Raw genomic sequence first — 72,089 nt, forward strand, 5'->3', positions numbered from 1 at the left:
TCAATACAAACCTGAATAAAGCTTCTGTCACCAGCTTGATGCAGCTGTGGACAGCTGATTGGGAAACTCCACACAGATCCCCCATTGAGCCCTGGAAAGAGCCGGAAACATAGAAGTTGAGGGCCACTGTGACCTTCAGAGCCACTGGCATGGGGTGTCCACCCATACAGTCGGAGCTGATCTCAGGCCCAATCATCCGACAAGTGGAGGCTATAGTCTCCCTGGAGAGACGGAGCCTCCTTCGGCACTGCACCTCAGACATATCCAGAGGTAGCTGGATCGCCACCTGTAAACCCTGGCAGCAGGATAATGTTGTCTTCTGTGGCTCCTTCCACCTTGGACTACCTTCTGGCCCAGTTGCCCTTGTGCCTGCGCCTCTCCTCCTACAGGTCCCTCTCCTGGAAGCTGCATTGGGACACCTGGCCTCCTCTCCCTTCCGCCCCTCTCTTCCTCAGAGGAGGAGGTGCCTCCAGCGGAGACCACAATCCCCATTCCCAGGGTAAGGGAAGGCTGGTTGATACCTGGAAGGGTCCACATGTCTTGAATCATCCGGGGGACTTGGAGATGCCAATGAGTCCTGAAATGAAGCCTGGAAATGCTAACAATGAAGCCCCAAACAGAGATGAATCTGCCAAGTACCAGTAAGCACATTTTTATTCCACCAGTGGATGAGGTTTAGCAAATTTTCGGCTACTGCCTGCCTGTTTTGCTCATGTGATGAGCACAAAATCGCAGGGGCAATGGAAAATCCAGCTTAATTACCTTTTTAATGGCCTTAACTGGTCTCGTAATTGATGGTGCCCACCGACCGAAATATGGCGTGATTGTGTGATGATGTCGGGACACTCACCCGATGTAGGAGGGTGGTGGGGGGACCATGCCTGCTGAGAGCCACACCACCAGTTCTAAAGAAGCTAAAAACCTCCTGATTCTGGTGGGCTGTTTACAAAAAGTACATGACGGTTTATGGTTTTGAAAAAAACCATACCTGGAAAACTGTGTTTAAAAGCTGGTTTTGGTTTTGCTTTGGGAGAAAAAGAAGGATCAACTGCTTGTGTAAAGAAGACCACATCTCTTTACAGTCCACAGACAGTCCTCAGCCAGAAGTGAATAGAAGCTGTTCTGGAATTGAGTATCTGCAAGTGTTCCTCATGCCCACATCCAACCCCCTCACTCACGACCCCCTCCATGCAAACCCTATCCTGGCCCGTTTACTTGTCTCCAAGGATCCAGTGACACTTCTTGCTGAAGGCTCCAGTTTATCACTAGTAGCAGCCACCACTCAATGTCTCAAAGTGTCTCTGTCAGTTCGTGTCTCTGTCAGTGTCTCTGTCGGTCAGTGTGTCTGTCGGTCAGTGTCTGTCAGTCAGTGTGTCTGTCGGTCAGTGTCTCTGTCAGTCAGTGTCTCTATCAGTGTTTCTGTCAATCAGTGTCTCTGTCAGCATCTCTGTCAGTCAGCATCTCTGTCAGTGTTTCTGTCGGTCAGTGTGTTTGTCGGTCAGTGTCTCTGTCAGTCAGTGTCTCTGTCAATGTTTCTGTCAGTCAGTGTCTCTGTTAGTGTCTCTGACAGTCAGTGTCTCTATCAGTCATTGTCTCTCTCAGTGTTTCTGTCGGTCAGTGTCTCTGGCAGTGTCTCTGTCAGTCAGTGTATCTGTCAGTGTTTCTGTCGGTTAATGTCTCTGTCAGTGTTTCTCTCAGTCAGTGTCTCTATCAGTGTCTCTGTTGGTCACTGTCTCTGTCGGTCAGTGTCTCTATCAGTCAGTGTCTCTGTCAATGTTTCTGTCAGTCAATGTCTCGGTCAGTGTCTCAGTCAGTCAGTGTCTCTGTCAGTGTTTCTGTAGGTCAGTGTGTTTGTCAGTCAGTGTTTCGGTCAGTCAGTGTCTCAGTCAATGTTTCTGTCAGTCATTGTCTCTGTCAGCGTCTCTATCAGTCAGTGTCTCTATCAGTCAGTGTATCTGTCAGTGTTTCTGTCGGTTAGTGTCTCTGTCAGTGTTTCTCTCAGTCAGTGTCTCTGTCAGTGTCCCTGTTGGTCACCGTCTCTGTCAGTCAGTGTGTCTGTCAGTCAGTGTCTCTATCAGTCAGTGTCTCTGTCAGTCAGTGTCTCTGTCAATGTTTCTGTCAGTCAGTGTCTCTGTCAGTGTTTCTGTCAGTCAGTGTTTCTGTCAGTCAATGTCTCTGTCGGTCAGTATCTCTGTCAGTCAGTGTCTCTGTCAATGTTTCTGTCAGTCAGTGTCTCTGTCAGTGTTTCTGTAGGTCAGTGTCTCTGTTGGTCAGTGTCTCAGTCAGTGTCTCAGTCAGTGTCTCTGTCAGTGTTTCTGTCAGTCAGTGTCTCTGTCAGTGTTTCTGTAGGTCAGAGTCTCTGTTGGTCAGTGTCTCAGTCAGTGTCTCAGTCAGTGTCTCTGTCAGTGTTTCTGTCGGTCAGTGTCTCTGTCAGTGTTTCTGTCGGTTAGTGTCTCTGTCAGTGTTTCTCTTAGTCAGTGTCTCTGTCACTGTCTCTGTTGGTCACTGTCTCTGTCGGTCAGTGTTTCTCTCAGTCAGTGTCTCTGTCAGTGTTTCTGTCAGTCAATGTCTCTGTCGGTCAGTGTCTCTGTCAGTCAGTGTCTCTGTCAATGTTTCTGTCAGTCAGTGTCTCTGTCAGTGTCTCTGTCAGTCAGTGTCTCTGTCAGTGTTTCTGTCGGTCAGTTTCTCTGTCAGTGTTTCTCTTAGTCAGTGTCTCTGTCACTGTCTCTGTTGGTCACTGTCTCTGTCGGTCAGTGTTTCTGTCAGTCAGTGTCTCTGTCAGTGTTTCTGTCAGTCAATGTCTCTGTCGGTCAGTGTCTCTGTCAGTCAGTGTCTCTGTCAATGTTTCTGTCAGTCAGTGTCTCTGTCAGTGTCTCTGTCGGTCAGTGTCTCAGTCAGTGTCTCAGTCAGTGTCTCTGTCGGTCAGTATCTATGTCGGTCAGTATCTCTGTCGGTTAGTGTTTCTCTCAGTCAGTGTTTCTGTCGGTCAGTGTCTCAGTCAGTGTCTCAGTCAGTGTCTCTGTCGGTCAGTATCTCTGTCGGTTAGTGTTTCTCTCAGTCAGAGTTTCTGTCGGTCAGTATCTCTGTCGGTCATTGTCTCTGTCCATCAGTGTCTCTGTCAGTGTCCCTTGTCAGTCATTCTGTCAATCTGTGATGATGTTAGTGTCTATGTGAGTCAGTGTCCATGTGAGTCGTTGTATCTGTCTGTCAGTGTCCTTATTAATTAGTATCTCTGTGAGTCAGGGTCTCTGTTATCCATGGCCTCTTCGTATATGTCCATCGATTTCTATCACTCAGTGTCTCTGTCAGTTGATTTCTATCTGTAAATCAATCTGCCAGTAAATTTCAATTAGTCAGCGCTGTCAGTCAGTCTCTCATTAGTGCCTGAGTTTGGTCAGTGATAGGTTATTTCAGTTCTGACAACTGGAGAGAAGTGTTGACTTTGCTTGATTGACATCCTTAATTGGTTATAATAAATTGTTCTTTCAGTGATCACTTTGGTCAGTGTATCAATGTTTATTTGCAAGATTGAGAGGCATAAGGTGTTTGAAGCCTCTTATTGATATTGTCATGAGTGCTTTGGTCACAGAAAATGGTTCATCTTCAAGAGCTAAGAACATTCTGGAAGAAATTGTGTTTTATAAAATGACACTGTCTTTTAAAGGGTCGATGCAAGGACTCTGGTTGCTGCTGTTCCTGGAAAAGACAGCATTTTACAAGAAAAGGTAATTGAAGAGTTTTAAAGAAGCTGGAAACCTCTTGACCCCAGTGGGGTGTTTACCAAAAGGGGTCACATGACAGTTTATGGCTTTGAAAAAATCCATACCTGGAAAACTGTGTTTAAAAGCTGGTTTTGGTTTTGCTTTGGGAGAAAAAGAAGGATCAGCTGCTTGTGTAAAGAAGACCACATCTCTTTACAGTCCACAGACAGTCCTCATCCAGAAGTGAATAGAAGCTGTTCTGAAGTTGCTCCAAGTGCTGGAATTGAGTATCTGCAAGTATTCCTCATGTCCGCCTGAAAGGCAGTGCAAGAGTCATCGATTGTTTTGCAGACCAACCGAGAGACCAACCATATTACTATATAACTAATAAACCATTTCAAGGACTCTACCATCTATCCTTTTCCCTTGAACCATTGACTTTTAATCTTTTGGCAGAATTCCTCTTTATTTTATTATTTCTTTTTGGTGTCAGTGTTTGTGTGTGTGTGTGTGTGAGTTAGGATATTTAGAAAGACTAATTATTATATTTTAATATTTCATACTGTGTATTTATAAACTTTGTCTTTCTACTTGACAAGTCTGGTTTTATAGTAAACTACTAATTTTGTTTATTGAAGAAAGCTGGATATTGAGTAGTCATTCTGAAATTAATAGGTAAAGCACATATTTGGCTATACAGACAGCTGGAAAATCATTTAAATATATGTGACCCGTGGGGAAGTGGAACTGGAGACAGATGGTGCACTCCTTCCATCTTGGTCGTAACAACATTTCAATGGTCTGTCTGATTGGCACAATTATAAGGCTGTAGAAATAGCAGTTTTTTTTCCAAAGGAAAATTGATGAATGGGTGTTTCTTTTCTCTGAAAAGTTCCACACCTGCCATTGTTACTATATGGCACATTGGCTCTGTACATAATGTATACAGAGTGATTGGGCTAGGCAAGGCCATGAGTTGGCATGGTGGGCATGAAGGGCCATGCCCACCATGCCATGAATTAGCATGAGTTGACAGTGGGTGTGAGCGGTGAGGGCCAAAGGAACCAACAAGTTTTAAAACAACTGGGACAGACCTGCTTCTGGGGTCAGTGGGCCAGACTCCATAATGCTCCCAGCTTTCCGGAGTGAAATTTGAGAAATTGGGGGCCTTTCCACTGAGGCAGGTCCAGTGAGTTAGGAAATTTCCCAATTTAAACTATTTACTTCAGTAGTGAAATTCAGGGCCACTGTCTCTTAAGTGGACACTTCATTCTTCAGGAACCAGTCCAAAGTAATCCTTAGCTCCCTAAGGCTTGCTTCTTATTTTCATTTCCCAGCCAGGCAACTCCTAATCCTAGAACTGACTTCCATGGTCAGGGGCAAATTGGAGGTTCTTCCCTTTAGGCAAGCTCAGCAAATCTTCCAGTCTTGTTTCAATCCTCTCAAACTAGGCCTCTTCAATCTGAGTGTGACCTCCCGTCCACACTTTTTGTGGTGACCGACAGGACCAGCATTTTCTCTGTTTAACCTGCAGGGCGAATTGCCTCTATCTTTCCCTGCTTTGTCTCCATCTGTGTGTGTCTCTCTCTTTCTCTCCCTCAGATTCTCATAGACTGACCAGTCTGTGAGGTTCAGGGGTAGGTTAAGAAAAATCCTGTAACCTAATTCCACAATCACTTGCTTTGGACTCTTCCCTTCTCAAAGCCTAACTCCATGGCAACATGAATCACATGGGCCTTGTATATAGGTAGAATAGCTAAGTAGCCATCCTTTAGACACCCAGCTCCATTCAGTCTTGAGATTAAATAGACAGTTTAAAGTATAACCATTCTCAAATTCTGACATTCCTAACCTCCCTGTGACTTGGAAACTAAGGGCCAGATTTTCATTGAGTCAGGAAGGCGCCACAGACCTTTAAGAATGGCAGACATGACCTAGGCACCAAGTCCCACCACCTTTCTGACAGATCCAATATTTGCTGCTGGGGAAAGGGAGCTCTCATTACTTAGAATTCAGTACGTGAGTTCAAACAGATTCCATTTTTACTGTTGCAGGGACCTTAATCTGCAGTGTTGGAGACAAGAACCCATGGAACAGACATAAATGCTCTTGAAGGGTGGATAAGGTCTGTATAACTGTCATGTTCTGAAGTTTGTTTTAAATCCCCTGCTCTTTAAATGTTAAATAAACAGGCTGCAGGTTTCAAAGAGAGTTTGAAAAAAAAATCCTCTGCATGATTGCTTTGATTGTCAGGCCATCTGCTGTGGGCTAGAAAAAAAGTAGCATCTGGTCAGGCAGTTTCAAAAGAGTTCTTTGTTGACAGCTCTACAAGGGCTATTATTAAGTCATTATGAATGTTTGGTTGAGTTTCAAAAAGCTACAATTATCTCAGCAGAGTGTTCTGAGTTCACAGTTGGATTGATAGCATAAAGAGCCTATTAAAGGACCTTTGAAGTATGGCTTGAACAGAAGTTTGTTTGTTTTTGTAAGAAATTAACCACTTGGGGAGATTTAAAAACTTTGAACAGGTTTTATTTCACAATTAAGTGTACTGTGAGAGCTGTATTAAGTGTACTGGAGTGAGAGCTGTGTTAAGTGTACTGGAGTGAGAGCTGTGTTAAGTGTACTGGAGTGAGAGCTGTATTAAGTGTGCTGGAGTGAGGGCTGTATTGAGTGTACTGGAGTGAGGGCTGTATTAAGTGTGCTAGAGTGAGGGCTGTATTTAGTGTACTGGAGTGAGAGCTGTATTAAGTGTACTGGAGTGAGAGCTGTATTAAGTGTGCTAGAGTGAGAGCTGTATTAAGTGTGCTAGAGTGAGGGCTGTATTTAGTGTACTGGATTGAGAGCTGTATTAAGTGTGCTGGAGTGAGGGCTGTAATTAGTGTACTGGAGTGAGAGCTGTGTTAAGTGCACTGGAGTGAGAGCTGTATTAAGTGTGCTGGCGTGAGAGCTGTATTTAGTGTACTGGAGTGAGAGCTGTATTAAGTGTGCTGGAGTGAGGGCTGTATTTAGTGTACGGGAGTGAGAACTGTATTAAGTGTGCTGGAGTGAGAACTGTATTAAGTGTGCTGGAGTGAGGGCTGTATTAAGTGTGCTGGAGTGAGGGCTGTATTTAGTGTACTGGAGTGACAGCTGTATTAAGTGTACTGGAGTGAGAGCTGTATTAAGTGTACTGGAGTGAGAGCTGTCTTAAGTGTGCTGGATTGAGAGCTATATTAAGTGTGGAGTAAGAGCTGTATTAATTGTGTTAGAGTGAGAGCTGTATTAAGTGTGCTGGAATGAGGGCCTGTATTTAGTGTACTGGAGTGAGAGCTGTATTAAGTGTGCTGGAGTGAGGGCTGTATTTAGTTACTGGAGTGAGAGCTGTGTTAAGTGTGCTGGAGTGAGAGCTGTATTAAGTGTGTTAGAGTGAGAGCTGTATTTAGTTACTGGAGTAAAAGCTATATTAAGTGTGCTGGAGTGAGAGCTGTATTAAGTGTGCTGGAGTGAGGGCTGTATTTAGTGTACTGGAGTGACAGCTGTATTAAGTGTACTGGAGTGAGAGCTGTATTAAGTGTACTGGAGTGAGAACTTTATTAAGTGTGCTGGAGTGAGGGCTGTATTTAGTTACTGGAATGAGAGCTGTATTAAGTGTATTGGAGTGAGAGCTGTGTTAAGTGTACTGGAGTGAGAGCTGTGTTAAGTGTACTGGAGTGAGACATGTATTAAATGTACTGGAGTGAGAGCTGTATTAAGTGTACTGGAGTGAGAGCTGTGTTAAGTGTACTGGAGTGAGAACTTTATTAAGTGTGCTGGAGTGAGGGCTGTATTTAGTTACTGGAATGAGAGCTGTATTAAGTGTATTGGAGTGAGAGCTGTGTTAAGTGTACTGGAGTGAGAGCTGTATTAAGTGTACTGGAGTGAGAGCTGTATTAAGTGTACTGGAGTGAGAGCTATATTAGATTGTTAGAACTTTATTTTTTCATCTCCACGTGGCTCTGATGTCTGCCTATGGCGGATTATGGGTAAGTGACTATGGAGTTGGCATGGGGGGGTATGGGGGCCATGGGGAGTGGGTGATGGGTTGTGTGGGGCGAGGGCTAAAGGGTCTAACAATTTCTAAAACAACGGCAACAAAATACTGGAGAACTAAGGCTAACCAGCTTGCCTCGGTACTCACCTGCCCCTGTAGCCATCAACAATCTGCTTCCAGATCATAGCAGTGAATATCACACACCTTCTTTCCCGTAAGACAACCAGGGCCCCTCATTGACTTTTAACAATCAAGCCATCCAGTTTTGTTGTCGGATTGTCGGGCAGAAGTCACAACAGGTCAGACGAGCCCATTCGTTCCTCCAATTTATCCAATTAGGAGACAGTACAAAAATATAACAATATTACAAATGTCATATTTGCAGCACTGAGTCAGTCAACGTTTCTATTAATCACTATCTCTGATAGTTTCTCTATTAGTCAGTGTCTCACAGCCCCTTGCAATCTCAGCCTCCCGGTTTGGACCAGTGTCCCCCATGTCACAGGCTGACAGGGCAGCCATGTAGCGCACTCATCTCTGGCCATCCAAGGGTTGACCAGCACTCCCCGGGAAGTGTTAAGGGGCAGTTACACAGGGCCAGGAAAGGTGCTAAGTACACCCATCCTACCCACGACTCTCTCTCTTTCATGCTGCAGGAGGACCACATCAGGATCAGGGATCCCGGTGACCTAGCTATATGTGCCTGATGGTCTTCACAGACTGTAGAAGATGGAGGAGAGAGCGACTGAGGAACCTGGCTGCACAGAGGCAGGAGCAGCAACCTTAAGAAGAAGGGGCAGCTGGGGCTCCTGCACACGCTGCCTGGGAGCGACAGCAAGCCGTGGCTGATCAACGCCTAGCAACACCCACAGTCTATAGACACCGCCTGCCATTCCAATGACTGCACATGTCTAGGGAACTGGTCGGTCACATCTGCCACTTACTGCAGGACTTGGTGCCAAAGGAACATGGAGGGCATCCACTGCCAGTGGCTGTGAAAGTGACCATGGTGCCCAATTTCTATGCCAGTGGCTTCTTTCAGGGCTCCACAGGTGACCTCTATGGCATCTCACAATCTGCCACCCACAAATGCATCCATGAGTTCACGGATGCCATCTTCTCCATGGCACACAACTTTGTGCATTTCGCCCGGGACCGGGACAGCCAGGATACAAGGGCCATTGGATTTGCCCTGATCACGGGATTCCCACAGGTTCAGGGTGCGATTGACTGCACTCATGTGGTGCTCAGGTCTCCATCGCTACACTCGGTGGACTTCATCAATTGCAAGGGCTTCCACTCACTGAACGTGCAGCTGGTATACGACCACCAGAAAAGCATCCTGAAGGTCTCTGCATGGTTTCCAGGGAGTGTGCACGACTCTTACATCCTGAGTCGCTCGCAGATCCCTGCAGTCTTCCAGGGTCCACAAAAGCTGCAGGGATGGCTCCTCGGGGACAAGGTCTACCCACAGAGGCCGTGGCTGATAAGACCTGTGTGGCGGCCTCAGACTGCAGCAGAGTGAAGGTATAACCAGGCTCATGCTGCAACTCACAGCTTGGTGCAGCAGACCATTGGGATGCTGAAGATGCGGTTCCAGTGCCTGGACCGGTCTGGTGGAGCCTGCAATACAGTCCACAGAGGGTGTCACACATCATCATCACCTGCTGCGCCCATTACAACCTGGCACTGCAATGGGGAGAGGAGCTGGCTGAGGAGCTGGAGGTCTCCGCTGATGAGGACACTGACGGGGTGGGGGTGAGGGTGTCCTCAATGACGATGATGATGGGGATGAGGCCCTCGCACTGGTCAGATGAGGCAGGCGCATTCAGGAGGCCCTCATAGCTGCCAGATTTATGGAGGATGATGATGAGATGCAGTGATGTGTCCCCACAGATCCTCACATCGCAGTTGTGCATGTTTGACTCCAGTCTGGCTTATTTCAATGCCAATACCCTCTGTGAGAATGTTCCTGTCATGGAGATGCAGTGGAGGCCCTAATAGTCGCTCGATCACAGGAGGATGATGATGACATGTAGTGAAGACACTCCATAGATCCATAGATCTTCACATAGCCTCTGAGAATTTCTGACTCCTGTCTGGCCAAGGGCATCTCACTTGCGCTCTGTGATCAGGGCTATCTCAGAGACGCAGCCATGAAACTTTAGATACATCTGATGCTGTGTCTGCCTTCAGCACCTCAGCCCTTCAGGAGCTGGTGCACAGCATCACTGGTCACAGATGCTGCTGTGATGGGGGCCAGCCCCACCTTAAAGGTGCTGAGAGCACACAGAGAGAATGAGAGAACTCTGTGGCACCTGCCCACTACATCCTGGCAGCAATGACCAGCACTGCCAAGGTGCAAGCATCAGTAATGTTTCCAGGGAGTGTGAGGTTGGACCATCACTGTGGTCTGAAGGCCACACAGAGCACAGGGAAGAGGCCCTGGACTGAGACACCTGCCTTTATCTTGTGCAGAAAGGTTTCACATCTGAGTGACAAGAACACTGCTCATCAGAACAAGGAGCCACAGGCAGGGAGGCATTCTTAGGAGTTTATTGACAATAATGAACATTCTGTACAAGTGATCAACACCCATGCCCAGGCTGTGCAACTAATTCTCCTTAACCTTCCGAACCCTGCTGCTACATCTTGGTGCTCCCTGGACATCCACAGCAGAGGTGGAGGCAGCCTGCTGACTGTGATGCCCTGTCTGTGGTGACTTTGACGGGCGTCCTCTGGAGAGCCGAGACTTAGAGGGCCCTGCCCTGCTTTCGGGGTCCTGCTGTACGGCAGTGACACCCTCCTCGGCCTGTGGAGCTGGAGCTGTGGAGGTCACAGGAAGAGGGGAGTCAGATTGGCTGGTCACTCCCAGAGTCACCTGGGTGGATGGCCCCGGAGTGTGCACCTGCTGATCCTCCACCCTATGGGTGCCCGAGGGCCCCAGGCTAATTCAGTGAGTGGAAGGGGTAGCTAGAGTGAGATTGAGCTGCCCAGCACCCATCCCGCGTACACACTGTTGGAGGCCAACTATGGCATTAGCGATGGTGTTAAGCCCGGGCAGCAGAGCAGGAGCGACATCTTGGACCAAGGTCTCCATGGCAGCCGCCATCCTGCCAGTGTTGACCTCAGTGCATTGTAATGCCAGCACTACCACCTCAGCCTGAAGGTGGACGGACTCCTCCATCGTGCCTTGCAATCTGAGGAGTGCAGCGCACATCCCTTCCTGATGATCCCGAGCTTGCCTTTGCAGCTCCATCAACTGTGACATGGCTGGGTGTCTCATCATCTGACTCGGACTCAGCAATATTCCGGCCTCCAGCAGTCCTCCGAGTGCCGGGGACCTGGGAAGTCCCTGCCTCTGCCTGCTCTGGATCAGATAGTGCGATGTGCTCACCAGGTTGTGATCTTGATGCTACTCTAAAGCTAGGTCCCACTGTGGTGTGTGTGTCTGTGTTGGTGGAGGGTGTAGGTGAGCGCTGTGATGGGACTTCAGGGAGGGTGCCTTCAGATGCCTCTTCAGAGGTTTCTTCGGGGCTTGATTGGAGGCTCTGGATCATGGACTCTGTCGGCTGTTTCCCAGATGTGCCTGTGAAAGCAAGAGGAGGTAATCAGTACATGGCAGTGGCCTGTGAAAAAGGACAAATCACTCACAGCATGGTTGTCTGATGGATGTTGCACTGTTGGATCTTCACCTGGCAGAGCAGAGTCGACCTCACCATCAGCACAGGACCATCCTGGTCATCACCGGCTCTGTTTTCAAATTCCCTCCTGTTGTGAGCCAGTTTGTTCTGCATGGATAGAATTAGAGAGAGTGTATCGGGACGCCTGCTGGGCCAGATGATAAGTATGCCTGGCCTGTGTGGGTGGTGAGTGGTCCCATGGATGGGATGAGGACAATGATGGTGTGCTGAGAGAGTGAATGGTGACGTCTCTTGTACTGGCAGTGAGTGAGGGCCCTGTGGGTGTGTGATGGGTTTGTGAGTGAGACAGTTGGGAGTGATAAAAAGAATGAATTAGCCTGGCGGAATGGAAGAGATCATTCATCCTTTAGCGGCACAGGGTGGCTGTCCTCCTCTGCAGGGCGTTGGTGCTGACCACCGCTGTCACCGCCTCCCAAGCTGAGTCTGTGACTTTGCTGCCCATCCTGTGGCCAAAGCACATCCCAGCGGCCTCCACGGCATCCACCAGTTGCTCGAGGACCCGTTGTTAAAGCGGGACGCTACAGTCTTTTTTGCTTTGCTGGCCAAGTCTCCCAAGCAGTGGTGGTAAGCTGGTGGCAATGAGTACTTTGCTGGCGGCTGCTTTTTATAGATGGTGGCTGGTGTAATGCAACAGCGGGGTGATGGTGGGTGGGCAAATGAGAGCCCACCCGCCATGGAAATGGCATGTTTCATGGGAGTGAATAAATAATGAGGCAGGTTCAGGAAGGTACGGTGTGAAAACCCGCCATTTTACCTGAACGCTACTGCACTTAGTGCAGTTCTGGGAAAATTCAGCCCAGTGTCTCTGTCTGTCAGTGTCTCTGTCTGTCACTGTATGTCTGTCAATGTCCCTGTCAGTCAATGTCTCAGTGAGTGTTTCTGTCAGTGTCTCTGTCAGTCAGTGCCTCTTGCCTCAGTGTCACTGTGAGTCAGTGTCTCTGTCTGTCAGTCTCCCTGTCAGTCATGTCTCTGTCAGTCAGTGTCTGTCTGTCATTGTCTCCATCTGTCTGTTTCTGTTTGTCAGTGTCTCTGTCTCAGTGTCACTGTCAGTTAGTGTCTCCGTCAGTCAGTGTCTCTTGTCTCAGTCTCCCTGTCAGTTGTGTCTCTGTCAGTCAGTGTCTGTCTGTCGTTGTCTCTGTCTGTCTGTTTCTGTTTGTCAGTGTCACTGTCAGTTAGTGTCTCCACCAGTCAGTGTCTCTGTCTGTCAGTGTCTCTGCCCTGTTGGTCTTTCTGTCAATCTGTCTATCTGTCCATCAGTCTTTCTGTCAATCATAGAATAATAGAATGATCATTGCACAGAAGGTTGCCATTCCCAAGACCCTCAGCTTGTGCATCCCCTTTAAAGTTGTACCCTTTAATTTATATTGCCTCTCCTCATTCTTCCTTCTTGGTATTAAATTTAATCTGCCACTTGTCTGCCCATTCCACCAGCCTGTTTATGTGCTCTTAAATTCTATTATTACCCTCACAGTTCATAATATTTCCAAGTCTTGTGTTATCCACAAATTTTGACATTGAGCCCTATACACCAAGTCTAGGTCATCAACATAGGTCAAGAAAAGCAGTGCTTCTGTTTGTTGATGAACCCCCTATGTACCTTCCTTAACCTCCTTCAGTCCAAAAAAACAACTACCATGTTTGGAAGTGCATGTACACCACATTGACTGCATTACCCTCAACAACACTGTTACCTCATCAAAAAACTCAAGCAATATAGTAAAACATGATGTTTCCTTACTAAACCTGTGCAGGCTTTCCATAATTAATCTACATTTGTCCAAGTAACATTTAATTTTGTTACAAATTATTGTTTCTAAACCACCGAAGTTGAACTGACTGGCTATCAATGCTGGGAATTTCCCCAACGTTTTTCTTGAACATTTAAGGATGTAATATTTGCAATTCTTCAGTCCTCTGGCACCACTCATGTACCTAAGGGGGATTGAAAGATTAGGACCAGTGCCTCCAATATTTCCACCCCTCCTTCCCTCAGTCTCCTTGGATTCATCTCATCCGGCCCTGGTGACTCATCAACTTTCAGTTGAGTTAGGCTTTCTAAAACCTCCTCTTTATGAATTTCTAGCCCATCAGTGTCTCAGCAATGCTCTTTCTCACCATAACCTGGGCAGCATCTTCTTCCTTGGTCATGACAGAAGCAAAGTATGCATTACTTTGTATACTAAATATCATTTCATATCTCAGCCATTCCCCCTGCCTCCTTATGTAGATGTTCCCTTAGGTCCCTAATTTGCCCCTCTCCTCCTTTTCCCACCCTCTTTGTATTCATATGGCTAAAGAATTAGTGATTCACTTTTATGTTAGCTGCCAGTCTTTTCTCATACAGTCTGTTTGCTTCTCTTATATGTTTTTTTTCACTCCTCCTCTGAAACTTCTGTATTCATCCTAATTCTCATTTGTGTAATCCACCTGACATTTGCACCATTTTTCTGTTTCACTTTACTCTCTCTTTTGTAATGCAGGGAGCTCTAGGCGTGTTTGTCCTACCTTTCTGCCTCATGGGAATGCACGTTGACGTACCAGAACTATCGCTTTGTTAAAGACAGCTCATTGCTAAATTATAGCTTTGTCTGCCAACCTTTCATTCCAGTTTCCTGGGTCAAATCCTTTCTTACCAAATAGAAGTTAGCTGAACCCCAATTAATTATTTTTTACCCAGGATGACTCATTGTCCTTTTCTATAGCCAACCTAAACTAAATGATAATATAATCGCCTATAAACATCTCTAAATGTTCCCCTACTGACACTAGATTCACTTGATCCACCTCATTCCCCAAAACCAGATCCAACAATGCTTCCTTCCTCATTGAATTGTTCATGTACTGATGTAGTTAATTCTCCTGAACACACTCTAGAAAATCATATCCTTCCCTGCCCTTTGCACTATTACTATTCCAGTGTGTACTTGGATAATTAAAGTCCCCCATTATAACTACTCTATAATTCTTAAACCAGTCTGTAATTTCCTCATTTGTTGCTCTCTATCTTTCCCACTACTTGGTGGCCTATAGGGTATACCCAGCAATGTAATGCTACCCCTATTTCTTCAGCTCTATCCAAACAGATTCTGTCCTTAGATCCCTCTGGGACATCCTCTCTTTCCAGCACTGTAATATTCTCATGGATCGATACTGCGACCCCTCCTCCTTTCTCCTCTTCCCTTTCTTTCCTGAACACCTTGTATCCAGGAATATTTAGTACCCAGACCTGCCCGTTTATGAGCCAGGTCTTCATTATTGCCACGTACTATTTCTATGTGGCTACCTGCACCTGCAACTCACCGACCTGACTTAGTACATTCACACACATGCACTGTCAACCTAATTTAAACCTTATTATCTTCCTGCTAACTTTGATCCCACCTAATACCTTACTATTTCTGAATCTAGTGCCTTCTGTCTTTCCCAATTCTCTGTGCACCTTGGTATTTCTTGCTAATAATGCTGCCTGGGTCCTCACATCTCTGCCAAGCTAGTTTAAACCCTCCCCAATAGCACTAGCAAATTGCCCATCAAGGACATCAGTCCCGGTTTGGTTTAGGGACAACCAATCCAGTTTATAGAGGCTCCAGCTCCCCATGACTAGTCTCAATGCTTCAGAAATCTAAAGCCCTTCCCGCTGCCTCATCTCTCCAGGCACATATTCATCTTTTCTGCTCCCCTATTCCAACATTCACAACTACATGGCACTGGGAGTGATCCAGAGTTTACTACTTTTGTGGTCCTGATTGCTAGTTTCTTCCCTAGCTGCCTAAACTCTGCTTGCAGGACCTCGTCCTTCTTTATACTTATGTCGTTGGCACCAAAGTGGATCACAATCTTTGGCTGTTCATCGCCCCCCTCAGTGTGCTCTGCAGTCACTTTTCTTGTCATAACATGTACGTGGCTAGCCAATCGAAGTTTCTGGTTAATGGTAACCTCCAAGATATTAATCGTGGGAGGTTCAACAATAGTAATGCCATTGAACATCAAGGCGCGATGGTTAGATTCTCTCTTTTGGATATGGTCATTGCCTGGGACTTGTGTGGCACAAATGTTACTTGCCACTTGTCAGCCCAAGCCTTAATGTTGTCTAGGTTTTGCTGCATTTGGACATGGGCTGCTTCGGTATCTGAGGCATTACAAATAGTGCTGAACATTGTGCAATCATCAGCGAATATCTCCATTTCTGACCTTATGATGGAAGGAAGGTCATTGATGAAGCAGCTGAAGATGGTTGGGCTGAGGACACTACCCTGAGGAATTCCTGCAGTGAACTCCTGCAGTAATGTCCTGGAACTGAGATGACTGATACCCAACAACCACAACCATCTTCCCTTGTGCTAGGCATGACTCCAACCAGTAGAGAGTTTTCCCCCTGATTCCCATTGGCTCCAATTTTGTGGCCTTGATGTCAAGGGCAGTCACTCTCACCTCTGGAATTCAGATCTTTTGTCCATATTTGGACCAAGGCTGTAATAAACTCTGGAACTGAGTGGACCTGGCAGATTCCTAACTGAGAATCAGGTTTTTGCTGTGTAAGTGAGGCTTGACAGTGCGGTTGATGACTCCATTCATGATTTTGCTGATGTTCAAAAATAGACTGATGAAGCAGTAACTAGCCAGATCAGATTTGTCTGGCTTTTTGTGGGTAATTTTCCACATTGTTGCAGTTGCACTGAACAGGAGCGCAGCCAGTTCTGAATCACAAGTCTTTAGAATTACAGCAGGTTGTTGACAGGGCCTATAGCCTTTGCTGTATCCAGTGCCTTCAGCCATTTCTTTCTATTGTTTGGAGTGAGTCCAAGTGGCTGAAGACGGTTATCTATGTTGTTTGGGATCTCAGAAGGAGGTTGAGGTGGATCATTCACTCGGCACTTCTGGCTGAAGATTTTTGCAAATGCTCTGCCATCATTGAGAATGGGGATGTTTGTGGAGCTGCCTGTTCCTCTTAGTTGCTCACGGCCATTGATTATTAGATGTGCCAGAACTGCAGTGCTTTGATCTGACCCATTGATTATGGGATCGCTTAGTTCTGCCTTTAGCAATCTACTTTGATTTTGTAGCATTCAGGTAGTGTTTGTCAATGTTAAACACTTAGCCAGTGTTGTGTCAGCTAATGTGGTTATCAGTCTTTGTCTCTGTCAGTCAGTGTCTCTGTCAGTCAGTGTCTCTATCAGAGTCTCTGTCAGTCAGTGTCTCTGTCAGCCAGTGCCTAACTTTTTCTGGCAGTCAATCTTTCAGTCCGATAGCAGCAGTTTGTGTTTCTCTCCATTAGTGTCCATGTCAGTGACTCTGCCAATCTGTGTCTTTGCCATTCAGTGTCTCTGTCAGTCAGTGGCTATGTCAGTGTTTCTGTCAGTCAGTGTTCTGTACATCAATGTCTATCATCCTGTGTCTCTGTCAAACAGTGTCTCTTTAGTCTGTGGCTCTGTCCATCAATGTCAGTTTTGTGTCTCTCCCTTTCTCAGTGTTTTCGGCAGTCACAGTCTTTTTCAGTCAGTGTATCTGTCATCAGTGTCACTATCAATCAGTGTGTCAGCTTGTGTGTCTCTTTCTTAGTGCCTCCGTCAGTATTTTGTCAGTCATTGTTTCTGTCTGTTAGTGGCTCGGTTAGTGAGTAATTGAACAATGGGCTGCCTCTCAAGAGGAGATAGTTTGAGAACAGATGAGGTACATTCCAATGAGGGAGAAAGGTAGGACATATAAAGCCAGAGCTCCCTGGATGACGAAAGAGATAGACAAAAGATGAAGTTGAAAAACTGAGCATATGACAAATGTCAGGTTGATAATACAAGCGAGAACCAAACTAAATATAGGAAGTTCAGAGGGGAAGTGAGAAAAAGAAGGTATGAGAAGAGACTGACAGCTAACATATAGGAGAATCCAAATGTCTTGTACAGGCAGATGAACAGTAAAAGGGTGGTAAAAGAAGGCTAGGGAGTGAGTTGGGACCTTGACATTTAGGAAGGACAGGAAGTTAGGAAAAGGCGGAGGTGTGGCTCTGTTAATTAATGATGGTATTAGCAGATCAGAGGGGGATGACCTAAGTTCAGGCAACTAGGTTGTAGAAGTGGTTTGGGTTGAAATGAGACATGATAAAGGCAAGAATTCACTTGTGGGAAGAGTGTACAGGTCCCCTAATTGTAACCACACAGAAGAGATAATGGGAGCTTGTCAGAAAGGTACAGCAATAATCATGGGGGATTTTAATTTACATATAGACTGGAAAATTCAGATGGGCAAAGGCAGAGTAGATGAGTTCATAGAATATTTCTGGGATAGTTTCTTAGAACAGCACGTTCTGAAGCCAACCAGGGAGTAGGCTATACTAGACCTGGTATTGGGCAATGAGATAGGATTAATTGATAACCTCATAGTGAAGGCCCCCCTAGGTAACAGCGATCATAATATGATTGAATTTTACATTCTTTTTGAGGGAGAAGTGAATACATCCAAGACTAGTATTTTAAACATAAGGGCAGTTATGAGGGAATGAAAGCAGAGCTAGTTAAAGTGAATGGCAAATGAGGTTAAGGGATCGGTCAATAGAGGTTCAGTGGCAGATATTTAAAGAGATATTTCAGAATACTCAGAATATATACATTCCAATAAGAAAGATAAATTCCAAGGGGAGGACCCACCATCCATGGTTAACTAAAACAGTTAAATACATTATTAAACTTAAAGAAAAAGCATATAATTACACAATGATGGGCGGCAGGTCAGAAGATTGGAAAGAATATAAAGAACAGCAAAGAATGATAAAAAGATTAATAAGGAGAAAAAGCTAGCTAGTAATATAAAGATGAATCGTAAGAGTTTCTATAGATATTTAAATAAGAAAAGAGTTAACAAAGTGAGCACTGGTCCTATAGAAAGTGAGGCTGGGGAATTGATAATGGAAAGTAGGAAGATGGCGGATGAATTAAAAGGTATTTTGCTTCAGTCTTCACTATAGAGGATGCGACTAAAATTCCAGAAATAGCTGTAAATTAGGAAATGGAAGGGAGGGAGGAACTCGGGAAAATTACAATCACCGGGGAAGTGGTATTGAGTAAACTGTTGGGGCTGTGGGCTGGCAAAACCCCAGGTCTAGATGGACTTCACCTTAAGGTCTTGAAGGAAATGGCTAATGAGATAGTTGATGCTTTGGTTTTAATTTTCCAAAATTCCCTAGCTTTGGAAAAGGTTCCATTAGATTGGAAAATAACAAATGTAACTACATTATTCAAAAAGGGAGGGAGACAGAAAGCGGGAAACTACAGTCCAGTTAGCCTTACATCTGTCATAGGGAAAATGTTAGAAGCTGTTATTAAAGATGTTATAGCAGGGCACTTAGAAAAATTCAAGGTAATCAGGCAGAGTCAACATGGTTTTGTGAAAGGGAAATAACCAATTTATTGGTGTTCTCTGAAGGAGCCACATGTGCTGTGGACAAAGGGGAACCAGTGGATGTACTGTACTTAAATTTCCAGAAGGCATTTGATAAAGTGTCACATCAAAGGTTATTGCAGAAAATAAAAGCTCATGGTATTGTGGGTAACATATTTGCATGGATAGAAGATTGACTGGCTAACAGAAAGCAAAGAGTTGGCATAAATTGGTCTTTTTCTGGTTGGCAGGATGTGAAGAGTGGTATGCCACAGGGATCAGCGCTGGGGCCTCAACTGTTTACAAATTATATAAATTACTTGGATGAAGGGACCAAATGTATGGTGGCTAAATTTGCTGGCAACACAAAGATAGGTAGGAAAGTAAATTATGAAAAGGATGTAAGGTGGCTAAAAAGTGACCTAGGTAGGTTAAGTGAGTGGGCAAAGATCTGGAAAATGGAGTATAAAGTGGGAAATTGAAATCATTCATTTTGGCTGGAAGAATAAAAAAGAAGTTTATTATTTAAATGGTGAGAGATTGCAGAGCTCTGAGATTCAGAGGGATCTGGGTGTTCTAGTGCATGAATCACAAAAGGCTAGTATGCAAGCACAGCAGGTAATTAGGAAAGCTAATAGAATGTTATAATTTGTGAGGGAAATTGATTACATAAATAGGGAAGTTATGCTTCAGTTGTACAGGGCACTGGTGAGACCACATCTGGAATATTGTGTACAGTCCTGGTCTCCTTATTTAAGAAAAGATGTAAATGCGCTAGAAGCAGTTCAGAGAAGGTTTATGAGACTAATACCACGAATGGGCAGCGTAATGACTTGACGTACTGGACAGGTTTCTACTTGAAACAGATAACTTTATTACAGAGAGCTTTTCAGAAATGACATGCTTGAACCAGGTCCTTGATTAGAGAGCCACATACCCTCCATCGCCCCCCACCCCCCACCCCCCCTGGATCACCTGCACATTGGGCTCACTGGTCAGTGTCTACAAGAAGAATCACGTGACCCATAACAGCAGTAGGAAAAGGCAGGCTGTCTCCTGAGGAAAGGCTGGAGAGGTTAGGCTTGTATCTGCTGGAGTTTAGAAGACTAAGAGGTGACTTAATTGAAACCTTTAAGATCCTGAGAGGTCTTGACAGGGTGGATGTGGAGAGGATGTTTCCCCTTGTGGGAGAATCTAGAACTAGAGATCACTGTTTGAAAATAAGGGGTCGCTTGTTTAAGACAAAGATGAGGAGAAATTTTTTCTCTCAGAGGGCAGTGAGTCTTTGGAACTCCCTTCCTGAAAAGGTGGTGGAAACAGAATCTTTGAATATTTTTAAGGCAGAGCTAGATAGATTCTTGATTAACAAGGGGGTGAAAGGTTATCGGGGGTAGGCAGGAATTTGAGGCTGAGGTTACAATCAGATCAGCCATGATTTTATTGAATGGCAGAGGAGGCTCAAGGGGCTGAGTGGCCTCCTCCTGTTCCTAATTTATATGTTCCTATTTTCAAATGTAAAAGGGGTTTTACATGAATGCAGAGACATTGCTGAGGTGCTAAATGAGTTCTTCACTCCTGCCTTTACCAAGGTAGAAAATACTGCCAAAGACATAGAGCAAGGGGAGGTAGTTGAGATACTGGATGGGCTAAAAATTGCTAAGGAAGAGGTATCAGAAAGGTTGGCTGCACTTTAAGTTGATAAGGCACCAGGACTGGATGAGCTGTAGCTAAGGATACTGAGGGAAGTGTGTGGAAACTGCAGAGGCAATGGCCATAATTTTCCAGTCTTCCATGGACTCAGGGGTGGTGCCAGAGGATTGAAGAATTGCAAACATTACATCCTTGTTCAAAATAGTGTAAAAATAAGCCCAGCAACTACTGGCCAGTCAGTTTAACCTTGGTGGTGGGGAAATCTCTGGAAATGATAATTCAGGACAAGGTGAATAGTTCCTTAGACAATGTAAATTAATTAAGGAAAGCCAGTTTGGATTTTTTGAAGGAAAATTATGTTTAATTAATTTGATTGAGCTGGTTAATGAGGTAAAAGAGGGAGTGTTGATGAGGTTAGTGTGACTGATGTGGTGTAAATGAACTTCCATGAGACAGTTGATAAATTGCCACATAACAGGCTTGTCAGCAAAAGCAAAACTCATGGAAAAAGAGGGACAATGTTAACATGAGTACAGAGTTGGCTGAGTGACAGGGAACAGAGAGTAGTCACAAACAGTTGTTTTTCAGACTGGAGGACGGTTTATAGTGGGGTTCCCCAGGGTCAGCATAAGGACAACTGCTTTCCTTGATGTGTGTTAATGACCTAGACTTGGATATACAGGGCACAGTTTCAAAATTTACAGATGACACAGAGCTCAGAAGTATTGTGAACTGTGAGGAGGATAGTGATAAACTTCAAAAGGACATAGACAGGTCAGTGGAATGAGTGGACAAGTGGCCAATAAAATTAAATTCAGAGAATTGTGAAGTTTTGGTAGAAACGAGGACATCTATAATCATAACAATAATACACAGTCTTTGTCTGTCTGGACTGTTTTGATTGGTCAGTTTAAGGGGCATGCCTGTTGGCGGGTTTATTTGTTGGCGTACCTGGCACGCATGGAGGCATGTGGGACATTTTCAGTTTTTGGTCTCATTTTCGGCTGGACTGAAGGTGAGTTGTGGAAATGAAACCTAAACTTATCAAAATGTTGTTTCAGGGAAGTGTTTGCTAACTGGAATGTTTTAAACTCCTTACTGTAGTTTGTGGGATCTTGCCATGCACAAAGCAGTTGCCACTTTATCTCACAGAGCTGCACCAGGTAATTAATTCTAAGCGCATTGCTTTGGAACATTCAAAATAAACCAGAGTGCTGAATGGATGCAAATCTTTTTTGTCTTTAGGGAGAGTCAGCAACAATGCAATCTATGGGGGATGAATGACCTTCCCTTATTAAATACTCTCTTGTGCAGCTAAGAATCTTCTTAGGCAGGCACTATCTGACCAGCTGAGCGCAAAAGCTGTTAAACTGCTTCAGACTAATGCATTCAACTGGTTAAGATGGCAAATGTTGTTTTAGTGAAGTGCTTATTAACTGCAGCTGTAAAACTACAACTTTTTAAAAATTCTGATTCCATGGGCAGCATTTTGCCCTTAGTGGGGGCAGGTGGGGGCGGGCAGGGGCAGTCGGAAAGCTGACCACCACCCGCGATCAGCACCGCGCTGCAATTTTATGCGGGCGGGCCAATAAAGGTGTGGAACGCGAGCGGCAGCGCTGAGCACTGCCTGTGCAGGCAGAGGGAGGAGGGCCAGCGGGCGTAGGGCAAACTTCGCGCATGCGCACGAATGAACGCTTCAATCTCCATGAGGTAGCTCCGTGCCTCAGGGAGATGAAGTGCTTTTTAAAAAACTTAATGAACAAGATAAAAATGTCATAAAACACGTCCCCTCATGTGACTCTGTCACATGAGCAGTGACATGTTTTTAATTCAAGTGTGAAATGTTTATTTTATTTTTATTTGCTTTCAGAAACCTCATCCCACCCGTGGATGAGGTTTCCTAAAAAGTGCATAGGCAAATTTGAAATTAATTACCTTTTTAATGGCCTTAATAGGTCTTTTAATTGTCGGCACTGCCGACTCCAGCGCGCGCCTGCTGAATGAAATGTCGCGGGACTATGTGATGATGCCAGGACACTCGCCCAACGTCATCGCATGTCTTTTTACTCCTGGCCGGGCTGGGCACCTGCCCGCCCACCGAGCTCAATATTCTGCCCTATTTATCGCATCCAATTAAACTTTGAGCTATGTGAGAATCATTCACTTTCAGTGTCATTTTAAACCCAATGTTTTTACGCATGCGCCGACAAACGTTTTGATTCTGTTAAAGTCTTTGGTGAAAGAATAACTAGAAGTCTTGTATTTAAGGAAGTATCATTGCAATAAAGCTACTGCTTTGACTAGAATGGTTTTTTTTTTGCTGATCTCTGCTATGGTACACACAGAGACATGTGGGCACATGGAGGACTGGAGCACAGGGGGCACATGTGGGTGCCAACAGTTGCTGGTAGTGACAAAAACAGAGGAAGGAAAGGGTGTAACTATTATGGAGTCAGCGAATTAATTGGTATCTGGGGTGTATTACCTTTAGGCCAGTTTAACATACCGAGATAAATGTAATCTTGCATATAGTGCACAGAACCCAAAATGCTTCAATGCTGTTTTTGAATGTTAGACCACTTTAAATTATTCCTGCTACTTACACAATCAGCGAGAGACCTATAACCACCCAAACATCACACAGATTCTCCAGGTATAACCTAAGTTTGGGAGGACAAAATCTATAATTGAGTCACTGCCTTTCATTATTCAAGTGAATCAACCTTGACACATCCATTGGCGGGTAAACAGAGGGCTCTACACCTTACTCTAGGTGTCTTATATCAGATGGGCTGAAAAGAACAGGATCAGTAGTTAGGAAGCTGGTTCCTTCAATGATAGATGATAAAATAATAACAGGCTGATAAGGAAATCAAGTGTTCATTCCTCAAATAATATTGAGCCCATCAGATGTAAATCTGCCTTTTTAACTCATGAGAAAACAGTTCACAATTAGACTTTTCTATTCAATGACTATAAACAAGATCAGATTCTTGATAAAGTTTGTATTTCTATTCCTGGGCCTGTTTTTACACCTGCACAGCTTTATGTAACTTTGCCCAGAGCCAGACATTTTGATCCTGTTGAAGACACTTGGGAAAGGGTAACTAGAAATCCTCAATTTAAAGAAATGGAACGGAATCCTCCCAGAAATCAGCGAAGTCCAATATCAGGTGGGGAAAGCAGCATTTGGCCTGCTGTTAGTAATGGCGGCTTTTCCCATTGTTTTGTGTGGCACTTTGTTGAAGAAACGCAGAGGCATGGGCTTTACATCAGGTCACTGGTGGGATGGCCTCTGATTCACCCGCCCCGCCATCACCTCAGGCCTTCAGTGAACTGGGCTCTGTATTTAAAGGCCTCCCCTGCACAGGGCTAGCTCTCTTCAAGGGATAGGCAGCTGCTGGGAACTGATGGTTGCCAAAGGGAGGAAACATATTGCCCCCAGATTTAGCGATGCCTGCCTCAGGCACCTCCTGGATGCAGTGGAGGCCCGCCATGATGTCTTATCCCCCTCTCCAGACGAAGACCAGCAAACAAGGTCACCAATCTAGCATGAGAAGCGGTGGTCAGCAGCAATGCTCTGCAAAAGAGAACATCAACCCAGTGTTGAAAGAGGATGAATGATCTCCTACAGGGTAAATCACTCTTTTCACCACTCTCAACTCACACACCCACAAACCCATCACACATCCACAGAGCCCTCACTCACTGCCAGTTTAAGGGACGTCACCATTCATTCTCTCACACGCATCTTCTCCTGCCCTGCGGATCATGTCCTCATCCCATCCATGGCACCACTTAGCACCCAACATGCCAGACATTCTTATCATCTAGCCTGGTAGGGACCTGCTTACACTCTCTTCATCTTCAGAAAGGACAAGCTGGCACACAACAAGAGGGAGAGGTTGCAAACTGGTGGAGGAATGCCTGAAATCAAGGTCCTCATGGACTTTGAAAACAGAGCCATCCAGCAGGCCAGCAAGGATCTGGATCAGTCCTGTGTTGACGGTGAGATCGGCAGTGCTCAAGTGAGTGAGGATCCAGCTGTGCAATATCCATCAGACAACCATGCTGTGAGTCAGTCCCCCTGTTCTGCCTTGTGCTAATTATCTCCCCTTGCTTTCACAGGCACATGTAGTAAAAAGCCGAGGGGGGTCCATGTGCCTGGTCCTCGACTCAAGCCCCAAAGGAACCTTGGAAGAAGAATCTGATGACACCTCTGGCTGAGGGCACTGCATACACGCTCTGTGAAGAGGCTCATTTCATCAAGACACTGCTGAGTCTTGCAGTGCTCACCCACACCCTCCACCAGCACGGAGACACACACCTTGGTTAAATCTAGTTCCAGAGTACCCATGGGGTCACAATTTGGTGAGCTCATCACACTGTCCTATCCACAGCAGGCGGTGGCAGGGACTTCCCAGGCCGGAAATCTGCTGAGTCTGAGTCAGATGAGGAGCCTCTTGTCTTGGCAATACCTCAGTTGCTGGAGTTGTAAAGGCAAACTTGAGAACATCAGAAAGGAATGTCCACTGCACTCTTCAGATTGCAAGGCACAATGGAGGAGTCTATCTGCCTTCAGTCTGAGGTGATAGTGCTGGCATTGCAACACACCGAGGTAAACACTGGCAGAATGGTGGCCACCATGGAGACCTTGGCCCAGGACACTGGGTCCCCCTCCGCTGCGCGGACTGAGCTCCATCACTGAGGCACTTGCTGACATCCATCAGCATCAATGCAAGAGGGGGGCAAGGCATCTCAAGTTCACTCCAGCTGCCCCTTCCTATCAAGGAGTCAGCCAGCGGCCCTGGGGCACCCATAGGGAGGAGGATCAGCAGGTGTACACCCCGAGGCCATCCACCCAGGTGACTCTGGGAGTATCCAGTCCATCCAAACCCCCTCTTCCTGTGACTACAACAGCTCCAGCTCCACAGGCTGAGGAGGTGTCACTGTCACACAGCAGGACCCCAAAAGCAGGCCGGAGCTCTCCAGGTCTCGGCCCTCCAGAGGACATCCGCCAAGGTCATCACAGATAGGGTATAGCAGTCAGCAGGCTGCCTCCACCTCTGCTGTGGATGCCCGGGGAGCACCAAGACAGGGTTAGAAAGATCAAGAAGATTTAGTCGCACAGCCTGGGCACGGGTGTTAATCACTTGTACGTAATGTTGACCATTGTAAGTACACTCTCAGGAATGTCTTGTCTATGGCTCCTTGTTTTATTGAGCAGTGCTCATGTCACTCAGATGTGAAACCTTGATTCCTGCACAAAACTAAGGCCAGTGTCGCAGTCCAGGGCCCCTCCCCTGTCCACAGTGTAACCTTCTGAACACAGCAATTACCGAGCTTCACAGTCACTGTCCAGATTAGTGACGTGTGCACCTCTGTGTGGCTTGTGTTTACTGCAAGAATCCCGTACCCAAGCATCACTGGGTCCCGTGATTTTTCTGTGTGCACTCAGCACCTGAGAGGCAGGGCTGTCCCCCTGATCTCGACACCATTCCTGACAGGTGAAGGTGCGGTTCTGAAGGGAACAGGTGATGAAACCTGACAAAGGATCAAGCGCTATTAAAGTCTATGTGGCTGCTGTATCTCAGCAGTGTCTTGATGAAATGAGCCTCTTCACAGAGCGTGTGTGCACTGCCCTCAGCCAGACAGGTGTCAGACCTTCCCAGATGCAATGTGAAGATCTCAGGAGTGTCCTCACTGCATCTCATCATCATCCTCCTGGAATCTTGTAGCAATGAGGACCTCACAACTACGCCTGCCTCATCTGACCAGTGCAGTGGCCTCATCACCTGCATCCTAGCCTTCCAGGGCCTCATCCCCCTCGTCCCTTCAACTCCCTCTTCACTGGAGGAGACGTGCAGCTCTTCCATCTCCTCATCATCCAGGGCCTTGCCCCTCTGCAGCGGCAGGTTGTGTAATGTGCAGCAAGCCCACGATGATGCGTGACACCCTCTGGGGAGTGTATGGAGTGCTCCGCCTGATCTGTCCAGGCACCGGAACCTCATTTTCAGGATGCCAATGGTGTGTTCCACCAAACTCCAGGTTGCAGCATGAACCTCATTGTACCTTCTCTCACGAGGAGTCTGAGGTTGCCGCACAGGTGTCATCAGCCACGTCCTCTATGGGTAGCCCTTGACCCCAAGGAGCCAATCCTGCATCCTGTGTGGACTCTGGAAGATGTTATGGATCTGAGACCGAGGATATCTGAATCACTCCAGGGTATCTTGCATACACCTGTATGATCTGTTTGTTGTGGTCGCAGACCAGCTGGACTTTGAGAGAGTGGAAGCCTTCACAGTTCACAAACTGGACTGCTTGTTGCCAGGGAGATTTAAGAGCCATGTGGGTGCAGTCGATGGCACCCTGCACTTGTGGGAATCCAGAAATCTCAGCAATTTCCAGCTCTCTTGCTTCCTGGTTTGTCTGATCCCTGTCAAAATTGACAAAGGTGTGTGCCTTGGTAAAATGGCATCCTCTTGGATACATGTGTGAGTGGAGGCTAGTGAGATCCTGCAAAGGTCCCCAGTCATAGAAATTGAGCGCGGCAGTAACTTTAACTGCCACTGGCAGTGGATGCCCTCCGAGTCCTTGTGGTGCCAAATCCTGCAGACGGTGGCATATGTGAGTGACCCGTCCCCCTGACATGCACAGGCATCTGCGACACTGGTTCTCACTCATCTACAGGTAGCACATGTGCCGTCTGTAGACCCTGGGTCTAGTGATGCACCTATGAGTGACGGCTCTGTGGGTTCATCCTCTCCATGCGGAGGAGGCTGTGCTGCCCCTTGGTCTTCAGGGTTCTGCCCCTCACTTTGGTGAGCCAGGCACCTCCGTCACATTCTTCTCCTTCTTCTCTCCTGCCTATAAACCAAATGCAGACAGTGAGATCACCAGACTCCATGTTTCTGATGGTCTCCTCACTGCCATATCAAAAAGAGAAATGAGAGTCAGCAATTGTCTCCTAAGGACCTTCTTGGTCAAGTCATGGCCTGCGGCTGCCTCTCAAGACCCCGTAAGGCATGTCGGAGAGCCCAGGCCACCACATGGATGCCCAGTGTTTAGAGCCCATGATGGTTCACCATGTCCACACCCAGCACTGCCCCACACCACATGACTGAGTGGCAGCAGCTCTGGCCACTCGACTGCCTCCTGAACTCTCATCTCAGGTGCAGGTATTTTCCTAACCTGCACTCCAAGGCTTCGCGGTTTGCTTGGACCATGAGGGTAACTTTAATGAAACATAATGCAGGGGATTAGGAGGGCATCCCTCCGTCAGTGTTCCATGGCCACCTTTCCCAAGGGGATCCTCAAGCTTGCCCAGCCACTCAATGGTTTTGCAGCACCATCGTACTCATTTGAGTTTGAAGTGTGTGCGTACGGGGTTAACAGTAGAAGAGCAATCATTGGCACTGTGAGGAATTAGTGCTGCTTGAGTCAGCACAGTTGCTTGACTCGGCTAAGTGTGTCAATTGAACTCAATCTAAATGCTCTCAACTGCAGTGGGGTACTCACCTTTGACATTGTTTGCCATTAGTCTAATTGTTTTCATTCCCCCACCCCGCATGTGTTTGTGCTCAAACCTCAGTTGGTGTTGCCATGACCCCTTGGCACTGTCGCCCTTGCCCCGAGGTTGCCTTCTCCCCCTTCCCCCTTTGCACTGTCACCCTTTTCCCAGCACCACAAACCAGCCACGCAGAAGCCGCCGTGGAAACTTGCCTCTGCCCCACTAAATCTGCAGGGCCGTTGGGATCATCAGGAGCACTGCGCAAGGTTGTGTGCACTCACCTCCGAATTCCCCTCGAATGTGAGGTTTCCAGGTTCAAGCCTTTTAAAGGTAAATCATCCCATCGTGAAATCACACCAACATGGGATTATAATTTGATGTGGGGGGATGATTCCGATGTGTGACCAGAATAATTAGTTGCAAATTTATTAAGATTAAGTTCCCGAAGTTCAGCAGTCATTGACGTGGGGGAGGGGACAATCGTGTCCTGGATTTACTTTGTCAGGAAATGTGACTTGGGCCATTTTGCGAGATTTTCCAATCTCGCCACCAGACACGCCCTTCGTGATCGAGCACGGAAACTCCTGGCCTATTGTTGTAATGAAGATATTAATTTGACTGCAGATGATTTTGTGAGTCTTTGCTGCTCTAAAATAAAGGGTACAATTCTAAAGAGGGTGCAGGAGCAGAGCTACCTGAGGCACATGTACAAAAATCATTAAAGTTGGCAGGGCAGGCTGAGAAAGCAGTTAATAAAACAATCGGGATCATGGGCTTTATAAATAAAAAATTAGAATACAAAAGCTTTATAAAACACTGAAATAAAAACAGAAAATGCTGGAAAAACTCAGCAGGTCTGGTAGCATCTGTGGAGAGAGAAACAGAGTTAACGTTTCAAGCCTATTATGACTCTTCTTTGAAAGAAGAGTCCAAAGAAGAATCGTATTGGACTGGAAACGTTAACTCTTTTTCTCTCTCCACAGATGCTGCTGGACCTGCTGAGTTTTTCCAGCATTTACTGTTTTAAATTCAGATTTCCAGCATCTGCAGTATTTTGCTTTTATTAAACACTCAATCGGCCTCAACTGGAGTATTGGGTCCAGTTCTGGGTATCACACTTTAGGAAGGATGTGAAGGCATTAGAGAGGGTGCAGAAAAGATTCACAAGAATGGCTCCAAGGAAGAAGGATTTCCGGTATGTGGATAGACTGTAGAAGCTGGGACTGTTTTCCTTGGAGACATAGAGTGTTCAAAATCAAGAGGGATCTGGATAGGGTGCATAGGGAGAAAGTGTTCCAATTGGCAGAAGGGTCAGGAACCAGAAAGCATTTATTTAGAGAGATTGGCAAAAGTACCAGAGGCAAGACAAGAGAAAACCACTTCATGCAGCGAGTGGTCAGGGTCTGGAATCCACTGTCTGAGAGTGTGGTGGAGGCAGCTTCAATTGTGACTTTCAAAAGGGAATTGGATAATTATCTGCAGGGAAAGCTTTGCAGGGCTACGGTTAAAAGGCAGGGGAGATGCTGATATCAAGTGCTGCACGGACATGATGTGCCCACCCAGAAGGAAAATCCACTTCGAACCAGTATTCTTATTCCCCAGTTTTTACTGATTTTTCCTTCTGGGCAATATCAGTCCATGTCACTGTCAGTGTTTCTGTCAGTTAGTCTCTAGGTCAGACAGTGTCTCTGTTAGTCAATCATTCTGCCAGTCAATGTCTCTGTCAATGTCTCAGTCAGTTAGTGTCATATCAGTCAGTATCTCTGTCATTCTGATTCCTTCAATCATTCTCTCTGTCAGTCAGTTTCTAAGTCAGTTTTCTGTAAGTTATTGTGTCTCTTTGATAATTGTTCCCTGTCACTCCAATCAGTAGGTGGAAGGATTTTCAGTAAAATGTGGACAGATTAATTCAATTAAACTGCTCCTGTCTGAGTCACCAGCTTAGAATGTAATATTTCAGAGTCTCAAAAGGGAGGTTGATTCCAATGGTGTGGAATCTACTGTCTGTTCTCAGTCTAACTGCCTCTTGTATTCCAAATCTCCTGTAGGATTGGCCAGGTCAAGGTATGGGAGCCCAGAAGTGTGAGCCAGGACGGAGTCACGGTTAGTAATTCTGGCATCAATTCATGAAATGATTTTTTTTTTAATTATTCTTTCACGGGGTGTGGGCATCCCTGGCTGGGCCAGCATTTATTGTCCAAACCTATTGCCCTTGAGAAGGTGTTGATGAGCTGCCTTCTTGACCGCTGCAGTCCATGTGGTGTAGGTACACCCACAGTACTGTTAGGGAGGGAGTTCCAGGATTTTGACCCAGTGACAGTGAAGGAGCGGTGATATATTTCCAAGTCAGGACGGTGAGTGACTTGGAGGGGAACTTCCAGGTGGCGGTGTTCCCATCTATCTGCTGCCCGTGTCTGGACGTTAAAGGTCATGGGTTTGGAAGGGGCTGTCGAAGGAGCAAAATGCTGGACCAAGATATGCAAGACTCCATCAATATGTCAAAGTCATGACTTTAAATGGAATACTTTCAATCATTGCCATTAGGGATGATGTCCTGCTTCTCAGATCTGTCAGTCAATCAGAGTGCCATTGGGGGCAGTGGTCACTGTTGGGATGGCAACCAGTTCCCCAGGAGGAGCCATGGAGAAAGCCAGACTGCTAAATATGTGGAGCAGTTTCATTGGGGCAGGAAGGCAGGCCTCAGTGAGGCGAATGGGCAGGGATGAGGGGTGAGGGGCAAGAGACAAGAGGCAGTGGGCCCTCATTTGGAGGCTGGTGATGGTGAGCACACAGGGACAGCAATTGGCATTGTGAGGGCCTCTGTTGGACACACGGCTGTCAATTGGAGTCCTCTCCACATCCCCTTTGAACGTGCAGCCAGGCCATAAGGATTGAGCTGACAGCCTTGACGTGTAGCATGGGCACCCACACAGCTGGTAAAATGGTGGTGGCACGAAGCTCCTAAGTGGCCGTTGATTGCTGCCTAATACCTAACCCATCAAACACTCCCAGGGCAGGTAAAGCACGGGATGAGATACAGAGTAAAGCTCCATCTACACTGTCCCCATCAAACACTCCCAGGACAGATACAGCATGGGGTTAGATATAGAGTAAAGCTCCCTCTACACCGTCCCCATCAAACACTCCCAGGACAGGTACAGGATGAGGTTAGTTACAGAGCAAAGCTCCCTCTACAAAGAGCAAATCAAACACTCCCAGGACAGGTACAGGATGAGGTTAGTTACAGAGCAAAGTTCCCTGTACACAGTGCAAATCAAACACTCCCAGGACAGGTACAGCACAAGGTTAGATACAGAGTAAAGCTCCCTCTACACTATGCCCGTCAAACACTTCCAGGACAATTAAAGCTTGAGGTTAGATACAGAGTAAAGCTCCCTCGAGAGTGTCCCCATCAAACACTCCCAGGGAAGGTACAGGATGGGGTTAGATACAGAGTAAATCTCCCTCTACAGTTTCGTCATCAAACACTCCCAGGACAGGTACAGCATCGGGTTAGATACAGAGTAAAGTTTCCTCTACACTGTCCCCATCAAACACTCCGAGGGCAGGTAAAGCTCAGGGTTAGACACAGAGTAAAGCCCCTCTACACTGTCCCCATCAAACACTCACAGGACAGGTACAGCATGGTGTTAGATATAGAATAAAGCTCCCTCTAAACTGTCCTCTTCAAACACTTACAGGAGAGGTACAGCACGGGGTTAGATACAGAGCAAATCTCCCTCTACGCTATCCCTGTCAAACACTCCCACGACAGGACAGCACGGGGTTAGATACGGGGTAAAACTCCTCTACAATGTCCACAGCAAAAATTCCCAGGACAGGTACAGCACAAGGTTAGATACAGTGTAAAGCTCCCTCTACACTGTCCCCATCAAACAATTACAGGACCGGTACAGCACGATGTTAGATACAGAGTAAACTCCCTCTACACTGACCTCAACAAACACTACCAGGACAGTTACAGCATGGGGTTAGATACAGAGTAAAGCTCCCTCTACACTGTGCCCGTCAAACACTTCCAGGACAATTAAAACGCGGGGTTAGGTACAGAGTAAATTTCCCTCGACAGTGTCCCCATCAAACACTCCCAGGGAAGGTACAGGATGGGGTTAGATACAGAGTAAATCTCCCTCTACACTGTCCCCATCAAGCACTCCCAGCACAGGTACAGCATGGGGTTAGGTACAGTGTAAAGCTCCCTATACACAGTCCCCCTCAATCACAAGCAGGGAAGGTAGAGGATGACGTTAGATACAGTGTAAAACTCCCTCTACACTGTGCACGTCAAACACTTCCAGGACAATCAGAGTTTGCTGTTAGATACAGAGTAAAGCTACCTCGAAAGTGACGCCATCAAACACTCCCAGGACAATCAAAGCTTGGTGTTAGATACAGAGTAAAGCTCCGTCGACAGTGCCTCCATCAAACACTCCCAGGAAAGGTACAGCATGGGGCTAGATACAGAGTAAAGCTCCCTATGCACTGTCCCCATCAAACACTCCCAGGACAGGTACAGCACGAGGTTAGATACAGAATAAAGCTCCCTCCACACTGTCCTCACGAAAAACTCCCAGGAAAGGTACAGGATGAGGTTAGATACAGAGCAAAGCTCACTCTTCACAGAGCAAATCAAACACACCCAGGAGAGGTACAGCACGAGGTTAGATACAGAGTAAAGCTCCCTCTACACTGTACCCGTCAAACACTTCCAGGACAATTACTTCACCGGGTTAGATACAGTGTAAAGCTCTGTCTACACTGTCCCCATCAAACACTGCCAGGATAGTTATGGCGCGAGGTTAGATACAGAGTAAATCACCCTCTACATTGCGCCCGTCAAACACTTCCAGGACAGTTAAAGCTTGCAGTTAGATTAAGAGTAAAGCTCCCTCTACACTGTCCCTATCAAACACTAACAGGACAGGTACAGCACGATGTTAGATACAGAATAAAGCCCGCTCCACACTGTCCTCATCAAACATTCCCAGGGAAGGTACAGGATGAGGCTAGTTACAGAGCAAAGTTCCCTGTACACAGTGCAAATCAAACACTCCCAGGACAGGTACAGCACAAGGTTAGATACAGAGTAAAGCTCCCTCTACACTGTGCCCGTCAAACACTTCCAGGACAATTAAAGCTTGGGGTTAGATACAGAGTAAAGCTCCCTCGAGAGTGTCCCCATCAAACACTCCCAGGGAAGGTACAGGTTGGGGTTAGATACAGAGTAAATCTCCCTCTACAGTTTCGTCATCAAACACTCCCAGGACAGGTACAGCATCGGGTTAGATACAGGATAAATCTCCCTCTACACTGTCCTCATCAAACACTCCCAGGGAAGGTACAGGATGAGGTTAGATACAGTGTAAAACTCCCTCTACACGGTGCCCGTTAAACACTTCCAGGACAGTTAAAGCTCAGGGTTAGATACAGAGTAAAGCCCCTCTACACTGTCCCCATCAAACACTCACAGGACAGGTACAGCATGGTGTTAGATACAGAATAAAGCTCCCTCTAAACTGTCCTCTTCAAACACTTACAGGAGAGGTACAGCACGGGGTTAGATACAGAGCAAATCTCCCTCTATGCTGTCCCCGTCAAACACTCCCATGACAGGACAGCACGGGGTTAGATACGGGGTAAAACTCCTCTACACTGTCCCCATCAAACAATTACAGGACAGGTACAGCACGATGTTAGATACAGAGTAAACTCCCTCTACACTGACCTCAACAAACACTACCAGGACAGTTACAGCACGGGGTTAGATACAGAGTAAAGCTCCCTCTACACTGTGCCCGTCAAACACTTCCAGGACAATTAAAACGCGGGGTTAGGTACAGAGTAAATCTCCCTCGACAGTGTCCCCATCAAACACTCCCAGGGAAGGTACAGGATGAGGTTAGTTACAGAGCAAAGCTCCCTCTACACAGAGCAAATCAAACACTCCCAGGACAGGTACAGCACGAGGTTAGATACAGAATAAAGCTCCCTCTACACAGAGCAAATCAAACACTCCCAGGACGGGTACAGCACGAGGTTAGATACAGAATAAAGCTCCCTCTACACAGAGCAAATCAAACACTCCCAGGACGGGTACAGCACGAGGTTAGATACAGTGTAAAGCTCCCTATACACTGTACCCGTCAAACACTTCCAGTACAATTAAAACACGGGGTTAGGTACAGAGTAAATCTCCCTCGACAGTGTCCCCATCAAACACTCTCACGGAAGGTACAGGATGTGGTTAGATACAGAGTATATCTCCCTCTACACTGTCCCCATCAAGCACTCCCAGCACAGGTACAGCACGGGGTTAGGTACAGTGTAAAGCTCCCTATACACAGTCCCCATCAATCACAAGCAGGGAACGTACAGGATGACGTTAGATACATTGTAAAACTCCCTCTCCACTGTGCCCGTCAAACACTTCCAGGACAGTTACAGCATGGGGATAGATACAGAGTAAATCTCCCTCTACTTTGTCCCCATCAAAACCTCCCCAGGACCGGTACAGCACAAGGTTAGTTACAGAATAAAGCTTCCTCCACACCATCCTCATCAAACACTCCCAGGAAAGGTACAGGATGAGGTCAGATACAGAGCAAAGCTCCCTCTACAAAGAGCAAATCAAACACTCCCAGGACAGGTACAGCATGAGGTTAGATACAGAGTAAAGCTCCCTCTACACTGTCCCCATGAAACACTCCCAGGACAGTTAAAGCTCGGGGTTAGATACAGAGTAAAGCCCCTCTACACTGTCCCCATAAAACACTCACAGGAAAGGTACAGCACGAGGTTAGAAACATAGTAAAGCTCCGTCTACACTGTCCCCATCAAACACTCCCAGGACAGGTACAGCATGGTGTTAGATACAGAATAAAGCTCCCTCTAAACTGTCCTCTTCAAACACTTACAGGAGAGGTACAGCACGGGGTTAGATACAGAGCAAATCTCCCTCTATGCTGTCCCCGTCAAACACTCCCATGACAGGACAGCACGGGGTTAGATACGGGGTAAAACTCCTCTACAATGTCCACATCAAAAATTCCCAGGACAGGTACAGCACGGTGTTAGATACAGGATAAATCTCGCTCTACACTGTCCCCATCAAACATTCCGAGGACAGGTACAGCACAAGGTTAGATACAGTGTAAAGCTCCCTCTACACTGTCCCCATCAAACAATTACAGGACAGGTACAGCACGATGTTAGATACAGAGTAAACTCCCTCTACACTGACCTCAACAAACACTACCAGGACAGTTACAGCACGGGGTTAGATACAGAGTAAAGCTCCCTCTACACTGTGCCCGTCAAACACTTCCAGGACAATTAAAACGCGGGGTTAGGTACAGAGTAAATCTCCCTCGACAGTGTCCCCATCAAACACTCCCAGGGAAGGTACAGGATGAGGTTAGTTACAGAGCAAAGCTCCCTCTACACAGAGCAAATCAAACACTCCCAGGACAGGTACAGCACGAGGTTAGATACAGAATAAAGCTCCCTCTACACAGAGCAAATCAAACACTCCCAGGACGGGTACAGCACGAGGTTAGATACAGACTAAAGCTCCCTCTACACAGAGCAAATCAAACACTCCCAGGACGGGTACAGCACGAGGTTAGATACAGTGTAAAGCTCCCTATACACTGTACCCGTCAAACACTTCCAGTACAATTAAAACACGGGGTTAGGTACAGAGTAAATCTCCCTCGACAGTGTCCCCATCAAACACTCTCACGGAAGGTACAGGATGTGGTTAGATACAGAGTATATCTCCCTCTACACTGTCCCCATCAAGCACTCCCAGCACAGGTACAGCACGGGGTTAGGTAAAGTGTAAAGCTCCCTATACACAGTCCCCATCAATCACAAGCAGGGAACGTACAGGATGACGTTAGATACATTGTAAAACTCCCTCTCCACTGTGCCCGTCAAACACTTCCAGGACAGTTACAGCATGGGGATAGATACAGAGTAAATCTCCCTCTACTTTGTCCCCATCAAAACCTCCCCAGGACCGGTACAGCACAAGGTTAGTTACAGAATAAAGCTTCCTCCACACCATCCTCATCAAACACTCCCAGGAAAGGTACAGGATGAGGTCAGATACAGAGCAAAGCTCCCTCTACAAAGAGCAAATCAAACACTCCCAGGACAGGTACAGCATGAGGTTAGATACAGAGTAAAGCTCCCTCTACACTGTCCCCATGAAACACTCCCAGGACAGTTAAAGCTCGGGGTTAGATACAGAGTAAAGCCCCTCTACACTGTCCCCATAAAACACTCACAGGAAAGGTACAGCACGAGGTTAGAAACATAGTAAAGCTCCGTCTACACTGTCCCCATCAAATACTCACTGGACATGTAGAGCATGGTGTTAGATACAGAATAAAGCTCCTGCTAAACTGTCCTCTTCAAACACTCACAGGAGAGGTATAGCACGGTGTTAGTTACAGAGTAAATGTCCCTCTACGCTGTCCCCGTCAAACACTCCCACGACAGGATAGCACAGGGTTAGATACGGTGTAAAACTCCTCTAGAATGTCCCCATCAAACACTCCCAGGACAGGTACAGCACGGGGTTTGATAGAGAGTAAAGCTCCCTATACACTGTCCCCATCAAGCACTCCCAGTACAGGTACAGCACAGGATTAGATACAGAGTAAAGATCCCTATACATTCTCCCCATCAAACACTCCCAGGACAGGTACAGCACGAGGTTAGATACAGAATAAAGCTCCCTCCACACTGTCCTCATCAAAGACTCCCAGGAAAGGTACAGCACGAGGTTAGATACAGAGTAAAGCTCCCTCTACACAGAACAAATCAAACACTCCCAGGACGGGTACAGCACGAGATTAGATACAGTGTAAAGCTCCCTCTACACTGTACCCGTCAAACACTTCCAGGACAATTAAAACGCAGTGTTAGGTACAGAGTAAATCTCCCTCGACAGTGTCCCCATCAAACCCTCTCACGGAAGGTACAGGATGGGGTTAGATACAGAGTATATCTCCCTCTACACTGTCCCCATCAAGCACTCCCAGCACAGGTACAGCACGGGGTTAGGTACAGTGTAAAGCTCCCTATACACAGTCCCCATCAATCACAAGCAGGGAACGTACAGGATGACGTTAGCTTCATTGTAAAACTCCCTCTACACTGTGCCCGTCAAACACTTCCAGGACAGTTACAGCATGGGGATAGATACAGAGTAAATCTCCCTCTACTTTGTCCCCATCAAAACCTCCCAGGACATGTACAGCACAAGTTTAGAAACAGAGTAAAGCTCCCTCTACAGTGTCCCCATCAAACACTCCCAGTACAGGTACAGCAGAGGGTTAGATACAGAGTAAAGATCCCTATACATTCTCCCCATCAAACACTCCCAGGACAGGTACAGCACAAGGTTAGAAACAGAGTAAAGCTCCCTCTACACTGTCCCCATCAAACACTCCCAGGACAGTTAAAGCTCAGTGTTAGATACAGAGTAAAGCCCCTCTACACTGTCCCCAAAAAACACTCACAGGACAGGTACAGCACAAGGTTAGAAACATAGTAAAGCTCCGTCTACACTGTCCCCATCAAACACTCACTGGACATGTACAGCATTGTGTGAGATACAGAATAAAGCTCCCTCCAAACTGCCCCCTTCAAACTCTCACAGGAGAGGTACAGCATGGTGTTAGATATAGAGTAAATGTCCCTCTACACTGTCCCCGTCAAAAACTCCCACGACAGGATAGCACAGGGTTAGATAAGGGGTAAGACTCCTCTACAATATCCCCATCAAACACTCCCAGGACAGTTACTGCACGGTGTTAGATACAGAGTAAAGCTCTTTCAACACTATCCCCATCAAACAATCCCAGCACAGGTACAGCACAACGTTAGACACAGTGTAAAGCTCCCCCTACACTGACCCCATCAATAACTTACAGTATAGCTACAGCACGGGGTTAGATACTGAGTAAACTCCCTCTACACTGTCCCCATCAAACACTCCCAGGACAGGTACAGCATGAGGTTAGATACAGAGTAAAGCTCCCTCTACACTGTCCCCATCAAACACTCCCAGGGCAGTTAAAGCTCGGGGTTAGATACAGAGTAAAGCCCCTCTACACTGTCCCCATAAAACACTCACAGGACAGGTACAGCACGAGGTTAGAAACATAGTAAAGCTCCGTCTACACTGTCCCCATCAAACACTCACTGGACATGTAGAGCATGGTGTTAGATACAGGATAAAGCTCCCTCTAAACTGTCCTTTTCAAACACTTACAGGAGAGGTACAGCACGGTGTTAGTTACAGAGTAAATGTCCCTCTACACTGTCCCTGTCAAACACTCCCACGACAGGATAGCACAGGGTTAGATACGGTGTAAAACTCCTCTAGAATGTCCCCATCAAACACCCCCAGGACAGGTACAGCACGGGGTTAGATAGAGAGTAAAGCTCCCTATACACTGTCCCCATCAAGCACTCCCAGTACAGGTACAGCACAACGTTAGATACAGAGTAAAGCTCCCTATACATTCTCCCCATCAAACACTCCCAGGACAGGTACAGCACGAGGATAGATACAGAATAAAGCTCCCTCCACACTGTCCTCACCAAACACTCCCAGGAAAGGTACAGGATGAGGTTAGATACAGAGCAAAGCTCCCTCTACACAGAGCAAATCAAACACTCCCAGGACAGGTACAGCACGAGGTTAGATACAGAGTAAAGCTCCCTCTACACAGAGCAAATCAAACACTCCCAGGACGGGTACAGCACGAGGTTAGATGCAGTGTAAAGCTCCCCCTAGACTGTACCTGTCAAACACTTCCAGGACAATTAAAACATGGGGTTAGGTACAGAGTAAATTTCCCTCGACAGTGTGCCCATCAAACACTCCCAGGGAAGGTACAGGATGGAGTTAGATACAGAGTAAATCTCCCTCTACACTGGCCCCATCAAGCACTCCCAGCACAGGTACAACACAGGGTTAGTTACAGTGTAAAACTCTCTATACACAGTCCCCATCAAACACAAGCAGGGAAGGTACAGGTTGACGATAGATACAGTGTAAAACTCCCTCTACACTGTGCCCATCAAACACTTCCAGGACAGTTACAGCATGGGGATAGACACAGAGTAAATCTCCCTCTACATTGTCCCCATCAAAACCTCCCAGGACAGGTACAGCACGAGGTTAGATACAGAGTAAAGCTCCCTCTACACTGTCCCCATCAAACAATCCCAGGACAGTTAACGCTCAGGGTTAGATACAGAGTTAAGCCCCTCTACACTGTACCCAAAAAAACACTCACAGGACAGGTACAGCACGAGGTTAGAAACATAGTAAAGCTCCGTCTACACTGTCCCTATCAAACACTCACTGGACATGTACAGCATGGTGTTAGATACAGAATAAAGCTCCCTCCAAGCTGTCCCCTTCAAACTCTCACAGGAGAAGTACAGCACGGTGTTAGATACAGAGTAAATGTCCCTTTACGCTGTCCCCGTCAAACACTCCTACGACAGGATAGCACAGGGTTAGATAAGGGGTAAGACTCCTCTACAATGTCCCCATCAAACACTCCCAGGACAGTTACTGCACGGTGTTAGATACAGAGTAAAGCTCCCTCTAGACTATCCCCATCAAACACTCCCAGCACAGGTACAGCACAACGTTAGACACAGTGTAAAGCTCCCTCTACACTGTCCCCATCAATTACTTACAGGATAGCTAGAGCACGGGGTTAGATACTGAGTAAACCCCCTCTAAACTGTCCCCATCAAACACTCCCAGCACAGGTACAGCACGGGGTTAGATACAGGACAAATCTCCCTCTACACTGTCCCCATCAAACAATCCCAGGACAGGTACAAAATGAGGTCAGATACAGAATAAAGCTCCCTCCACATTGTCCTCATCAAACACTCCCAGGGAAGGTACAGGATGAGGTTAGTTACAGAGCAAAGATCCCTGTACACAGTGCAAATCAAAAACTCCCAGGACAGGTACAGCACAAGGTTAGATACAGAGTAAAGCTCCCTCTACACTCTGCCCGTCAAACACTTCCAGGACAATCATAGCGTGGGGTTAGATACAGAGTAAAGCTCCCTCGACAGTGTCGCCATCAAACACTCCCACGACAGGTACAGCACGAGGTTAGATACAGAGTAAAGCTCCCTCTACACTGTCCCCATCAAACACTCTCACAGAAGGTACAGGATGGGGTTAGATACAGAATAAATCTCCCTCTACACTGTCCCCATCAAGCACTCCCAGCACAGGTACAGCACAGGATTACGTACAGTGTAAAGCTCCCTATAAACAGTCCCCAGCAATCACAAGCAGGCAAGGTACAGGATGACGTTAGATACAGTGTAAAACTCCCTCTACACTGTGCCCGTCAAACACTTCCAGGACCGTTACAGAACGTTAATCTCCCTCTACATTGTCCCCATCAAAACCTCCCAGGACAGGCACAGCACGAGGTTAGTTACAGAATAAAGCTTCCTCCACACCATCCTCATCAAACACTCCCAGGAAAGGTACAGGATGAGGTCAGATACAGAGCAAAGCTCCCTCTACAAAGAGCAAATCAAACACTCCCAGGACAGGTACAGCACAAGGTTAGATACAGAGTAAAGCTCCCTCTACACTGTCCCCATCAAACACTCTCAGGGCAGTTAAAGCTCGGGGTTAGATACAGAGCAAAGCTCCCTCTACAAAGAGCAAATCAAACACTCCCAGGACAGGTACAGCACGAGGTTAGAAACATAGTAAAGCTCCGTCTACACTGTCCCCATCAAACACTCACTGGACATGTAGAGCATGGTGTTAAATACAGGATAAAGCTCCCTCTAAACTGTCCTTTTCAAACACTCACAGGAGAGGTACAGCACGTTGTTAGCTACAGAGTAAATGTCCCTCTACACTGTCCCCGTCAAACACTCCCACGACAGGATAGCACAGGGTTAGATACAGTGTAAAACTCCTCTAGAATGTCCCCATCAAACACTCCCAGGACAGGTACAGCACGGGGTTAGATAGAGAGTAAAGCTCCCTATACACTGTCCTCATCAAGCGCTCCCAGTACAGGTACAGCACAGGGTTAGATACAGAATAAAGCTCCCTCCACACTGTCCTCACCAAACATTCCCAGGAAAGGTACAGGATGAGGTTAGATACAGAGCAAAGCTCCCTCTACACAGAACAAATCAAACACTCCCAGGACAGGTACAGCACGAGGTTAGATACAGAGCAAAGCTCCCTCTACACAGAGCAAATCAAACACTCCCAGGACAGGTACAGCACGAGGTTAGATACAGAGTAAAGCTCCCTCTACACAGAGCAAATCAAACACTCCCAGGACGGGTACAGCACGAGGTTAGATACAGTGTAAAGCTCCCTCTACACTGTGCCCGTCAAACACTTCCAGGACAATTAAAACACGGGGTTAGGTACAGAGTAAATTTCCCTCGACAGTGTCCCCATCAAACACTCCCTGGGAAGGTACAGGATGGGGTTAGTTACAGAGTAAATCTCCCTCTACACTGTCCCCATTAAGCACTCCCAGCACAGGTACAGCACGGGGTTAGGTACAGTGTAAAGCTCCCTATACACAGTCCCCATCAATCACAAGCAGGGAACGTACAGGATGACGATAGATACAGAGTAAAACTCCCTCTACACTGTGCCCGTCAAACACTTCCAGGACAGTTACAGCATGCGGATAGACACAGAGTAAATCTCCCTCTACATTGTCCCCATCAAAACCTCCCAGGACAGGTAAAGCACGAGCTTAGATACAGAGTAAAGCTCCCTCTACACTGTCCCCATCAAACAATCCCAGGACAGGTAAAGCACAGGGTTAGACACAGAGTAAAGCCACTCTGCACTCTCCCCAAAAAACACTCACAGGACAGGTACAGCACGAGGTTAGAAACATAGTAAAGCTCCGTCTACACTGTCCCCATCAAACACTCACTGGACATGTACAGCATGGTGCTGGATACAGAATAAAGCTCCCTCCAAGCTGTCCCCTTAAAACTCTCACAGGAGAGGTAAAGCACGGTGTTAGATATAGAGTAAACGTCCCTCTACGCTGTCCCTGTCAAACACTCCCATGACAGGATAGCACAGGGTTAGATAAAGGGGAAAGATTCCTCTACAATATCCCCATCAAACACTCCCAGGACAGTTACTGCACGATGTTAGATACAGAGTAAAGCTCCCTCTAGACTATCCCCATCAAACACTCCCAGCACAGGTACAGCACAACGTTAGACACAGTGTAAAGCTCCCTCTACACTGTCCCCATCAATAACTTACAGGATAGCTACAGCACGGGGTTAGATACTGAGTAAACTCCCTCTACACTGTCCCCATCAAACACTCCCAGGACAGGTACAGCACGGGGTTAGACACAGAGTAAATCTCCCTGTACACTGTCCCCATCAAACACTCCCAGGATAGGTACAGAATGGGGTTACATACAGAGTAAAGATTCCTCTACACTGTCCTCATCAAACCCTCCCAGGGCAAGTACAGCACAGGATTAGATCCAGAGTAAAGCTCCCTCTACACTGTCCCCATCAAACACTCCCAGAGCAGGAACAGCACGGTGTTAGATACAGGATAAATCTCCCTCTACGCTGTCCCCATCAAACACTCCCATGACAGGTACAGCACGAGGTTAGATACAGAATAAAGCTCCCTCCACACTGTCCTCACCAAACACTCCCAGGAAAGGTAAAGGATGAGGTTAGATACAGAGCAAAGCTCCGTCTACACAGAGCAAATCAAACACTCCCAGGACGGGTACAGCACGAGGTTAGATACAGAGTAAAGCTCCCTCTACTCAGAGCAAATCAAACACTCCCAGGACGGGTACAGCACGAGGTTAGATACAGTGTAAAGCTCCCTCTACACTGTACCCGTCAAACACTTCCAGGATAATTAAAGTGCGGGGTTAGGTACAGAATAAAGCTCCCTCTAAACTGTCCCCTTCAAACACTCACAGGAGAGCTACAGCATGGGGTTAGATACAGAGGAAATATCCCTCTACGATGTCCCCATCAAACACTCCCACAACAGGACAGCATGGGGTTAGATACAGGGTAAAACTCCTCTACAAGGTCCCCATCAAACAATTCCAGGTTCGGGACAGCACGGTGTTAGATACAGGATAAATCTCACTCTACACTGTCCCCATCAAACACTCCCAGGACAGGTACAGCACAAGTTTAGATACAGAGTAAACTCCCTCTACACTGACCTGAACAAACACTACCAAGACAGTAACAGCACGGGGTTAGATACAGAGTAAAGCTTCCTAATACACTGTGCCCGTCAAACACTTCCAGGACAGTTACTTCACCGGGTTAGATACAGGATAAATCTCTGTCTACACTGTCCTCATCAAACACTGCCAGGACAAGTATTGCACAGTGTTAGATACAGAATAAATCACGCTCTACACTGTGCCCATCAAACACTTACAGGACAGGTACAGCACGAGGTTCGATACAGAGTAAACTCCCTCTACACTGACCTCAACAAACACTCCCAGGAAAGTTACAGCATGGGGGTAGATATAGAGTAAAGCACCCTCTACACTGTCACCATCAAACACTCCCAGGACAGGTACAGCATGGGGTTAGATACAGAGTAAATCTCCCTCTACACTGTCACCATCAAACACTCCCAGGACTGTTACAGCACGGGGTTAGATACAGAGTAAAGCTTCCTCTACACTCTTCCCAACAAATTCTCCCAGGACAGGTATAACATGAGGTTATATAAAGAATAAAGCTCCCTCCACGCTGTCCTCATCAAACACTCCCAGGACAGGTACAGCACGAGGTTAGATAAGGAGTAAAGCTCCCTGTGCACTGTGCCCCTCAATCATTTTCAGGACATTTACAGCACAGGGTTAGATACAGAGTTAAGCTCCCTCTAAACTGTCCCCACCAATTACTACCAGGACAGGAACAGCAAGGGGTTAGACACATAGTAAAGCTTCGTCTACACTGTCCCCATCGAACACTCACTGGACATGTACAGCACGGGGTTAGATACAGAGTAAAGCTCCCTCTATGCTGTCCCCATCAAACACTCCCACGACAGGACAGCACGGGGTTAGATACAGGGTACAGCTCCCTATACACTTTCCCCATCAATTACTGCCAGGACATGAACAGCTCGAGGTTAGATACAGAGTAAAGCTCCCTCTACACTCTCCCCATCAAACACTCCCAGGACAGGAACAGCACGGGGTTAGATACAGGGTAAAGCTCCCTATACACTTTCCCCATCAATTACTCCCAGGACAGGAACAGCTCGAGGTTAGGTAGAGAGTAAATCTCCATCTACATCACTGTGCCCCTCAATCACTTCCAGGACAGTTAAAGCTCGGGGTTAGATACAGAGTAAATCTCCCTCTACACTGTGCCCCTCAATCACTTCCAGGACTGTTAAAGCTCGGGGTTAGATACAGAGTAAAGATCCCTCTGCACTGTCCCCATCAAAAACTCACAGGCCAGGAACAGCACGAGGTTAGATACAGAGTAAAGCTCCCACTACACTGTGCCCATCAAACACTCCCAGGACAGGAACAGCACGGGATTAGATACGGGGTAAAGGTCCCTCTACACTGGCCCCATCAATTACTCCCAGGACAGGAAGTGCAAGGGGTTAGACACATACTAAAGCTTCATCTACACTGTCCCCATCAAACACTCACTGGAAATGTACAGCATGGGGTTAGATACAGAGTAGAGCTCCATCTACACTGTCCCCACTAAAAACCCCCTGGAGAGATACAGCACGTGGTTAGATAAAGAGTAAAGCTCCTTCCACACATTTCCTATCAAGAATTCCCAGGACAGGCACAGTACGGTGTTAGGTACAGTGCAATGTCTCCCTCTAAACTGTCCCCATCACCCACTCACGGGAGAGGTACAGCACGAGGTTAGATACACAGTAAAGCTTTCCCTACACTGTCACCATCAAACACTCACAGGACAGGAACAGCACAGGGTTAGATACAGTGTAAATCTCCCTCGACACTTTCCTCATCAAACACTCCCAGGACAGGTACATCAAGGGGTTAGATATAGAGTAAATTTCCCTCTACACGGTCGCCATCAAACACTCCCAGGACAAGTACAGCACGATGTTTGATACAGATTAAAGCTCCCTCTACACAGGTCCTATCAAACACTCCCAGGAGAGGCACAGCACTGGGTCAGAAACAGTGTAAAACTCCTTCTACACTGTCACCATCAAACTCTCACAGGACAGGAACAGCATGGGTTTAGATAGAGTGTAAATCTCCCTCGATACTGTCCTCATCAAACACTCCCAGGACTGGTACATCATGGGGTTAGATACAGACTAAGGACCCTTCTACACTGTGTTCATCAAAACTCACAGGAGAGGTACAGAATGATGTTAGATACATAGTAAAGCTCCCTCTACATGCTCCCCATCAAACAATCCCAGGACAGGTACAGCACGAGGTTAGATAAAGAGTAAAGTCCATCTACACAGTTCCTATCAAACAGTCCCAGGACAGATACAGCTTGGGGTTAGAAACAGAACAAAGCTGTCTCGACTTTGAGCCCATCAAATTCTCCCAGGACCGGTACAACACGAGATTAGATACAGAGTAAAGCTCCCTCTACACTGTGCCCATCAAACACTTCCAGGACAGTTACAGCATGGGGTTAGATACAGAGTATAGCTCCCTCCACACTGTCCCCATCAAACACCCCAAGGACAAGTACAGCACGAGGTTAGGTACAGAGTAAATCTCCCTCTACACTGTGCCCATCAATCACTTCCAGGACAGTTACTGCACAGGGTTAGATACAGAGTAAATCTCCCTCTACACTGTGCCCCTCAATCACTTCCAGGACAGGTAAAGCTCGGGGTTAGATACAGACTAAAGATCCCTCTGCACTGTCCCCATCAAACACTCACAGGCCTGGTACAGCACGAGGTTGATTCAGAGTAAAGCTCCCACCACACTGTGCCCATCAAACACATCCAGGACAGTTATAGCACGGGGTTAGATACAGAGTAAAGTTTCGTCTACATTTTCCTCATCAAACACTCCCAGGACAGGTACAGTATGAGGTTAGATACAGGGTAAAGCTCCCTCTACACAGTGCCCATCAAACACTCCCAGGACAGGAACAGCACGGGGTTAGATACAATGTAAAGCACCCTCTACACAGTGCCCATCAAACACTCCCAGGACAGGAACAGCACGGGGTTGGATACAGGGTAAAGCTTTCTCTACACTGGCCCCATCAATTACTCCCAGGACAGGAACCGCAAGGGGTTAGGCACATAGTAAAGCTCCCTCTACATTGTCCCCATCAAACACTCACAGGACAGGTACAGCACGGGGTTAGATACAGAGTAAACTCCCTCTACACTGACCTCAACAAGCACTCCCAGGACAGTTACAGCACGGGGTTAGATATAGAGTAAATCGCCCTCTACACTGTCACCATCAAAAACTCCCAGGACAGCATCAGCACGGGGCTAGATACAGAGTAAAGCTCCCACTATACTTTCCCCGTCAAACACTTCCAGGACTGTTACAGCACAGGGTTAGATACAGAGTAAAGCTCCCTCTACACTCTTCCCAAAAAATTCTCCCAGGACAGGTATAACTTGAGGTTAGATAAAGAATAAAGCTCCCTCCACACCGTCCTCATCAAACATTCCCAGGACAGGTACAGCACGGGGTTAGATATAGAGTAAAGCTCCCTGTGCACTGTGCCTCTCAAACATTTCCAGGAGAATTACAGCACAGGGTTAGATACAGAGTAAAGCTCCCTCTAAACTGTCCCCACCAATTACTACCAGGACAGAGACAGCAAGGGGTTAGACACATAGTAAAGCTTCGTCTACACTGTCCCCATCGAACACTCCCAGGACAGGAACAGCACGAGGTTAGATACAGGGTAAAGCTCCCTATACACTTTCCCCATCAATTACTCCCAGGACAGGAACAGCTCGAGGTGAGGTACAGAGTAAATCTCCCTCTACACTGTGCCCCTCAATCACTTCCAGGACAGTTAAAGCTCGGGGTTAGATACAGAGTAAATCTTCCTCTACATTGTGCCCCTCAACCACTTCCAGGACTGTTAAAGCTCGGGGTTAGATACAGAGTAAAGAACCCTCTACACTGTCACCATCAAGCACTCACAGGACAGGGACAGCACGATGTTAGATACAGAGTTAAGCTCCATCTACACTGTCACCATCAAACACACCTAGGACTGTTACAGCACGAGGTTAGATACAGAGTAAAGCTCCCTCTACACTCTTCCCAACAAATTCTCCCAGGACAGGTATAACATGAGGTTAGATAAAAAAAAAGCTCCCTCCAACTGTCCTCATCAAACACTCCCAGGACAGGTACAGCACGAGGTTCGATATATAGTAAAGCTCCCTGTGTACTGTGCCCCTCAAACATTTCCAGGACAGGTACAGTATGAGATCGGATACAGAGTCCATCTCCCTCTACACAGTGCGCATCAAACACTCCCACGACATTTACAGCACAGGGTTAGATAGAGAGTAAAGCTCCCTCTAAACTGTCCCCACCAAGTACTACCAGGACAGGAACAGCAAGGGGTTAGACACATAGTAAAGCTTCGTCTACACTGTCCCCATCGAACACTCACTGGACGTGTACAGCAAGGGGTTAGATACAGAGTAAAGCTCCCTCTAAACTGTCCCCATCAAACACTCACAGGAGAGGTACAGCACGGGGTTAGATACAGAGTAAATCTCCCTCTATGCTGTCCCCATCAAAAACTCCCACGACAGGATGGCATGGGGTTAGATACAGGGTAAAAGTCCTCTACACTGTCCACATCAAATACTCCCAGGACAGGAACAGCACGGAGTTAGATACAGGGAAAAGCTCCCTATACATTTTCCCCATCAATTACTGCCAGGACAGGAACAGCTCAAGGTTAGATACAGAGTAAAGCTCTCTCTACACTCTCCCCATCAAACACTCCCAGGACAGGAACAGCACGGGGTTAGATACAGACTAAAGATCCCTCTGCACTGTCCCCATCAAACACTCATAGGCCAGGTACAGCACGAGATTAGATACAGAGTAAAGCTCCCACTACACTGTGCCCATCAAACAATTCCAGGACTGATACAGCACGGGGTTAGATACAGAGTAAACTCCCTCTACACTGACCTCAACAAACACTTCCAGGACTAATACAGCACGGGGTTAGATATAGAGTAAAGCACCCTCTACACTTTCACCATCAAAAACTCCCAGGACAGGAACAGCACGGGGCTAGATACAGAGTAAATCTCCCACTATACTTTCCCCGTCAAACACTTCCAGGACTGTTACAGCACAGGGTTTAATAGAGACTAAAGCTCCCTCTACACTCTTCCCAACAAATTCTCCCAGGACAGGTATAACATGAGGTTAGATAAAGAATAAAGCTCCGTCCACACTGTCCTCATCAAACAATCCCAGGACAGGTACAGCACAAGGTTAGATATAGAGTACAGCTCCCTGTGCACTGTGCCCCTCAAACATTTCCAGGACATTTTCAGGACAGGTTTAGATACAGAGTTAAGCTCCCTCTAAACTGTCCCCACCAATTACTACCAGGACAGAGACAGCAAGGGGTTAGACACATAGTAAAGCTTCGTCTACACTGTCCCCATCGAACACTCCCAGGACAGGAACAGCACGAGGTTAGATACAGGGTAAAGCTCCCTATACACTTTCCCCATCAATTACTCCCAGGACAGGAACAGCTCGAGGTGAGGTACAGAGTAAATCTCCCTCTACACTGTGCCCCTCAATCACTTCCAGGACAGTTAAAGCTCGGGGTTAGATACAGAGTAAATCTTCCTCTACATTGTGCCCCTCAACCACTTCCAGGACTGTTAAAGCTCGGGGTTAGATACAGAGTAAAGAACCCTCTACACTGTCACCATCAAGCACTCACAGGACAGGGACAGCACGATGTTAGATACAGAGTTAAGCTCCATCTACACTGTCACCATCAAACACACCTAGGACTGTTACAGCACGAGGTTAGATACAGAGTAAAGCTCCCTCTACACTCTTCCCAACAAATTCTCCCAGGACAGGTATAACATGAGGTTAGATAAAAAAAAAGCTCCCTCCAACTGTCCTCATCAAACACTCCCAGGACAGGTACAGCACGAGGTTCGATATATAGTAAAGCTCCCTGTGTACTGTGCCCCTCAAACATTTCCAGGACAGGTATAGTATGAGATCGGATACAGAGTCCATCTCCCTCTACACAGTGCGCATCAAACACTCCCACGACATTTACAGCACAGGGTTAGATAGAGAGTAAAGCTCCCTCTAAACTGTCCCCACCAATTACTACCAGGACAGGAACAGCAAGGGGTTAGACACATAGTAAAGCTTCGTCTACACTGTCCCCATCGAACACTCACTGGACGTGTACAGCAAGGGGTTAGATACAGAGTAAAGCTCCCTCTAAACTGTCCCCATCAAACACTCACAGGAGAGGTACAGCACGGGGTTAGATACAGAGTAAATCTCCCTCTATGCTGTCCCCATCAAAAACTCCCACGACAGGATGGCATGGGGTTAGATACAGGGTAAAAGTCCTCTACACTGTCCACATCAAATACTCCCAGGACAGGAACAGCACGGAGTTAGATACAGGGAAAAGCTCCCTATACATTTTCCCCATCAATTACTGCCAGGACAGGAACAGCTCAAGGTTAGATACAGAGTAAAGCTCTCTCTACACTCACCCCATCAAACACTCCCAGGACAGGAACAGCACGGGGTTAGATACAGACTAAAGATCCCTCTGCACTGTCCCCATCAAACACTCATAGGCCAGGTACAGCACGAGATTAGATACAGAGTAAAGCTCCCACTACACTGTGCCCATCAAACAATTCCAGGACTGATACAGCACGGGGTTAGATACAGAGTAAACTCCCTCTACACTGACCTCAACAAACACTTCCAGGACTAATACAGCACGGGGTTAGATATAGAGTAAAGCACCCTCTACACTTTCACCATCAAAAACTCCCAGGACAGGAACAGCACGGGGCTAGATACAGAGTAAATCTCCCACTATACTTTCCCCGTCAAACACTTCCAGGACTGTTACAGCACAGGGTTTAATAGAGACTAAAGCTCCCTCTACACTCTTCCCAACAAATTCTCCCAGGACAGGTATAACATGAGGTTAGATAAAGAATAAAGCTCCGTCCACACTGTCCTCATCAAACACTCCCAGGACAGGTACAGCACAAGGTTAGATATAGAGTACAGCTCCCTGTGCACTGTGCCCCTCAAACATTTCCAGGACATTTTCAGGACAGGTTTAGATACAGAGTTAAGCTCCCTCTAAACTGTCCCCACCAATTACTACCAGGACAGGAACAGCAAGGGGTTAGACACGTAGTAAAGCTTCATCTACACTGTCCCCATCGAACACTCAATAGACATGTACAGCACGGGGTTAGATACAGAGTAAATCTCCCTCTATGCTGTCCCCATCAAACACTCCCACGACAGGACAGCACGGGGTTAGATACAGGGTAAAAGTCCTCTACACTGTCCACATCAAATACTCCCAGGACAGGAACAGCACGAGGTTAGATACAGGGTAAAGCTCCCTATACACTTTCCCCATCAATTACTGTCAGGACAGGAACAGCTCGAGGTTAAATACAGAGTAAAGCTCCCTCTACACTCTCCCCATCAAACACTCCCAGGACAGGAACTCCACGGGGTTAGATACAGTGTAAAGCTCCCGATACACTTTCCCCATCAATTACTGCCAGGACAGGAACAGCTCGAGGTTAGGTACAGAGTAAAGCTCCCTCTACACTGGGCCTGTCAAACACTTCCAGGACAGTTACTGCACGGGGCTAGATACAGAGTAAATCTCCCTCTACACTGTGCCCCTCAATCACTTCCAGGACAGGTAAAGCTCAGGGTTAGATCCAGACTAAAGATCCCTCTGCACTGTCCCCATCAAATACTCACAGGCCAGGTACAGCATGAGGTTGATACAGAGTAAAGCTCCCACCACAATGTGCCCATCAAACACATCCAGGACAGTTATAGCACGGGGTTAGATACAGAGTAAAGGTCCGTCTACATTTTCCTCATCAAACACTCCAGGACAGGTACAGTATGAGGTTAGATACAGGGTAAAGCTCCCTCTACACAGTGCCCATCAAACACTCCCAGGACAGGAACAGCACGAGGTTGGATACAGGGTAAAGCTCTCTCTACACTGGCCCCATCAATTACTCCCAGGACAGGAACCGCAAGGGGTTAGGCACATAGTAAAGCTTCATCTACACTGTCCCCATCAAACACTCACTGGAAATGTACAGCATGGGGTTAGATACAGAGCAAAGCTCCCTCTACAGTGTCCCCATTAAAAACCCCCTGGAGAGATACAGCACGAGTTTAGATACAGAGTAAAGCTCCTTCGACACATTTCCTATCAAGAACTCCCAGGACAGGCACAGTACGAGGTTAGGTAGAGTGCAAGGATCCCTCTCAACTGTCCCCATCACCCACTCACGGGAGAGGTATAGTACGAGGTTAGATACACAGTAAAGCTTTCTCTACACTGCCACCATCAAACATTCACAGGACAGGAACAGCACGGGGTTAGATACAGTGAAAACCTCCCTCTACACTGTCCCCATCAAACACTCACTTGTCAGGTACAGCATGGGGTTAGATACACAGTAAAGCTCCCTCAACACTGTCCCCATCAAACACTCGTAGGACTGGTAGAGTAGGGTGTTAGTGCAGAGTAAAGCTCCCTCTACACTGTCCCCATCTAGACGCATTGGACGGATACAGCACAAGTTTAGAAACAGAGTAAAGCTCCCTCGACAGAGACCTCAAAAAACACTCAAGGACAAGACAGCACAGTGTTAGATACAGAGTAAAGCTCCATCTACACTGTCCCCATCAAACACTCCGAATACAAGTACAGCACGGGGTTAGATACAGAGTAAATCTGCCTCTACTATGTCCCCATCAAAATCTCCCAAACAGGTACAGCACGAGGTTAAATACAGAGTAAATCTCCCTCCAAACTGTGCCCATGAAACACTTCCAGGACAGGTACACTACGGGATGAGATACAGAGTAAAGTTCCCTCCACACCGTGCCCATCAAACACCCCCAGGGCAGATACAGCACAATGTTAGATACAGATTAAAGCTCCTTCTACACAGGTCCTATCAAACACTCCCAGGAGAGGCACAGCACTGGGTCAGAAACAGTGTAAAACTCCCTCTACACTGTCACCATCAAACTCTCACAGGACAGGAACAGCATGGGTTTAGATTGAGTGTAAATCTCCCTTAACACTGTCCTCATCAAACCCTCCCAGGACAGGTTATCATGGGGTTAGATACAGACTAAGGACCCCTCTACACTGTGTTCATCAAACACTCCCAGGACAGGTACATCATGGGGTTAGATACAGTTTAAATCTCCCTCAACACTGACTTCATCAACTCTCTCACGACAGGTACAGCACAATGTTAGATACAGAGTAGAGCTCCCTCTACACTGACCTCATCAAACACTCCCTGGACTTTTACAGCACCGGGTTTGATACAAAGTAAAGATACCTCTACACTGTCCCCATCAAACATTCCCAGGGCTGGTACAGCATGGGGTTAGATACAGAGTAAAGCTCTATCTACTCTGTCCCATCGAATACTCCCAGGACAGGTACAGCACGGTGTTAGGTACAGACTCAAGCTCCCTCTAAACTGTCCCCATCAAACACTCACAGGAGAGGTACAGAATGATGTTAGATACATAGTAAAGCTCCCTCTAGTCTGTCACCATCAAACACTCACAGGACAGGAACAGCACGTGGTCGATACCGTGTAAAGCTCCCTTGACACTCATCAGACACTCCCAGGATAGGTACATCATGTGGTTAGAAGCTCCATCTACACGCTCCCCATCAAACAATCCCAGGACAGGTACAGCACGAGGTTAGCTACAGAGTAAAGTCCATCTACACAGTTCCTATCAAACAGTCCCAGGACCGGTACAGCACGAGATTAGATACAGAATAATGATCCCTCTACACTGTCGCCATCAAACTCTTCCAGGACAGTTACAGCATGGGGTTAGATACAGAGTAAAGCTCCCTCTACACTGTCCCCATCAAACACTCCCAGGACAAGTGCAGCATGAGGTTAGATACAGAGTAAAGCTCCCTCCACACTGTCCTCACCAAACACTCCCAGGAAAGGTACAGGATGAGGATAGATACAGAGGAAAACTCCCTCTGCACAGAGCAAACCAAACACTCCCAGGACAGGTACAGCACGAGGTTAGATACAGTGTAAAGCACCCTCTAAACTGTGCCCGTCAAACACTTCCAGGACAATTAAAATGCGGGGCTAGGTACAGAGTAAATCTCCCGCGACAGTGTCCCCATCAAACACTCCCAGGGAAGGTACAGGATGGGGTTAGATACAGAGTAAATCTCCCTCTACACTGTCCCCATCAAACACTCACAGGCCAGGTACAGCACGAGGTTAGATATAGAGTAAAGCTCCCTCTACACTGTGCCTATCAAACACTTCCAGGACAGTTACAGCATGGTGTTAGATACAGAGTAAAGGTCCGTCTACGTTTTCCTCATCAAACACTCCCAGGACAGGTACAGCACGAGTTTAGATACAGAGTAAAGTCCATCTACACAGTTCCTATCAAACAGTCCTAGGACAGGTACAGCACGGGGTTAGAAACAGAGTAAAGCTCTCTCGACTTTGTGTCCATCAAATTCTCTCAGGCCCGGTACATCACGAGATTAGATACAGAGTAATGATGCCTCTACACTGTGCCCATCAAACACTTCCAGGACAGGTTACAGAATGGGGTTAGATACAGAGTAAAGCTCCCGCTACACTGTCCCCATCAAATACTTCCAGGAGAGTTACAGCACGAGTTTTTATACTGATTATAGCTCCCTCTACACTGTCCCCATCAAACACTCCCAGGACAGGTACAGCACGGAGTTAAATACCGAGTAAAGTTCCCTCCAAACTGTGCCCATGAAAAACTTCCAGGACAGTTACACTACGGGATGAGATACAGAGTAAAGCTCCCTCCACATCGTGCCCATCAAACACCCCCAGGGCAGGTACAGCATGGGGTTAGATATAGAGTAAAGCTCCCCCTACACTGTCGCCATCAAACACTCCCAGGAGAGGTACAGCGCGATGTTAGATACAGATTAAAGCTCCATCTACACAGGTCCTATCAAACACTCCCAGGAGAGGCACAGCACTGGGTCAGAAACAGTGTAAAACCCCCTCTACACTGTCACCATCAAACTCTCACAGGACAGGAACAGCATGGGTTTAGATAGAGTGTAAATCTCCCTCGATACTGTCCTCATCAAGCACTCCCAGGACAGGCACATCATGGGGTTACATACAGACTAAGGACCCCTCTACACTGTGTTCATCAAACACTCAAAGGACAGGCACAGCACGGGGTTAGATACAGTTTAAATCTCCTTCTACACTGACCTCATCAACTCTCTCACGATAGGTACAGCACGATGTTAGATACAGAGTGGAGCTCCCTCTACACTGACCTCATCAAACACTCACTGGACTTTTACAGCACCGGGTTTGATACAAAGTAAAGATACCTCTACACTGTCCCCATCAAACATTCCCAGGGCTGGTACAGCATGGGGTTAGATACAGAGTAAAGCTCTATCTAATCTGTCCCATCAAACACTCCCAGGACAGGTACAGCACGGTGTTAGGTACAGACTCAAACTCCCTCTAAACTGGCCCCATCAAACACTCACAGGAGAGGTACAGAATGATGTTAGATACATAGTAAAGCTCCCTATAGTCTGTCACAAACAAACACTCACAGAACAGGAACAGCACGTGGTCGATACAGTGAAAAGCTCCCTTGACACTGTCCTTATCAGACACTCCCAGGATAGGTATATCATGTGCTTAGGTACATAGTAAAGCTCCCTCTACACTCTCCCCATCAAACAATCTCAGGACAGGTACAGCACGAGGTTAGATACAGAGTAAAGTCCATCTACACAGTTCCTATCAAACAGTCCCAGGACACGCACAGTACGGGGTTAGATACAGAATAAAGCTGTCTCGACTTTGTGCCCATCATATTCTCCCAGGACCGGTACAGCACAAGATTAGATACAGAGTAACGATTCCTCTACACTGTGCCCATCATACACTTCCAGGACAGTTACGGCATGGGGTTAGATACAGAGTAAAGCTCCCTCTACACTGTCCCATCAAACACCCCAAGGACAAGTACAGCACAAGGTTAGATACAGAGTAAAGCTCCCTCCATGCTGTCCTCATCAAACACTCCCAGGACAGGTACAGCACAAGGTTAGATACAAAGAAAAGCTCCCTCCACACTGCCCCCATCAAACATCCCAAGGTCAAGTACAGCACGAGGTTAGATACAGAGTAAAGCTCCCTCCACACTGTCCTCATCAAACACTCCCAGGACAGGTACAGCACGAGGTTAGATAAAGTCTAAAGCTCCCTCTACACTGTGCCCGACAAACGCTTCCAGGACAATTAAAATGCGGGGTTAGGTACAGAGTAAAGCTCCATCGACAGTGCCGCCATCAAACACTCCCAAGGAAGGTACAGGATGGGGTTAGATACAGAGTAAATCTCCCTCTACAGTGTCGCCATCAAACACTCCCAGGAGAGTTACAGCATCGGGCTAGATGCAGACTGAAGCTCCCTCCACACTGTCCCCATCAAACACTCTCAGGACAGGTACAGCACGGGGTTAAATACAGAGTAAAGCGCCCTCCAAACTGTGCCCATGAAACACTTCCAGGACAGTTACACTACGGGATGAGATACAGAGTAATGCTTCCTCCACATCGTGCCCATCAAACACCCCCAGGGCAGGTACAGCATGGGGTTAGATATAGAGTAAAGCTCCCTCTACACTGTCGCCATCAAACACTCCCAGGACAGGTACAGCACGATGTTAGATACAGATTAAAGCTCCCTCTACAGAGGTCCTATCAAACACTCCCAGGAGAGGCACAGCACTGGGTCAGAAACAGTGTAAAACCCCCTCTACACTGTCACCATCAAACTCTCGCAGGACAGGAACAGCATGGGTTTAGATAGAGTGTAAATCTCCCTCGATACTGTCCTCATCAAACCCTCCCAGGACAGGTACATCATGGGGTTAGATACAGACTAAGGACCCCTCTACACTGTGTTCATCAAACACTCAAAGGACAGGCACAGCACGGGGTTAGATACAGTTTAAATCTCCCTCTACACTGACCTCATCAACTCTCTCACGATAGGTACAGCACGATGGTAGATACAGAGTGGAGCTCCCTCTACACTGACCTCATCAAACACTCCCTGGACTGTTACAGCACCGGGTTTGATACAAAGTAAAGATACCTCTACACTGTCCCCATCAAACACCCCCAGGACAGGTACATCACGAGGTTAGATAATTATTAAAGTTGCCTCTACACTGTCCCCATCAAACACTCCCAGGGCTGGTACAGCATGGAGTTATATACAGAGTAAAGCTCTGTCTAATCTGTCCAATCAAACACTCCCAGGACAGGTACAGCACGGTGTTAGGTACAGACTTAAGCTCCCTCTAAACTGTCCCCATCAAACACTCACAGGAGAGGTACAGAATGATGTTAGATACATAGTAAAGCTCCCTCTAGTCTGTCACCATCAAACACTCACAGTAACAGGACCAGCACATGGTTCGACACAGTGTAAAGCTCCCTTGACACTGTCCTCATCAGACACTCCCAGGATAGGTACATCATGTGCTTAGGCACATAGTAAAGCACCCTCTACACACTCCCCATCAAACAATCTCAGGACAGGTACAGCACGAGGTTAGATACAGAGTAAAGTCCATCTACACAGTTCCTATCAAACAGTCCCATTCAGGCACAGCACGGGGTTAGATACAGAGTAAAGCCATCTCGACTTTGTGCCCATCAAATTCTCCCAGGGCCAGTACAGCACAAGATTAGATACAGAGTAAAGCTCCCTCTACACTGTGCCCATCAAACGCCCCAAGGACAAGTACAGCACGAGGTTAGATACAGAGTAAAGCTCCCTCCATGCTGTCCTCATCAAACACTCCCAGGACAGGTACAGCACGAGGGTAAATACAGAGTAAAGCTCCCTCCACACTGCCCTCATCAAACACCCCAATGTCAAGTACAGCACAAGGTTAGATACAGAGTAAAGCTCCCTCCACACTGCCCCCATCAAACACCCCAAGGTCAAGTACAGAACAAGGTTAGATACAGAGTAAAGCTCCCTCCACACTGTCCTCATCAAACACTCCCAGGAAACGAACAGGATGAGGTTAGATACAGAGCAAAGATCCCTCTACACAGAGCAAATCAAACATTCCCAGGACATGCACAGCACGAGGTTATATAAAGTGTAAAGCTCCCTCTACACTGTGCCCGACAAACGCTTCCAGGACAATTAAAACGTGGAGTTAGGTACAGAGTAAAGCTCCCTCGACAGTGTCACCATCAAACATTCCCAGGGAAGGTACAGGATGGGGTTAGATAGAGAGTAAATCTCCCTCTACAGTGTCACCATGAACCACTCCCAGGAGAGTTACAGTCCCCATCAAATTCTCCAAGGACAGGAACAGCACGGTGTTGGATTTGGGGTAAAGCTTTCTCTACACTGGCCCCATCAATTACTCCCAGGATAGGAACCACGAGGGGTTAGACACATAGTAAAGCTTCATCTACACTGTCCCCATCAAACATTCACTGGAAATGTACAGCATGGGGTTAGACACAGAGAAAATCACCCTCCAAGCTGTCTCCATCAAACACTCCCACGACAGGACAGCACGGAGTTAGATACAGGGAAAATGTCCTCTACTCTGTCCACATCAAATACTCCCAGGACTGGAAGAGCACGCCGTTAGATACAGATGAAAGCTCAATCTAAACTGTCCCCATCAAACACTCTCAGGACATGTACTGCACGGTGTTAGATACAGAATAAATCTCCCTCTACACTGTGCCCATCAAACACTTCCAGGACTGATACAGCACGAGGTTAGATACAGAGTAAAGTCCACCTACACAGTTCCTATCAAACAGTCCCATTCAGGCACAGCACGGGGTTAGATACAGAGTAAAGCTGTCTCGACTTTGTGCCCATCAAATTCTCCCAGGACCAGTACAGCACAAGATTAGATACAGAGTAAAGCTCCCTCTACACTGTGCCCATCAAACACCTCCAGGACAGTTACAGCATGGGGTTAGATACAGAGTAAAGCTCCCTCTACACTGTCCCATCAAACACCCCAAGGACAAGTACAGCACGAGGTTAGATACAGAGTAAAGCTCCCTCCATGCTGTCCTCATCAAACACTCCCAGTACAGTTACAGCACGAGGGTAGATACAGAGTAAAGCTCCCTCCACACTGCCCCCATCAAACACCCCAAGGTCAAGTACAGCACGAGGTTAGATACAGAGTAAAGCTCCCTCCACACTGCCCCCATCAAACACCCCAAGGTCAAGTACAGCACGAGGTTAGATACAGAGTAAAGCTCCCTCCACACTGTCCTCATCAAACACTCCCAGGAAACGAACAGGATGAGGTTAGATACAGAGCAAAGATCCCTCTACACAGAGCAAATCAAACATTCCCAGGATATGTACAGCACGAGGTTATATAAAGTGTAAAGCTCCCTCTACACTGTGCCCGACAAACGCTTCCAGGACAATTAAAACGTGGAGTTAGGTACGGAGTAAAGCGCCCACGACAGTGTCGCCATCAAACACTCCCAGGGAAGGTACAGGATGGGGTTAGATAGAGAGTAAATCTCCCTCTACAGTGTCACCATGAACCACTCCCAGGAGAGTTACAGCATCGGGCTAGATGCAGACTAAAGCTCCCTCTACACTGTCCCAATCAAACACTCGCAGGACAGGTACAGCATGGGGTTAGATAAAGAGTAAAGCTCCCTATACACTGTCCCCATCAAGCACTCCCAAGCCAGGTACAGCACGGTGTTAGATAGAGAGTAAAGCTCCCTATACACTGTCCCCATCAAACACTCCCAGGACGGGTAGAGCATGGGGTTAGATACAGAGTTAAAGTCCCTCTACACTGTCCCCATCAAATTCTCCAAGGACAGGAACAGCACGGTGTTGGATTCGGGGTAAAGCTTTCTCTACACTGGCTCCATCAATTACTCCCAGGATAGGACCACGAGGGGTTAGACACATAGTAAAGCTTCATCTACACTGTCCCCATCAAACACTCACTGGAAATGTACAGCATGGGGTTAGACACAGAGAAAATCACCCTCCAAGCTGTCTCCATCAAACACTCCCACAACAGGACAGCACGGAGTTAGATACAGGAAAAATGTCCTCTACTCTGTCCACATCAAATACTCCCAGGACTGGAAGAGCACGCCGTTAGATACAGATGAAAGCTCAATCTACAATGTCCCCATCAAACACTCTCAGGACATGTACTGCACGGTGTTAGATACAGAATAAATCTCCCTCTACACTGTGCCCATCAATCACTTCCAGGACTGATACAGCACGAGGTTAGATACAGAGTAAAGTCCATCTACACAGTTCCTATCAAACAATCCCATTCAGGCACAGCACGGGGTTAGATACAGAGTAAAGCTGTCTCGACTTTGTGCCCATCAAATTCTCCCAGGACCAGTACAGCACAAGATTAGATACAGAGTAAAGCTCCCTCTACACTGTGCCCATCAAACACTTCCAGGACAGTTACAGCATGGGGTTAGATACAGAGTAAAGCTCCCTCTACACTGTCCCATCAAACACCCCAAGGACAAGTACAGCACGAGGTTAGATACAGAGTAAAGCTCTCTCCATGCTGTCTTCATCAAACACTCCCAGGACAGGTACAGCATGAGGGTAGATACAGAGTAAAGCTCCCTCCACACTGCCCCCATCAAACACCCCAAGGTCAAGTACAGCACGAGGTTAGATACGGAGTAAAGCTCCCACAACACTGTGCCCATCAAACTCTTCCAGGACAGTTACAGCACGGGGTTAGATACAGAGTAAATGTCCATCTACATTGTCCTCATCAAACACTCCCAGGACAGGTACAGTATGAGGTTAGATACAGAGTAAAGCTCCGTCTACACAGTGCCCATCAAACACTCCCAGAACAGGAACAGCACGGGGTTAGATACGGGGTAAAGCTCCCCCTACACTGGCCCCATCTAACACTCATTGGAAATGTACAGCATGGGGTTAGATGCAGAGTAAAGCTCCCTCTACACTGTCCCCATTAAAACACCCCTGGAGAGATACAGCACGAGGTTAGATACAGAGTAAAGCTCCTTCCACACATTTCCTATCAAGAATTCCCAGGACAGGCACAGTATGGTGATAGGTACAGTGCAATGCTCCCTCTAAACTATCCCCATCAACCACTCACCGGAGAGGTACAGCACGAGGTTAGATACACAGTAAAGCTTTCTCTACACTATCACCATCAAACACTCACAGGACAGGAACAGCACGGGGTTAGATACAGTGTAAAGCTCCCTCGACATTTTCCTCATCCAACGTTCCCAGGACAGGTACATCAAGGGGTTAGATATAGAGTAAATCTCCCTCTACACTTTCCCCATCAAACACTCACTTGTCAGGTACAGCACAGGGTTAGATACACAGTAAATCTCCCTCTACACTGTCCCCATCAAACACTCCGACGACAATTACAGCACGGCGTTAGATACAGAGTAAATCTCTCTCTACTTTGTCCCCATTAAACTCTCCCAGGACAGGTACAGCACGAGGTTAGATACAGAGTAAACCTCCCTCCAAACTGTGCCCATGAAACACTTCCAGGACAGTTACACTACGGGATGAGATACAGAGTAAAGCTCCCTCTACACTGTGCCCATCAAACACCCCCAGGACAGGTACCGCACGGGGTTAGATACAGATTAAAGCTCTCTCTACACAGTTCCTATCAAACACTCCCAAGAGAGGCACGGCACTGGGTCAGAAACAGTGTAAAACTCCCTCTACACTGTCACCATCAAACACTCACAGGACAGGAACAGCAGGGTTTAGACAGAGTGTAAATCTCCCTCGATACTGTCCTCATCAAGCACTCCCAGGACAGGTACATCATGGGGTAAGATACAGACTAAGGACCCCTCTACACTGTGTTCATCAAACACTCAAAGGACAGGCACAGCACGGGGTTAGATACAGTTTAAATCTCCCTCTACACTGACTTCATCAAACTCTCTCACGACAGGTACAGCACGATGTTAGATACAGAGTAGAGCTCCCTCTACACTGACCTCATCAAACACTCCCTGGACTGTTACAGCACGGGGTTAGATACAAAGTAAACATACCTCTACATTGTCCCCATCAAACACCCCCAGGACAGGTACAGCACGAGATTAGATACTTATTAAAGCTCCCTCTACACTGTCCCCATCAAACACTCCCAGGGCTGGTACAGCATGGGGTTAGATACAGAGTAAAGCTCTGTCTACTCTGTCCCATCAAACACTCCCAGGACAATTAAAATGCGGGGTTAGGTACAGAGTAAATCTCCCTCGACAGTGTCCCCATCAAACAATCCCAGGGAAGGTACATGATGCGGTTAGATACAGAGTAAATCTCCCTCTAGAGTGTCTCCATCAAACACTCCCAGGACAGGTACAGCATCGGGTTAGATACAGACTAAAGCTCCCTATACACTGTCCCAATCAAACACTCCCAGGACAGTTGCAGCATGGTGTTACATACAGAGTAAACATCCCTCTACACTGTCCCCATCAAACACTCCCAGGACAGGAACAGCACGGTGATAGATACAGGATAAATCGCCCTCTACACTGTCCCCATCAAACACTCCCAGGACAGGTACAGAATGAGGTCAGATACAGAATTAAGTTCCCTCCACATTGTCCTCATCAAACACTCCCAGGGAAGGTACAGGATGAGGTTAGATACAGTGTAAAACTCCCTCTACACTGTGCCCGTCAAACACTTCCAGGACAGTTAAAGCTCGGGGTTAGATACAGAGCAAAGCCCCTCTACACTGGCCCCATCAAACACTCACAGGACAGGTACAGCACGAGGTTAGACACATAGTAATGCTCCGTCTACACTGTCCCCATCAAACACTCACTGGAAATGTACAGCATGGGGTTAGATGCAGAGTAAAGCTCCCTCTACACTGTCCCCATTAAAACACCCCTGGAGAGATACAGCACGAGGTTAGATACAGAGTAAAGCTCCTTCCACACATTTCCTATCAAGAATTCCCAGGACAGGCACAGTATGGTGTTAGGTACAGTGCAATGCTCCCTCTAAACTATCCCCATCAACCACTCACTGGAGAGGTACAGCACGAGGTTAGATACACAGTAAAGCTTTCTCTACACTATCACCATCAAACACTCACAGGACAGGAACAGCACGGGGTTAGATACAGTGTAAAGCTCCCTCGACATTTTCCTCATCAAATGTTCCCAGGACAGGTACATCAAGGGGTTAGATATAGATTAAATCTCCCTCTACACTGTCCCCATCAAACACTCACTTGTCAGGTACAGCATGGGGTTAGATACACAGTAAAGCTCCCTCTACACTGTCCCCATCAAACAATCCGATGACAATTACAGCACGGCGTTAGATACAGAGTAAATCTCTCTCTACTTTGTCCCCATTAAACTCTCCCAGGACAGGTACAGCACGAGGTTAGATACAGAGTAAAGCTCCCTCCAAACTGTGCCCATGAAACACTTCCAGGACAGTTACACTACGGGATGAGATACAGAGTAAAGCTCCCTCTACACTGTGCCCATCAAACACCCCCAGGACAGGTACCGCACGGGGTTAGATACAGAATAGATCTCCCTCTACACTGTCCCCATCAAACACTCCCAGGACAGGTACAGCACGATGTTAGATACAGATTAAAGCTCTCTCTACACAGTTCCTATCAAACACTCCCAAGAGAGGCACGGCACTGGGTCAGAAACAGTGTAAAACTCCCTCTACACTATCATCATCAAACACTCACAGGACAGGAACAGCAGGGTTTAGATAGAGTGTAAATCTTCTTCGACACTGTCCTCATCAAATAGTCCCAGGACAGGCACATCATGGGGTTAGATACAGACTAAGGACCCCTCTACAATGTGTTCATCAAACACTCAAAGGACAGGCACTGCACGGGATTTGATACAGTTTAAATCTCCCTCTACACTGACTTCATCAAACTCTCTCACGACAGGTACAGCACGATGTTAGATACAGAGTAGAGCTCCATCTACACTGACCTCATCAAACACTCCCTGGACTGTTACAGCACGGGGTTAGATACAAAGTAAACATATCTCTACATTGTCCCCATCAAACACTCCCAGGGCTGGTACAGCATGGGGTTAGATACAGAGTAAAGCTCTGTCTACTCTGTCCCATCAAACACTACCAGGACAGTTAAAATGCGGGGTTAGGTACAGAGTAAATCTCCCTCGACAGTATCCCCATCAAACAATCCCAGGGAAGGTACATGATGCGGTTAGATACAGAGTAAATCTCCCTCTAGAGTATCTCCATCAAACACTCCCAGGACAGGTACAGCATCGGGTTAGATACAGACTAAAGCTCCCTATACACTATCCCAATCAAACACTCCCAGGACAGTTGCAGCATGGTGTTACATACAGAGTAAACATCCCTCTACACTGTCCTCATCAAACACTCCCAGGACAGGAACAGCATGGTGTTAGATACAGGATAAATCTCCCTCTACACTGTCCCCATCAAACACTCCCAGGACAGGTACAGAATGAGGTCAGATACAGAATAAAGCTCCCTCCACATTGTCCTCATCAAACACTCCCAGGGAAGGTACAGGATGAGGTTAGATACAGTGTAAAACTCCCTCTACACTGTGCCCGTCAAACACTTCCAGGACAGTTAAAGCTCGGGGTTAGATACAGAGGAAAGCCCCTCTACACTCTCCCCATCAAACACTCACAGGACAGGTACAGCACGAGGTTAGACACATAGTAATGCTCTGTCTACACTGTCCCCATCAAACACTCACTGGACATGTACAGCACGAGTTTAGACACAGAAAATCTCCATCTACACTGTCCCCATCAAACAATCACTGGACATGTACAGCATGGTGTTAGATACAGAATAAAGCTCTCTCTAAACTGTCCCCTGCAAACACGCACAGGACAGGTACAGCACGGGGTTAGATACAGGGTAAATGTTCTCTACACTGTCCACATCAAATACTCCCCAGACAGGAACAGCACGGGGTTAGATATGGGGTAAAACACCTCTACAATGTCCCCATCAGACACTCCCAGGACAGGTACAGCACGATGTTAGATACAGGATAAATCTCCCTCTACACTGTCCCCATCAAACACTCCCAGGACAGGTCCAGCACAAGGTTAGATACAGTGTACAGCTCCCTCTACACTGACCTCAACAAACTCTACCAAGACAGTTGCAGCACGGGGTTAGATACAGAGTAAAGCTCCCTCTACACTGTCCCCATCAAACATTCGCAGGGCAGGTACAGCATGAGGTTAGATACAGAGTAAAGCTCCCTCCACACTGTGCCCATGAAACACTTCCAGGACAGTTACAGCACCGAGTTAGATACAGAGTAAAGCTCCCTGTATACTGTCCCCATCAAACATCTCCAGGACAGGTACAGCACGAGGTTAGATATTTAGTAAAGCTCCCTCTACACTGTCCCCAACAAACACTCACTGCAGAGGTACAGAATGAGGTTAGATACAGAGTAAAGCTTCCTCTAGTCTGTCACCATCAAACTCTCACAGGACAGGAACAGCACGGGATGAGATACAGTGTAAAGCTCCCTTGACACTGTCCTTATCAAACACTCCCAGGACAGGTATATCATGCGGTTAGGCACAGAGTAAAGCTGCCTCTACACTGTCCTCATCAAACAATCACAGGACAGGTACAGCACGGGGTTAGATACAGATTAAATCTCCCTCTATGCTGTCCCCATCAAACACTCCCACGACAGGAGCACACGGGTTTAGATACAGGGTAAAAGTCCTCTATACTGTCCACATCAAATACTCCCAGGACAGGAACAGCACGAGGTTAGATACAGGGTAAAGCTCCCTATACACTTTCCCCATCAATTACTGCCAGGACAGGAACAGCTCGAGGTTAGATACAGAGTAAAGCTCCCTCTACACTCTCCCCATCGAACACTCCCAGGACAGGAACAGCACGGGGTTAGATACAGGGTAAAGCTCCCTATACACTTTCCCCATCAATTACTGCCAGGACAGGAACAGTTCGAGGTTAGATACAGAGTAAAGCTCCCTCTACACTCTCCCCATCAAACACTCCCAGGACAGGAACAGCACGGGGCGAGATACAGAGTAAATCTCCCACTATAATTTCCCCATCAAACACTCCCAGATAAGGAACAGCTCGGGGTTAGATACAGGGTAAAGCTCCCTATACATTTTCCCCATCAATTACTCCCAGGACAGGAACAGCTCGAGGTTAGGTACAGAGTAAAGCTCCCTCTACACTGTGCCCCTCAATCACTTCCAGGACAGTTAAAGCTCGGGATTAGATACAGACTAAAGATCCCTCTGCACTGTCCCCATCAAACACTCACAGGCCAGGTACAGCACGAGGTTAGATACGGAGTAAAGCTCCCACAACACTGTGCCCATCAAACACTTCCAGGACAGTTACAGCACGGGGTTAGATACAGAGTAAATGTCCGTCTACATTGTCCTCATCAAACACTCCCAGGACAGGTACAGTATGAGGTTAGATACAGAGTAAACTCCTTCTACACAGTGCCCATCAAACACTCCCAGGACAGGAACAGCAAGGGGTTAGATACGGGGTAAAGCTCCCTCTACACTGGCCCCATCTAACACTCACTGGAAATGTACAGCATGGCGTTAGATGCAGAGTAAAGCTCCCTCTACACTGTCCCCATTAAAAAACCTCTGGAGAGATACAGCACGAGGTTAGATACAGAGTAAAGCTCCTTCCACACATTTCCTATCAAGAATTCCCAGGATAGGCACAGTATGGTGTTAGGTACAGTGCAATGCTCCCTCTAAACTATCCCCATCAACCACTCACCGGAGAGGTACAGCACGAGGTTAGATACACAGTAAAGCTTTCTCTACACTATCACCATCAAACACTCACAGGACAGGAACAGCACGGGGTTAGATACAGTGTAAAGCTCCCTCGAAACTTTCCACATCAAACATTCCCAGGACAGGTACATCAAGGGGTTAGATATAGAGTAAATCTCCCTCTACACTGTCCCCATCAAACACTCACTTATCAGGTACAGCACGGGGTTAGATACACAGTAAAGCTCCCTCTACACTGTCCCCATCAAACACTCCGACAACAATTACAGCATGGCGTTAGATACAGAGTAAATCTCTCTCTACTTTGTCCCCATCAAACTCTCCCAGGACAGGTACAGCACGAGGTTAGATACAGAGTAAACCTCCCTCCAAACTGTGCCCATGAAACACTTCCAGGACAGTTACACTATGGGATGAGATACAGAGTAAAGCTCCCTCTACACTGTGCCCATCAAACATACCCAGGACAGGTACCGCACGGGTTAGATACAGAGTAAATCTCCCTCTACACTGGCCCCATCAAACACTCCCAGGACAGGTACAGCACGATGTTAGATACAGATTAATGCTCTCTCTACACAGTTCCTATCAAATATTCCCAAGAGAGGCACAGCACTGGATCAGAAACAGTGTAAAACTCCCTCTACACTATCACCATCAAACACTCACAGGACAGGAACAGCAGGGTTTAGATAGAGTGTAAATCTCCTTCGACACTGTCCTCATCAAATAGTCCCAGGACAGGCACATCATGGGGTTAGATACAGACTAAGGACATCTCTACACTGTGTTCATCAAACACTCAAAGGACAGGCACAGCACGGGGTTAGATACAGTTTAAATCTCCCTCTACACTGACTTCATCAAACTCTCTCACGACAGGTACAGCACAATGTTAGATACAGAGTAGAGCTCCCTCTACACTGACCTCATCAAACACTCCCTGGACTGTTACAGCACGGGGTTAGATACAAAGTAAACCTACCTCTACATTGTCCTCATCAAACACCCCCAGGACAGGTACAACACGAGATTAGATATTTACTAAAGCTCCCTCTACACTGTCCCCATCAAACACTCCCAGGGCTGGTACAGCATGGGGTTAGATACAGAGTAAAGCTCTGTCTACTCTGTCTCATCAAACACTCCCAGGACAATTAAAATGCGGGGTTAGGTACAGAGTAAATCTCCCTCGACAGTGTCCCCATCAAACACTCCTAGGGAAGGTACAGGATGGGGTTAGATTCTGAGTAAATCTCCCTCTAGAGTTTCTCCATCAAACACTCCCAGGACAGGTACAGCATTGGATTAGATACAGACTAAAGCTCCCTATACACTGTCCCCATCAAACACTCCCAGGACAGGTACAGCATGGGGTTAGATACAGAATAAATCTCCTTCTACACTGTCCCCATCAAACACTCCCAGGATAGGTACAGCATGGGGTTACATACAGAGTAAACATCCCTCTACACTGTCCTCATCAAACACTCCCAGGGCAAGTACAGCACAGGGTTAGATCCAGAGTAAAGCTCCCTATACACTGTCCCCATCAAACACTCCCAGGACAGGAACAGCATGGTGTTAGATACAGGATAAATCTCCCTCTACACTGTCCCCATCAAACACTCCCAGGACAGGTACAGAATGAGGTCAGATACAGAATAAAGCTCCCTCCACATTGTCCTCATCAAACACTCCCAGGGAAGGTACAGGATGAGGTTAGATACAGTGTAAAACTCCCTCTACACTGTGCCCGTCAAACACTTCCAGGACAGTTAAAGCTCGGGGTTAGATACAGAGGAAAGCCCCTCTACACTCTCCCCATCAAACACTCACAGGACAGGTACAGCACGAGGTTAGACACATAGTAATGCTCTGTCTACACTGTCCCCATCAAACACTCACTGGACATGTACAACACGAGTTTAGACACAGAAAATCTCCATCTACACTGTCCCCATCAAACAATCACTGGACATGTACAGCATGGTGTTAGATACAGAATAAAGCTCTCTCTAAACTGTCCCCTGCAAACACGCACAGGACAGGTACAGCACGGGGTTAGATACAGGGTAAATGTTCTCTACACTGTCCACATCAAATACTCCCCAGACAGGAACAGCACGGGGTTAGATATGGGGTAAAACTCCTCTACAATGTTCCCATCAGACACTCCCAGGACAGGTACAGCACGATGTTAGATACAGGATAAATCTCGCTCTATACTGTCCCCATCAAACACTCTCAGGACAGGTCCAGCACAAGGTTAGATACAGTGTACAGCTCCCTCTACACTGACCTCAACAAACTCTACCAAGACAGTTACAGCACGGGGTTAGATACAGAGTAAAGCTCCCTCTACACTGTCCCCATCAAACATTCGCAGGGCAGGTACAGCACAAGGTTAGATACAGAGTAAAGCTCCCTCCACACTGTGCCCATGAAACACTTCCAGGACAGTTACAGCACCGAGTTAGATACAGAGTAAAGCTCCCTGTATACTGTCCCCATCAAACACCTCCAGGACAGGTACAGCACGAGGTTAGATATTTAGTAAAGCTCCCTCTACACTGTCCCAATTAAACACTCACTGCAGAGGTACAGAATGAGGTTAGATACAGAGTAAAGCTTCCTCTAGTCTGTCACCATCAAACTCTCACAGGACAGGAACAGCACGGGATTAGATACAGTGTAAAGCTCCCTTGACACTGTCCTTATCAAACACTCCCGGGACCGGTATATCATGCGGTTAGGCACAGAGTAAAGCTGCCTCTACACTGTCCTCATCAAACAATCACAGGACAGGTACAGCGCGAGTTTAGATACAGAGTAAACCTCCCTCTACACTGTCCCCATCAAACACCCCCAGGACAGGTACAGCACGAGTTTAGATACAGAGTAAAACTCGTCTACACAGTTCCTATCAAGCAGTCCCAGGACAGGCACAGCACGGGGTTAGAAACAAAGTAAAGCTCCCTCTACACTGTCCCCATTAAACACTACCAGGACAGGAACAGCGCGGGGTTAGATCAGGAATAAATCTCCCTCTACACTGTCCCCATCAATAACTCCCAGGACAGGCATGGCACGGGGTTATATACAGAGTAAATCTCCGTCTACACTATCCCCATCAAACATTCGCAGGGCAGATACAGCACGAGGTTAGATACAGAGTAAAGCTCCCTTCACACTGTGCCCATCAAACACATCCAGGAAAGTTACAGCACGGAGTTTGATACAGAGTAAAGGTCCCTCTACATTGTCCTCATCAAACACTCACTAGATAGGTACAGTATGAGGTTAGATACAGAGTAAAGCTCCCTCTACACAGTGCACATCAAACACTCCCAGGATAGTTACAACACAGGGTTAGATACAGAGTAAAGCTCCCTATACACTCTTCCCATCAAATTCCCGCAGGACAGGAACAGCACAGGGTTAGATACGGGGTAAAGCTCCCTCTACACTGGCCCCATTAAATACTCACTTGACAGGTACAGCACGGGGTTAGGTACACAGTAATTCTCCCTCTACACTGTCCCAATCAAACACTCATAGGACTGGTAGAGCAGGGTGTTAGTATAGAGTAAAGCTCCCACTACATTGTCTCCATCTAAAACGCACTGGACGGGTACAGCACGAGGTTAGATACAGAGTAAAGCTCCCTCGACAGTGACCTCATCAAACACTCCCAGGACAGGTACGGCAAGAGGTTAGATACAGAGTAAATCTCCCTCTACACAGTTCCTATCAAACACTCCCAGGAGAGGCACAGCACGGGTTCAGAAACACTGTAAAGCTCCCTCTACATTGTCACCATCAAACTCTCACGGGATAGGAACAGCACCGGATTAGATACAGAGTACATCTCCTTCGACACTGTCCTCATCAAACACTCCCAGGACAGGTACAGCATGGGGATAGATACAGAATAAGGACCCCTCTACACTGTGTTCATCAAACACCCCCAGGACAGGTACAGCACTGAGTTAGATACAGAGAAAATCTCCCTCTACACTGTCCCCATCAAACACTCATAGGACTGATAGAGCAGGGGGTTAGTACAGATTAAAGCTCGCTCTACACTGACTTCATCAAACTCTCTCAGGACAGGTACAGCACAATGTTAAATACAGAGTACAGCTCCCTCTACACTGACCTCATCAAACACTTGCTGGACCGATGCAGCACGGGGTTAGATACAAAGTAAGGTTCTGTATACTTTGACCCCATCAAACACTCCCAGGACAGCTACAGCACTGAGTTAGATACAGAGTAAATCTCCCTCTGCACTGTCCCCATCAAACACTCCCAGGACAAGGACTGCATGAGGTTAGATTCAGGGTAAAGCTCCGTCTACACAGTTCCTATCAAACACTCCCAGGACAGGTACAGCATGGTGTTAGATACAGAGTAAACTCCCTCTGCACTGTCCCCATCAAACACTTCCAGGACAGGTACAGCACGGGGTTAGGTACAGACTAATGCTCCCCTTAAACTGTTCCCATAAATTACTCCCAGCACAGGAACAGCACGCAGTTTCTTGCAGAGTAAAGCTCCGTCTAAACTGTCCCCATCAAACACTCCCATGGCAGGTACAGCACAAGCTTAGTCACAGAGTAAAGATCCCTCCACACTATGCGCATGAAACACTTCCAGGACAGTTACAGCACGGGGTTAGATACAGAGTAAAGCTCCCTCTACTCTGTCCTAATCAAACTCTCACAGCACAGGTACAGCACCAGGTTAGGTACAAAGTAAAGATCCCTCTACGCTGTCCCCATCAAACACACCCAGGACAGGTACAGCACGAGGTTAGATTCAGAGTAAAGGTTCCTCTACACTGTCCCCATCAAACACTCCCAGGGCAGCTACAGCACGGGGTTAGATACAGAGTAAAGCTCCCTCTACACTGTCCTCATCAAACACTCACAGGACAGGTACAGCACGCGATTAGATACAGAGCAGAACTCCCTCTACACTGACCTCATCAAACACTCCCAGACAGTTGCAGCATGGTGTTAGATACAAAGTAAAGTTCATTCTACACTGTCCCCATCAAACACTCCCAGGACAGGAACAGCACAGGGTTAGATACAGAGAAAATCTCCCTCTACACTGTCCCCATCAAACACTCACTGCAGAGGTACAGAATGAGGTTAGGTACAGAGTAAAGCTCCCTCTCGTCTGTCAACATCAAACTCTCACAGGACAGGAACAGCACGGGATTAGATACAGTGCAAAGCTCCCTTGACACTGTCCTTATCAAACACTCCCAGGACAGGTACAGCATGAGTTTAGATACAGAGTAAAACTCCATCTACACAGTTCCTATCAAGCAGTCCCAGGACAGGCACAGCACGGGGTTAGAAACAAAGTAAAGCTCCCTCTACACTGTCCCCATTAAACACTACCAGGATAGGAACAGTGCAGGGTTAGATCAGGAATAAATCTCCCTCTACACTGTCCCCATCAATAACTCCCAGGACAGGTACAGCACGGTGTTAGATACAGAATAAACTCCCTCTACACTGTCCCCATCAAACACTCACAGGACAGGTACAGCACGGGGTTAGGTACAGACTAATGCTCCCTCTAAACTGTCCCCATCAAACACTCACTGCAGAGGTACAGAATGAGGTTAGATACAGAGTAAAGCTCCCTCTCGTCTGTCACCATCAAACTCTCACAGGACAGGAACAGCACGGGATTAGATACAGTGTGAAGTTCCCTTGACACTGTCCTTATCAAACACTCCCAGGACAGGTATATCATGCGGTTAAATACAGAGTAAACCT

The sequence above is a fragment of the Carcharodon carcharias genome, chromosome 9 (assembly GCF_017639515.1).
Source record: "Carcharodon carcharias isolate sCarCar2 chromosome 9, sCarCar2.pri, whole genome shotgun sequence".
NCBI lineage: Eukaryota > Metazoa > Chordata > Chondrichthyes > Lamniformes > Lamnidae > Carcharodon > Carcharodon carcharias.